The sequence below is a fragment of the Hemiscyllium ocellatum genome, chromosome 16 (assembly GCF_020745735.1).
Source record: "Hemiscyllium ocellatum isolate sHemOce1 chromosome 16, sHemOce1.pat.X.cur, whole genome shotgun sequence".
NCBI lineage: Eukaryota > Metazoa > Chordata > Chondrichthyes > Orectolobiformes > Hemiscylliidae > Hemiscyllium > Hemiscyllium ocellatum.
This window is the reverse complement of record NC_083416.1, coordinates 4,548,625-4,620,713: the sequence shown is the minus strand read 5'-3', so window position 1 is coordinate 4,620,713 and position 72,089 is coordinate 4,548,625. Positions and strand designations below refer to the sequence as shown.

Sequence of the window (72,089 nt, the reverse complement as noted above, 5' to 3'; positions counted from 1 at the left end):
TCTTCAGGAATGAGGAAAGTGTGTCCAGCAGGCTAAGCACAGGAGATGACCTGGGAGGTGCAGTGAGAGAGGGACTCACTGAAATCCTTGTAGAGGGAGGAAGAGAGCTTCCTCAAGGAAGGCATCCTTGCAAGAGGATTCGCAGTAGGTTAAAATCTTCGAGGAGAAAGTGAGGACTGCAGATGCTGGAGATCAGAGCTGAAAATGTGTTGCTGGAAAAGCGCAGCAGGTCAGGCAGCATCCAAGGAGCAGGAAATTCGACGTTTCGGGCATGAGCCCTTCTTCAGGAAACGTCGATTCTCCTGCTCCTTAGATGCTGCCTGACCTGGTTTGGCCTACACCGGGTTCCTGACCCACAGCAATGTGGTTGACTCTTAACTACCTTCTGAAATGAACTAGGAGACAGTGAGGACTGCAGGTGCTGGAGGTCAGAGTTAAGAGTGTGGTGCTGGAAAAGCACAGCAGGTCAGGCAGCTTCCGAGGAGCAGGAATTCCTGATGAAGGGCTCCGGCCTGATTCCCCTGCTCCTCGGATGCTGCCTGACCTGCTGTGCTTTTCCAGCAACATGCTCACAACACTGTCCTCTGAAATGGCCCATTTGAGGAGCAATTGCAGGAACAGGCCATTCAGCCTACCAATGACTGCACCGACCCTCTGAAGGGTATGGCTCCCAGACTCCTTGACCCTATAACCCTGCATTTCCCATGGACTAATCCACCAAACCTACCTGACCCTGGGCACTATGGGACAATTCAGCACGGGGCCATTCCACCCTAAAGTGTACATCCTTGGACTGTGGGAGGAAACCCACGCAGACACAGGGAGAATGTGTAAACTCCACACAGACAGTCACCCGAGGCTGGAATCAAACCTGGGTCCCTGGCGCTCTGAGGCAGCAGTGCCAACCACTGAGCCACCGTGCCGCCCCTATTATAATGCAAAATGAGGCCATTCGGCCCATTGTGCCAGTGCTGTCTCGATTGTCAAACCCGTCTCCATTACCCCGTGCCAATCTCCTGGCTTTCCGCCATCTCTCTGCACATCGTTATTACCCAAAAACATCATCCAATACCCTTCTTGAATGGCTCAGTTGATTCACCCTCGACCACATTTCCAGGCAATGTTTAAACTTTTGCAGTAGTGAGCCCAGTACACAGTGGATTGTGTCCACCTCCTGGATTCACCATGAGGTGTAAATGCGTGCATTTGTTTTAAAGGGAACTTAAGTTAGGAGGGGTTGAGTTATGAAGAGAGATGATACAAATTTGGCCTGCTTTCTCTCAAGTTGAGAAAGTTAAGGGGTGATCTGATCAAAGTCTTCAAGATAATAACAGGGAAAGACAGAGTAGATGAAGATAAACTATTCCCACCAGGTTTGAGAGTGTGGTACTAGAAAAGCACAGTAGGTCAGGCAGCATCTCAGGAGCAGGACAGTCAACGTTTCCTGATGAAGAGCTTATGCCTGAAACGTCAATTCTCCTGCTCCTCGGAAGCTGCCTGACCTGCTGCGCTTTTCCAGCACCACACTCTTGACTCTGATCTCCAGCATCAGCAGTCCTCACTTTCTCCTATTCCCACAGGTTGGGGAGTCTAGAATGAGGGTCATAGACTGAGGATTAGAGCCAGACCGTTCAGGAGAGGTGTTAGGAAGCACCTCGACACACAAAGGGTGGGAGAGGATTGGAACTCTCTTCCATGAATGGAAGAGAATGCTGCGTCTGTTGTTAATTTTAAATTTCAGATCGATCCATGGCTGTTCAGCAAAGTGTATGAAGGGATATGGGCCAAAGGCAGGTTTATGGAGATAGGTCACTGATGGTCTCACTGAATGGCGGAGCAGGCACGAGGGGCTGAATGGTCTCCTCCTGCACCTACTTCTCTGTTAGTGTCAACAGCAGCACTGTGAGTTAAGGGTCACATGTAGGCCAGACCAGGTAAGGGTGGCAGATTTCCTTCCCTGAGGGATGTGAGTGAAGGGGTTTTCCAATACTTTATTTTGGGAAAGATAAGGGCAGGAATTCAGTCACTCAAAGGGCGTACCATTGAGCTGAGTGCAGCAGCATCAAGAGGGCAGTACGGACAGCCAGCACTCAGACCTCCAAGTGGGCAAGATCAATGTAGGCAGGAAAACGGGGCTCTGAAACAATGGAAACAACAGACTTGTCAAAACCACCCCATCATTCTCCCGATCCAGTCGGGATCTCCCACGTTGTATTATTTAATTACACATGGATTGACGACCCTTGTTCCCCATTCCACTTGTGAAATCTGCCCTGGGGGATGTGGAGCACAAGGCATTAAAGAGAGATAAAGTGCCCGCTAGAGGAGATGGTACATGTCACACGCAGTAAGTGTATGACACAGAGGCTGAGAGAAAGGCGGGGCGTGTGCTTTACCCGTGTAACAGAGAGATAATGAAACTGTCAAATGTTGGATAAAATGTATTTTTAGAGCAACTTCCACAACTGCTGAGCAACCAAAACCGCGTTATATTCAATTAAGTATATTTTCAATTGAATGGTGCAGCAAATAAAGCTGCCCATTTATACCCCATCAAACTGCCACAAACTGTCTTGTGGCAATGAACACATCGTGGTTCAGCAATGTCAGCGCAATTATAGCAACTGACTTCAACATCAGAGACTGTGCACAACTCACCATCTTCAAAACCGTGCCTTAGGATCTTTCACATGGAGGAGCTGACAGGGTCGCCATTATAAACGGGGCAAAAATGGAACTCAGGCCAGTTCTGCACTCCCCCAGTACTGCACTGTGCCAGTGCTACACTCCCTCAGTACTGCACCGTGCCAGTGCTACACTCCCTCAGTACAGCACCGTGCCAGTGCTACACTCCCTCAGTACTGCACTGTGCCAGTGCTACACTCCCTCAGTACTGCACCGTGCCAGTGCTACACTCCCTCAGTACTGCACCGTGCCAGTGCTACACTCCCTCAGTACTGCACTGTGCCAGTGCTACACTCCCTCAGTACTGCACCGTGCCAGTGCTACACTCCCTCAGTACTGCACTGTGCCAGTGCTACACTCCCTCAGTACTGCACCTCGCCAGTGCTACACTCCCTCAGTACTGCACTGTGCCAGTGCTACACTCCCTCAGTACAGCACCGTGCCAGTGCTACACTCCCTCAGTACAGCACTGTGCCAGTGCTACACTCCCTCAGTACAGCACCGTGCCAGTGCTACACTCCCTCAGTACTGCACCGTGCCAGTGCTACACTCCCTCAGTACTGCACCGTGCCAGTGCTACACTCCCTCAGTACTGCACTGTGCCAGTGCTACACTCCCTCAGTACAGCACTGTGCCAGTGCTACAATCCCTCAGTACTGCACCGTGCCAGTGCTACACTCCCTGAGTATTGCACCGTGCCAGTGCAACACTCCCTCAGTACAGCACCGAGCCAGTGCTACACTCCCTCAGTACAGCACCGTGCCAGTGCTACACTCCCTCAGTACAGCACAGTGCCAGTGCTACACTCCCTCAGTACAGCACTGTGCCAGTGCTACACTCCCCCAGTACTGCACCGTGCCAGTGCTACACTCTCTCAGTACAGCACCGTGCCAGTGCTACACTCCCTCAGTACTGCACCGTGCCAGTGCTACACTCCCTCAGTACTGCACCATGACAGTGCTACACTCCCTCAGTCCTGCACCGTGACAGTGCTACATTCCCTCAGTACTGCACTGTGCCAGTGCTACACTCGCTCAGTACAGCAACGTGCCAGTGCTACACTCCCTCAGTACAGCACCGTGCCAGTGCTACACTCTCTCAGTACAGCAGTGTGCCAGTGCTACACTCCCTCAGTACAGCACTGTGCCAGTGCTACACTCTCTCAGTACAGCAGTGTGCCAGTGCTACACTCCCTCAGTACAGCACTGTGCCAGTGCTACACTCCCTCAGTACAGCACCGTGCCAGTGCTACACTCTCTCAGTACAGCAGTGTGCCAGTGCTACACTCGCTCAGTACTGCACTGTGCCAGTGCTACACTCCCTCAGTACAGCACTGTGCCAGTGCTACACTTGCTCAGTACTGCACACTGCCAGTGCTACACTCCCTCAGTACTGCACTGTGCCAGTGCTACACTCCCTCAGTACAGCACCGTGCCAGTGCTACACTCCCTTAGTACTGCACTGTGCCAGTGCTACACTCCCTCAGTACAGCACCGTGCCAGTGCTACACTCCCTCAGTACAGCACCGTGCCAGTGCTACACACCCTCAGTACAGCACTGTGCCAGTGCTACACTCCCTCAGTACAGCACCGTGCCAGTGCTACACTCCCTCAGTACAGCACTGTGCCAGTTCTACACTGCCTCAGTACAGCACTGTGCCAGTGCTACACTCCCTCAGTACTGCACTGTGCCAGTGCTACACTCCCTCAGTACTGCACTGTGCCAGTGCTACACTCCCTCAGTACAGCACCGTAACAGTGCTACTCACCCTCAGTACTGCACCGTGCCAGTGCTACACTCCCTCAGTACAACACTGTGCCAGTGCTACACTCCCTCAGTACTGCACCGTGCCAGTGCTACACTCCCTCAGTACTGCACCGTGCCAGTGCTACACTCCCTCAGTACAGCACCGTGCCAGTGCTACACTCCCTCAGTACAGCACCGTGCCAGTGCTACACTCGCTCAGTACAGCATCGTGCCAGTGCTACACTCCCCCAGTACTGCACTGTGCCAGTGCTACACTCCCTCAGTACTGCACCGTGCCAGTGCTACACTCCCTCAGTACAGCACCGTGCCAGTGCTACTCTCCCTCAGTACTGCACTGTGCCAGTGCTACACTCCCTCAGTACAGCAGTGTGCCAGTGCTACACTCCCTCAGTACTGCACTGTGCCAGTGCTACATTCATCAGTACTGCACTGTGCCAGTGCTACACTCCCTCAGTACTGCACTGTGCCAGTGCTACACTCCCTTAGTACTGCACTGTGCCAGTGCTACACTCCCTCAGTACAGCACCGTGCCAGTGCTACACTCCCTCAGTACAGCACCATGCCAGTGCTACACTCGCTCAGTACTGCACCGTGCCAGTGCTACACTCCCTCAGTACAGCACCGTGCCAGTGCTACACTCCCTCAGTACAGCACCGTGCCAGTGCTACACTCCCTCAGTACCGCACCGTGCCAGTGCTACACTCCCTCAGTACAGCACCGTGCCAGTGCTACACTCCCTCGGTGCTGCACTGTGCCAGTGCTACACTCCCCCAGTACTGCACCGTGCCAGTGCTACACTCCCTCAGTACTGCAGTGGGAGTGTCAGGCTTTCGATTGCCTTCATGTTTCTGCTGTCACAATGACACCGTCATGTTGGTCAGAGACTGCAAACAAATTGAATTCCTGTAACTGTATTCATTACTTTAAACTGGGCTCAAATGTCTGGTCCTGGGCCAGCAGCTCAGATAAGAATTGGTCCCTTTAGTGACAAGATGTACATTTGTTTGCTTTCAGGGTATTTCTGGCACATCACCGATGTGCACTGGGATCCTGATTACAGTGTCACTGACAACCCATCGGCTGTGTGCCCGTCTTCATCAGAGCCCGTGAACAACCCGGGGAATTGGGGGGATTATCTTTGTGACTCTCCCTGGACTCTGATCAATTCATCGATCTACGCCATGAAGGCTATCCTCCCGCTTCCTAACTTCATCATTTGGACAGGGTAAATATGCAGGGATGACTGTGTGTGAATATGTGACCCCATCATTTGGACAGGGTAAATATGCAGGGATGACTGTGTGTGAATGTGTGACCCCATCATTTGGACAGGGTAAATATGCAGGGATTACTGTGTGTGAATATGTGACCCCATCATTTGGACAGGGTAAATATGCAGGGATGACTGTGTGTGAATGTGTGACCCCATCATTTGGACAGGGTAAATATGCAGGGATGACTGTGTGTGAATGTGTGACCCCATCATTTGGACAGGGTAAATATACAGGGATGACTGTGTGTGAATATGTGACCCCATCATTTGGACAGGGTAAATATGCAGGGATTACTGTGTGTGAATATGTGACCCCATCATTTGGACAGGGTAAATATGCAGGGATGACTGTGTGTGAATGTGTGACCCCATCATTTGGACAGGGTAAATATGCAGGGATGACTGTGTGTGAATGTGTGACCCCATCATTTGGACAGGGTAAATATGCAGGGATGACTGTGTGTGAATATGTGACCCCATCATTTGGACAGGGTAAATATGCAGGGATGACTGTGTGTGAATATGTGACCCCATCATTTGGACAGGATAAATATGTTGGGATGACTGTGTGTGAATATGTGACCCATAAAGGAAGAGAGGAGTTGCTGAATTAATAGAGAATAAGGTGGATATGGCTCTCCTTGTCCCATTCTGCTGTTGCGTCTTGAGTTGTATTTCTGATGCCAGGTCTAATCCACTGCACCATGACCGCCACCATGGAAATGCCAAGGAGGTACCACAACCAGAGTGGGCGTCAAATCCCACTGTTGTCACCAATCTGTTCCACATTCATCAGCTGCCCTTCCCCCACACTGAGTGCAAGTCACTGACAGTGACAATGGTTTCCTTTCCAGGTTTCTTGAAGTCCAGGGCTATGAATAGTTTCTCACAGATTCTGTACAGTGCACAAGCATAATGTGGGATAACCAGATTGAGAATCACCTTCTAAATCTTTCCACTACAAGCCAATGCTAATACTAAGAGGCAATCTTGGAGATGGAAGGAAAATTGGAACTTTGACCACGCTGGCTCAGTGGTTAGCACTGCTGCCTCACAGCACCAGGGACCCAGGTTCAATCCCAGCCTCAAGTGATTGTCTGTGTGGAGTTTGCACATTCTCCTGGTGTGGGTTTTCTCCGGGTGCTCCTGTTTCCTCCCACAGTCCAAAGAGGTGCAGGTCAGGGTGGATTGACCATGCTAAATTGCCCCATAGTGTTCAGGGATGTGCAGGCTGGGTGGTTAGCCATGGGAAATGCTATTGTGGTTCTGTTCGCCGAGCTGGGAATTTGTGTTGCAGACATTTCGTCCCCTGTCTAGGTGACATCCTCAGCGTTTGGGAGCCTCCTGTGAAGCGCTTCTGTGATGTTTCCTCCGGCATTTGTAGTGGTTTGAATCTGCCGCTTCCGGTTGTCAGTTCCAGCTGTCCGCTGCAGTGGTCGGTATATTGGGTCCAGGTCGATGTGCTTATTGATTGAATCAGTGGATGAGTGCCATGCCTCTAGGAATTCCCTGACTGTTCTCTGTTTGGCTTGTCCTATAATAGTAGTGTTGTCCCAGTTGAAATGCTGGGTTACAGGGATGGGGCTTGGAGGCTGTGAGTGGGCTGCTCTTCAGAGGGATAGTGTGGACTGGTTGGGCCAAATGGCCTGCTTCTAGATGATTCTATACGATGGTGACAACATCTAAGTATCTCACCCTTCCAGTAGTGAAATGACTCACCCTTCCTGGCAAATTGTGGCAGCTGTAGATCTCTGGAGAAGACTACCTCCTGGTACCTATCCTCAGCTGGTCCTTTATAACCCTGAGAGTGTCTCACTGCCTCGGGCCCTATGACAGTATTGTTCTGGGTTTACCTTCGCCATCCTGATTGGCTGTAAGAAATACAGCAGGACCATAGAGCCAGACTCGTAGAGCACGGAAACAGACCCTTTGGTCCAACGCATCCATGTTGACCAGATTTCCTAAATTAATCTAGTCCCATTTGCGAGTATTTGCTGCGCATCTCACCCATCCAGACACCTTTCAAATGTTGTAATTGTACCAGCTTCCACCACTATCTCATTCCACACATGCACCACTCTCTGCGTGAAAAGGTTGTCGTGTTAACTTTCCAAAATGGAGATGCACTCTGTCCAGATTAGAATGTTTATTTAATCAGAAGACTAACTGAATCTTCCTCCTATCCAGTGTGTGATTAATGTCCGAGATCTATTCCCTTCTTGTGCAGAGATGACACTCCGCACATCCCTAATGAACAACTCAGTGAGGAAGCAGTGCTGAGGATAATTGGGAATGTCTCACAGCTCATACAGCAAGTCTTCCCAGGTGAGTGCTAACGTTGTCAAGGTCTCTGATGGACAGGAGCTGAAATGACAGACAATGTCCCAAAGTTCTGCACCTTTGCTAGCCACCAACAGGCAGGAGAGATCAATGCTCAGAAAGTACACAAATGGACCCAGCAAAAAAGCAATGGACAACAAAATGCCAAGGGGTCTAAAGTGTTTATGCCAACAAATATAAAGCACAATGTCAATGGGGCCACAATTATTGACACTGAGGAGTGTGAGTGTACGTCAGAGGTTGAGAGGTGACCTTATAGAGGTTTACTGGTGGGTTTTCTTTAGCGCGATGGTTGTTCTTGTGCACCCTCACATTATTGAAAATGTGCACTTTAGAAACAGTGCTTTAAATGTTACAACCAACACACGTTTTTAATAAGCGTTAGAAACAGTGTCCCCAATTCATCAATCGCATTCCAGCGTATTCACGTTAACAAAACAGAATGACCTGCATCAAATAACGTGAGGTATAGATGAGGTGAATGGCAGGTGTCATTTCCCCAGGGTGGGGGGGTTTTCAGGACTGGGGGGGACACATTTTTAAGGCGAGAGGAGAAAGATAAAAAAAAGACATGAGGGGCAATTTTTTTTTTACACAGAGGGTGGTTCGCATGTGGAATGAACTTCCAGAGGAAGTGGGGGATGTGGGTACAATTAAAACTTTTACAAGACATTTGGATAAGTTCATGAATAGGGAAGGTTTGAAGGGATATGGCCAAGTGCAGGCAGATGGGGCTAGGTTAGTTTGGGATTACGGTCAGCATTATTGGATGGAAGGGTCAGTTCTGCTCCTGTGTGATTCTATGACTCCACCCTCGCCAAGTTATTGGAGGGCACAGAAATAGGTGGGAATGCAAGTGGGGAGGATGATTCAAAGAGTTTGCAGGGAAAGACAGACAGATTAGGCGAGTGGGAAAGAAAATTAGCAGGTGGACTCGAACATGGGGAAATGTGAGGATGCACTTTGTTAGGAAAGACAGATGAACTAAATATTATTTAAATACAGAAAGCTACAGCACAGAAGGGTTTGAGAGTCCTTGTTGGTAAATTACAAAAAAAAAACTAGTGGACAAATGCAACAGGAAACAGGGAAGGCAAATGGAATGGTGGTCTTTATTTCAAAGAGAATGGAGTATAAAAATAGGGAGGTTTTGCTAAAATTATAGAAGCCACTATTCAGACCACAGCTGGAATACTGTGAATATTACCCCTTATCTCAAGAAAATCATACTGGCATTGGAGGCTGTTATTAGGTTGGTCCGAGGTATGGAGAGGCTGACTTACGAGGAGAGATTGGGTCTGCAGTCATTGGAGTTTAGGAGACTCATAGATCATAGAATCCCTGCAGTGTGAAAACAGGCCCTTCGTCCCAACAAGTCCACACGGGCCCTCCGAAGTGTTTCCCACCCAAACCCATTCCCTTGCTCTATTACTCTACATTTACCCCTAACTAACACTGCGGGCAATTTAGCATGGCCAATGCACCTGATCTGCACATCTTTGGACAGTGGGAGGAAACCGGAGCACCCGGAGGAAACCCACGCAGACACGGGGAGAATGTGCAAACTCCCCACAGACAGTGCCCAAGGCTGGAATTGAACCCAGCTCCCTGTGAGGCAGCAGTGCTAACCACCATGCTGCCTGAGAATAAGAGAAGGCTTTATTAAAGCATGCAAGGGGACTTGACAGCAGAGATGGAGAAAGTTGTTTCCTCTTGTGGGAGAGTTTCAGACCTGAGGGCATGACCTCAGAGTAAGGGACTGCCGATTTAAAACCTAGATAAGGAAGATTCTTTTTCTTTGAGGTTAGAAAATCTGTGGAAATCTTTGCCAGTGAGGGCTGTAGAGGCTGGGACATTAAGTGTACTCAAGGCTAAGAAAGACAGATTTTAAATCTCCAAGGAAATGCAGAGTTTTGTGAATAGGACAACGAATTGGAGTTGAGGATTATCAGATCAGCCGTCATCTCATTGAATGGTGAAGTTGACTTGATGGGCAGAATGGCCTACATCTGCTCCTATGTCTGACTACAACAGGGAGAGAGGTTCTCATTGTTGGCCAAAGCAAACTGTGGTGGACATCGCAAAGAAAGCCTAATTTTACTTTGACTTGAAGAGTGTAAAATCCCAGAGAACAATCAAGATTAAAACCCCTGAATCCATTTCTTGCTCTTTGGGGCTGGCCCAGGGAAATTACAGTCAACTCTACTGTCATAGTGTGAATCTGCTTGGTGTTCCTGGCTCAGCTACTCACTGTACCCGGACACAAGAGTGAAGGGCAAATCTTCATTCTATATTCCATCGAATGACTTTTTAAAATGGAGACCAAACAAAACGCTGGAGAGAGTGGCAGAAATTTCCTTGCTATCGCCAATCGGACTAACATCCCCACTGCTATCCCCCTGTGGCTTGTGCAGTGTGCATTCCTGTCGGTGTTGAAACAAAGCCAGAACAAGGCTGAAGGGTGACTGTCCCCTCCCAATCATAGAAACCCTACAGCAGGCCATTCAGCCCATACCAACCCTCTGATGAATACCTCACACAGACCCACCTCCCCTATAACCCTGCATTCCCTCATGGCTAACCCCACTAGCCTGCCATCCCTGGACACTACAAGCAATTTAGCATAGCCAATTCACCCTAACCTGCACATAGAACATAGAACAGTACAGGCCCTTCAGCCCTCGATGTTGTGCCTATTTTATCCTACTCTAAGGTCAGACTAACCTACATGCCCTTCATTGTACTATCTTCCATGTTCCAATCCAAGAATTGCTTAAATGTCTCTAATGTATCTGACTCTACTCCCACTGCTGGCAGTGCATTCCGCACACAACCCCCACTCACTGTGTAAAGAACCTACCTCTGACATCTCCCCTAAACCTCCCTCCAATCACCTTAAAATTATGCTCCCTCATGATAGCCATTTCTGCCCTGGGAAAAAAAAAATCTGACTATCCACACCATTTCTTTGGAAGGAGACCCACACAGACACAGGGAGAACATGCAAACTCCACACAGACAGTCAGCTGAGGCTAGAATGAACCCGGGTGCTGTGAGGCAGCAGCGCTAACCACTGAGCCATCCACGCCCTATGTTTGCTTTTACCATTGTGCTGTCTGGGCCTATTCATAAAGACAACCCCCTGGGTGAGGTATTGAAGGGCACACCTCCCTATGATGCTGTATGCTATAATATTCAGTAATAAATTGTAATATATTAGAACAGTGCCATCAAGAGAAATCAGTCCCATTCTGTAAATCGGTTTGGCTAATTGTCCAAATTAGAGATTTCATGATTTGTTTATTATTCCTCACTCAGACACCAAGGTTTATGCGGCAATGGGGAACCATGATATTCATCCAAAGAGCCAGTTTCCTGCGAATGGCCATGTGCTCTACAATCAAACTGCAGAGCTGTGGGCCCAGTGGTTGGAAGCAGCATCAGTCGCCACTTTCCAGAAAGGTATCGGTTTTCACATCTGGAGGTCCACCCCGACCTCAAATTTACCTGGACCGTCTCAGACTCCTCCCTCCCCTTCCTAGACCTCTCCATTTCTATCTCGGACGACCGACTCAACACGGACGTTTATTATAAACCGACTGACTCCCACAGCTACTTAGATTATACCTCCTCCCACCCTGCCCCCTGTAAAAACGCCATCCCATATTCCCAATTCCTTCACTCCCAGGAGGACCAGTTCCAATACTGAACAACCCAGATGGCCTCCTTCTTCAAAGACAGCAATTTCCCCTCAGACGTGGTTGACGATGCTCTCCACCACATCTCCTTCACTTCCCGTTCCTCCGCCCTTGAGCCCCTCCCCTCCAATTGCAACCAGGACAGAACCCCACTGGTCCTCACCTACCACTCCACCAATCTCCAGATACATCGTATCATCCTTCGTCATTTCCGCCACCTCCAAACAGACCCCACCACCAGGGATATATTTCTCTCCCCTCCCCTATCAGCATTCCATAAAGACCACTCCCTCCACGACTCCCTCGTCAGGTCCACACCCCCCACCAACCCAACCTCCACTCCCGGCACCTTCCCCTGCAACCGCAACAAATGCAAGACTTGCGCCCACACCTCCCCCCTCATTTCCCTCCAAGGCCCCAAGGAATCCTTCTATATCCGTCACAAATTCACCTGCACCTCCACACACATCATTTACTGCATCCGCTGCACCCGATGTGGCCTCCTCTACACTGGGGAGACAGGTCACCTACTTGCGGAACGTTTCAGGAACACCTCTGGGACACCCGGTCCAACCAACCCAACCACCCCGTGGCTGAACACTTCAACTCCACCTCCCACTCCGTCAAGGACATGCAGGTCCTTGGCCTCCTCCATCGCCAGACCATGGCAACATGACACCTGGAGGAGGAGCGCCTCATCTTCCGCCTGGGAACCCTCCAACCACAAGGGATGAATGCAGATTTCTCCACCTTCCTCATTTCCCCTCCCCCCACCTTATCTCAGTCCCAACCCTCAGACTCAGCACCACCTTCTTGACCTGCAATCTTCTTCCCGACCTCTCCGCGCCCACCCCCACTCCAGCCTATCACCCTCACCTTAACCTCCTTCCCATCGCCCCTCCCCCAAGTCCCTCCTCCCTACCTTTTTTCTTAGCCTGCTTGGCACACCCTCCTCATTCCTGAAGAAGGGCTTATGCCCGAAACGTCGATTCTCCTGTTCCTTTGATGTTGCCTGACCTGCTGCGCTTTTCCAGCAACACATTTTTCAGCTTATAGAGGTTTATAAAATCATGCTTAGATTCCTTACAGTGTGGAAACAGGCCCTTCAGCCCAACAAGTCCACACTGACCTTCTGAAGTGTAATTCGCTCAGACCCATTTCCCTCCAATTAATGCACCTAACACTATGGGCAATTTAGCATGGGCAATCCACCCTAACCTGCACATCTTTGGACTGTGGGAGGAAAACGGAGCACCCGGAGGAAACCTACGCAGACACGGGGAGAATGTGCAAACTCCACACAGACAGTCACCCGAGGCTGGGTCCCTGGTGCTGTGAGGCAGCAGTGCTAACCACTGACCCCACCCCCGTGCAGCCCCTGCAGGGCATGGACAGGGTAAATAGGTACGGTCTTTTTCCTGGGGTGGGGGAATCCAGAACCAGAGGGCATAGGGTGGTGTGTGTATGGAATGAGCTGCCAGAGGAGGTGATGGAGGCTGGTACAATTACAACATTTAAAATGCATCTGGATGGGTTTTTAATAGGAAGGGTTTAGAGGGGTATGGGCCAAGTGCTGGCAAATGGGACTTGATTAGGTTAGGATATTTGGTCGGCATGGGTGGGTTGGACTGAAGGGTCTGTTTCCGTGCTGTACATCTCTATTTCTCTGTCCACTGGTTACAACCACCCGATGAAGGAGCAGCACTCCAAAAGCTGGTGCCGTGATGTTGTGGCCATAACAGAGACATGGGTTTCTCAGGGGCATGAATGGTTGCTGGATGTTCCAGGGTTTAGAGCATTTAAAAATAATAGGGAGGGGGGAAAAAGAGGAGGGGGTGTAGTACTACTAATCAGAGAGGGTATCACAGCTACAGAAGCTTCCATTGTCGAGGAAGACCTGCCTACCGAGTCAGTAAGGGTGGAAATTAGGAACAGCAAGGGAGCAGTCACCTCGTTAGGGGTTTACTACAGGCCCCCCAATAGCAGCAGGGAGATGGAAGAAAGCATAGGTCGGCAGATTTTGGAAAAGTGTGGACGTAGCAGGGTTGTTGTAATGGGTGACTTTAACTTTCCCAATATTGATTGGAACCTCCTTCGAGCAGAAGATTTGAATGGAGCTGTTTTTGTAAGGTGTGTTCAGGAGGGTTTCCTAACTCAGTACATTGACAGGCCAACGAGGGGAGAGGCCATTCTAGACTTGGTGCTCAGAAACGAGCCGGGGCAGGCTCAGATCTTGTGGTGGGAGAGCATTTTGGTGATAGTGACCACAACTGCCTCACATTCTACATAGCTATGGAGAAGGAGAGGATTAGGCAAAATGGGAGGATATTTAATTGGGGAAGAGGAAACTATGATGCGATTAGACATGAGTTAGGAAGCATGGATTGGGAGCAATTGTTCCATGGTAAAGGCACTATAGACATGTGGAGACTGTTTAAAGAACAGTTGTTGCAATTGATGAATAAATATGTCCCTCTGAGATAGGCAAGAAGTGGTAAGATAAAGGAACCTTGGATGATGAGAGCGGTGGAGCTTCTCGTCAAAAGGAAAAAGGTAGCTTACATAAGGTGGAGGGAGGGAGGGTCAAGCTCAGCTCTAGAGGATTACAGGCAGGCGAGGAAGGAGCTCAAAAGTGGTCTGAGGAGAGCCAGGAGGGGGCATGAGAAAGGCTTGGCAGAATGGATTAGGGAGAACACAAAGGCATTTTACACTTATGTGAGGAATAAGAGAATGGTTAAAGAAAGAGTAGGGTCGATCAGGGATAGCATAGGGAACTTGTGTGTGGAGTCTGAGGAGGTAGGGGAAGCCCTAAATGAGTTTTTTGCTTCTGTCTTAACGAAAGAAAGAACTTTGTAGTGAATGAAACCTTTGAAGAGCAGGTGTGCATGCTGGAATGGATAGAGATAGAGGAAGCTGATGTGCTGAAAATTTTCTCAAACATTAAGATTGACACGTCACCAGGCCCAGACCAGATTTGTCCTCGGCTGCTTTGGGAAACGAGAAATGCAATTGCTTCGCCACTTGCGAAGATCTTTGCATCCTCGCTCTCCACTGGAGTTGTACCTGAGGACTGGAGAGAGGCAAATGTAATTCCTCTCTTCAAGAAAGGAAATAGGGAAATCCCCGGCAATTACAGACCAGTCAGTCTCCCATCTGTTGTCTGCAAGGTGTTAGAAAGAATTCTGAGGGATAGGATTTACGACCATCTGGAAGAGCATGGCTTGATTAAATGCAGTCAACATGGCTTTGTGAGGGGCAGGTCATGCCTCACAAACCTTATCAAGTTCTTTGAGAATGTGACTAGAAAAGTTGATGAGGGTCGAGCTGTGGATGTGGTGTATATGGACTTCAGCAAGGCATTTGATAAGGTTCTCCATGGTAGGCTCATTCAGAAGGTCAGGAGGAATGGGATACAGGGGAACTTAGCTGTCTGGATACAGAATTGGCTGGCCAACAGAAGACAGCGAGTGGTAGTAGAAGGAAAATATTCTACCTGGAAGTCTGTGGTGAGTGGTGTTCCACAGGGCTCTGTCCTTGGGCCTCTACTTAGATTAGACTTACAGTGTGGAAACAGGCCCTTCGGCCCAACAAGTCCACACCGACCCGCCGAAGCGCAACCCACCCATACCCCTACATTTACCCCTTACCTAACACTACGGGCAATTTAGCATGGCCAATTCACCTGACCCGCACATCTTTGTGACTGTGGGAGGAAACCGGAGCACCCGGAGGAAACCCACGCAGGCACGGGGAGAACGTGCAAACTCCACACAGTCAGTCGCCTGAGTCGGGAATTGAACCCGGGTCTACAGGCGCTGTGAGGCAGCAGTGCTAACCACTGTGCCACCGTGCCGCCCACTGTTTGTAATTTTTATTAATGACTTGGATGAGGGGATTGAAGGATGGGTCAGCAAGTTTGCAGACGACACAAAGGTTGGAGGTGTCATTGACAGTATAGAGGGCTGTTGTAGGCTGCAGCGGGACATTGACAGGATGCAGAGATGGGCTGAGAGGTGGCAGATGGAGTCCAACCTGGATAAATGCGAGGTGATGCATTTTGGAAGGTCGAATTTGAAAGTTGAGTACAGGATTAAGGATAGGATTCTTGGCAGTGTGGAGGAACAGAGGGATCTTGGGGTGCAGGTACATAGATCCCTTAAAATGGCCACCCAAGTGGACAGGGTTGTTAAGAAAGCACATGGTGTTTTGGCTTTCATTAACAGGGGGATTGAGTTTAAGAGCCGTGAGATCTTGTTGCAGCTCTATAAAACTTTGGTTAGACCGCACTTGGAATACTGCGTCCAGTTCTGGTCGCCCTTTGGAGAGGGTTCAGAGGAGGTTTACCAGGATGTTGCCTGGACTGGAGGGCTTATCTTATGAAGAGAGGTTGACTGAGCTCGGACTGTTTTCATTGGAGAAAAGGAGGAGGAGAGGGGACCTAATTGAGGTATACAAGATAATGAGAGGCATAGATAGAGTCGATAGCTAGAGACAATTTCCCACTGCAGAAATGGCTAACACGAGGGATCATAGTTTTAAGCTGGTTGGAGGAACGTATCGAGGGGATGTCAGAGGCGGGTTCTTTACACAGAGAGTTGTGAGAACATGGAATGCGTTGCCAGCAGCAGTTGTGGAGGCAGGGTCATTGGGGACATTTAAGAGACTCCTGGACATGCATATGGTCACAGAAATTTGAGGGTGCATTCATGAGGATCAGTGGTCGGCACAACATCGTGGGCTGAAGGGCCTGTTCTGTGCTGTACTGTTCTATGTTCTATGTTCTATAAACCTGGTGTTGTGTGATTTTTAACGTTATAGGTCAATGAATAGATAACACCATTGTCCAGGTGAGATGGCAGAGTTCAAAGTACAACTTCCAGAGAGAAGAACCTGATGAGAAACAGCCATTCCGATATCTTAGGTTTTAATAAGGTCTCCTCTCATTTGTTGAAATTCCATTGGGAAGGAGGCTATGCAGTGAACGAAACCAGCTGAAGGAAATTTAGGGATGGGCAAATGCCAGCAACGCTCAAATCCCAATAACAAATAAAAGAAAGAAATAGTGGCAATTTACTGCGCACTGTCTTCCAGTGTTTATCACCTCTCCATCTGAAGCCTTGGCTGCCCTCATGCCAAACCTTGCGTGGTCTTTTCCCACCGTACATGCACGCTGATCGCACTCACCTCCTGCAGCCTTCACTTGCAGGTGCTTTCTACACAGAGAAGCTGCTCCATCAGGAAGGACAGCGAATGATCGTCCTGAACACAAACTTCTACTACAACAAGAATGCACTGACGGTGGAGCTCAGTGACCCTGCTGGCCAGCTCCAGTGGTTTGACGAAACCCTTTCAAGAGCCTCTACAGCAGGAGAGAAAGTAAGAGATTATGTTTGATGTTTGATTTAGAGTCATAGAGATGGACAGCACGGAAACAGACTCCTTCGATCTAACTCATCCCTGCTGACTAGATATCCCAAACTAATCTAGTCCCATTTGTCAGCACTTGGCCCATATCCCTCTCAACCCTTCCTATTCACGTACCCATCCAGACGCCTTTTAATCCCAGAACTAGAGAGCATAGGTTTAGGGTGAGAGGGGAAAGATATAAAAGAGACCTAAGGAGCAACTTTTTCATGCAGTGGGTGGTCTGTGTATGAGATGAGCTGCCAGAGGAAGTGGTGGAGGCTGGTACTCTTACAACATTGAAAAGGCATCTGGATGGGTATATGAATAGGAAGGGTTTGGAGGGATATGGGCCGGGTGCTGGCAAGTGGGACTAGATTGGGTTGGGATATCAACAGTTCAACTCCCCCTCCTACTCGGCCAAGGACATGCAGGTCCTGGGCCTCCTCCAGCGCCATTCCCTCACCACCCGACGCCTGGAGGAAGAACGCCTCATCTTCTGCCTTGGAACACTTCAACCCCAGGGCATCAATGTGGACTTCACCAGTTTCCTCATTTCCCCTCCCCCCACCTTACCCCAGTTCCAACCTTTCAGCTCAGCACCGCCCTCATGACCTGTCCTACCTGCCAATCTCCCTTACCACCTATCCACTCCACCCTGCTCTCTGACCTATCACCTCCATCCCCACCTCCATCCACCTATTGTACTCTTTGCTGCCTTCTCCCCAGCCCCAACCACCAACTGCCCCCCCCCTCCTCCCCCAACCCCCACCTCCATTTTTCTCTCCACCCTGGAGGCTCCCTGCATCTATTCCTGATGAAGGGCCTTTGCCTGAAACATCGATTTTCCTGCTCCCTGGATACTGTCTGACCTGTTGTGCTTTTCCAGCACCACTCTGATCTAAACGCTGGTTTAGGATATCTGGTCGGCATGGACGAGTTGGACCGAAGGGTCTGTTTCTGTGCTGTACATCTCTATGACTCTATGACTCGATAAATGTCCCACCTGCCAGCACCCGGCCCATATCCTTCCAAACCCTTCCTATTCATATACCCATCCAAATGCCTTTTAAATGTTGTAATTGTACCAGCCTCCACTACTTCCTCTGGCAGCTCATTCCATACATGCACCACCCTCTGTGTGAAAAAGTTGGCCCTTTTATATCTTTCCCCTCTCACCTTAAATCTATGACCTCTAGTTCTGGACTCCCCCACCCAGAGAAAAGAACTTGTCTGCTCACCCTATCCATGCCCCTCATAATTTTGTAAACCTCTATAAGGTCACCCCTCAGCCTCCGACGCTCCAGGGAAAACAGCCCCAGCCTGTTCAGCCTCTCCCTGTAGCTCAAACCCTCCAACCCCAGCAACATCCTTGTAAATCTTTTCTGAACACTTTCAAGTTTCACAATATCCTTCCGATAGCAAGGAGGACTCTATGACCAGAATTGAACGCAATATTCTAAAAATGGCCAAACCAACATATTGTGCAGCTGCAACATGACCTCCCAACTCCGGTATTCAATGCTCTGACAAATAAAGGCAAGCGTACCAAACACCTTCTTCACAACCCTCTCCACACAATAATTCATAGAAGCCAGCACTGTTTAAAATAAAAAGAAACACACATTTAAACGGTGCTTAGCATAACATTATCAAGCCCCACACTGCTTTATAGATAGTGGAATGTTTCTTGATGTGTCATCTGTGTGGTAATGGAGCAAACGCAGCAGCCAGTTAAATGCACCACACACCCACACGTAGTAATGTGAACAGACATTCCCCAGAGTTCACATTTGCCATTTTCTAGCATCCACAGATTCTGCAGAATGACCCAGAAATTGGAAGGCAGACTTTGTTAAAACGGCGTCCTGTACAGTCAGGTTGCCAGGATGCAGTCTACTGTCCTGCAGCTCAATGTACAGTAGATGTCACAACAGTGTAAGTTCCATACAGTCGACAGATTAATACAACATTCCAACTGGGACAATACCATGACTTTAAGAGGCATATTTTGTCTTTTTTTTATGAGGAAAGGTTGTGAGAGAGGTGCTGATCAGTCTACACACAGTTCTTGAGGGCTTGGGGTTATTTTTAAAGTTGGAACAATAGAAGCAGCCTGGATGGGTGGGGGTAAGCTCCCAGAGAAACAGGAGTTTTAGTTTTAGTCTTTTCAGTAGCAGTTGCTGGGGTCTTGAAGCTGGGTTTGGGAGCTGCAGTACATCCCTCCCTGCTACACTCTCTTTCTGAGTTTTCTCTTGATGTTCTTCCTCCTGGACTGGAGAATTGCCTGTGAGACAACCTATGTTACAGAATTTACCTTTGCCAAGGGTGTGTTTATGGGATGTTACCATATTTGAACAGTTACTGTTCAGTCGTTAAATAATTTATTATTCTGTTAAGTTTTTCAATAGAGTTAAGTTATTCCAATTTCTTCTTTATTTTGTTGTATTTTAACCATAGGGTATGAATAAAGTGTGTTTTGCTTCAAATCTGGGCGTTTGACCAATCAAAATGCAACACCTGGCACTTATCTCTAAAATAAGAAAGGACTAGGGTCTGGGCTGTCTTCTGAATATATCTTGAGGGGGTTCAGTCCGGTCCATAACAAACCCATGATCACTATCCAGTGAAAATGTTTGCAAAAGGTTATAGGTCAGGAATGTCCTGTTATTAAATCACTAATCAACAGTTAGCAACACTAGGCTGCTGCACATGGGTTGCCACTGGAGCGAGTTAGGTGAGACCGATAGGAATGCTCTGAGCCATTGAGAATGGATGAGAATTAATATTTGAAACCCTATTGTCAGGTTTACATCATCGGGCATGTACCTCCTGGAGTCTTTGAGAAGAAAAGGGGAACACACTGGTTCCAGGAAAAATTCAACAAAAGGTATATCGAAATCATCCAAAAACACAGCCAAGTGATAGCAGGACAGTTTTTTGGACATCAGCACCGTGACAGCTTTAAAATTTTCTACTCCAATGACGGTACAGTATGGACAATGCTCTTCCTATTAAGTTCTGATTACTACAGAATTCTATCATTGTATGGATCAAGTTAAAGAGACATGGCAAGTGTATAATCTTATGCAGGGAGTGTCAAGTGAGCTCAGGTAAAATGGTCCTGTCTGTGTGATTCTCCCACTTAACTTTCAGGATCAACAATTCACCTCATTGATTTGATTTGATTTAATTCATTTATTTTCGAATGTACCCAAGTACAGTGAAAACTTTTGTTTTGTGAGCAGTACAGGCAGATCATAGCAAACAAGTTCAGATAGATCATAGGGTCTTAGACAGAGCGAGGTGCACAAGTTTACACTGCACAGGAGGGGCACAAAGTAAGGTCAACAGCGTTTGAAGTTAGAGAGTCCATTCATCAGCCTAACAATGACAAGGAACTTGCTGTTCTTGAGCTGCAATCTTGAAGCATCAACCACAAATCACATAAAGGATGCAACACTTCCCTGTTATAAGTGTCGTACTGGCTCAAAGACCTGGCATAGGGGCTGCTAGATTTCTTGTATAGTCCAAGGCTTCCCAGTACACATCACGGTACTGCTTTGTCATGGTTTTGTGCTATTAAGGAGAACACAATGTGAATACACAGAAGCAGAACACATCCATCTTTATTAAAACCAAAAGAACTGCGGATGCTGTAAATCAGAAGTAAAGACAGAAGTTGCTGGAAAAGCTCAACAGGTCTGGCAGCAACTGTGGAGAGAAGTCAGAGTTAATGTTTTGGATCCAGTGACCCTTGCTCAGAACTGCTCTGAGGAAGGGTCACTGTGAAGATCTAGACCCTGGGAGAGGCCTCTCGGTTCTGCAATCAGTCAAATAAACACTTGGTCTGATTTCAGCAAGATTTAACAAGTTATTACAAGGACAGGTATGGGTTATCCAGCAACACAGGGGTTAAGCACCTCTGTGTACTCTGGAACAGCTGCTTTAGCTTAAACACAGGCAACTTTTATAGGTCTCTTAACAAACAGAACTGCCTTAATTGCAAAATTAATCCAATAAAATGTAATAAAATGACAAATAGACATAAAACTAAACCAATGATATTTCCTGGGAACTGACTAGTTTTGCGCTTCATTATGTCCGGGACACCTGGTTTCCAAGGTCAATTTAGGATACTTTAATAACGTCATATCTTACTTTGTTAATTCATACTATTAACGGGGCATTGTTTGCTAATCTCTTTCCATTAGTTCAGGAATGTAGTTTTCAGCAGTTAGATGCCATTATAAACAACATTGTTAATTTGCTTCTAGAAGCCATTTTATTATGTTATTTTATGTTACTTGCATTAAGAAGCCATTTTGTAGTTAATAAAAACATACATTAAATAGTTGCTCCTGACAACAGCCAGTAGATTTTAGATCAACTGGACCAAAACATTGACATCCATTATTATTGCCCAGTGTCAGCAGCAAGCGCTCTCAAATATGCTCAGAGGATGCAGAGTTATACCATCATCACACTCGCATTTAATATTGCCCTCTCTCAGCTAAGATTGATGAGTGAATGACAACTTAAGAGTTGTGAAATCGTGCAATGTTTAGTATTTGATTTGATATATTGTTGTCAAATGTACCAAGGTACAGTGAGAAGTATTGTTTTGCATGCTAGCCAGACAAATCATACCTTACACAAATACATCAGGGTAACAATAGAATATAGTGTTACAGCTACAGAGAACGGGCAGAGAAAGATCAACTCTGATATATGAGAGTCAAAACGTATGGTGCTGGAAACGCACAGCTGGTCAGGCAGCATCCGTGGAGCAGGAGAGTTGATGTTTTGAGCTTATTCTTCTCAGATGCTGCCTGACCTGCTGTGTGTTTCCAGAGCCACACTTTTTGACTCTGATCTCCAGCATCTGCAGTCCTCACTTTCTCCTAGTCTAATATATGAGAGGCCCGTTAGGGGAAAGGCTGAATTAAATCTGTTGGCATGTGTTATCAAGTTTATTTTTTATCTTCTGCCCATTGGGAGAGATTTTAAATCGGCATGGGAGGGGTCTTCGATTATGTTGGCTACTTTCCCAAGGCAGCGAGAAGTGTGGATGGAGTCAGTGAATGGGAGGTTGGTTTGGATAATGAACTGGGCTGCGTTCACAGCTCTCTGTAATTTCTTGCAGTCTTGGGCAGAACAGTGCCATACCAAACCGTGAAGCATCCCGATGGGATGCTTTCTGTTGTGCTTCTATAAAAATTGGCAAGAGTCATTGTGGGCATGCCGAATTTCCTCAGTAAGTAGAGATGTTGGGGTGCTTTCTTGACTGGAGCATTCACGTGGACGGACCAGGATGGATTGTTGGTGATATTTACTCCCAGGAACATGACGCTCTCAACCACCTCCACCTCAGCCTCATTGATACAGACAGGGGTGTGTCCTCCACTCTGCTTCCTGAAGTCAATGACCAGCTCCTTCATTTTTCTCACATTGAGGGAGAGATTGTTAAGTTTACACCATGCCATTAAGCTGCCTATCGCTTTCCTGTATTCTGTCTTGCTATTTTTTTTTAATCTGACCCCTCACGTGGCATCATCAGCAAGTTTATAACTAAGAGTTGGAGCTGAATTTGGCCACACAGTGGTGAGTGTATAAGGAGGATAATATAGGGCTGAGTATACAGCCTTGCGGGGCACCAGTGTTGGGGATTATTGTGGAGGAGGTGTTGATGCCTATCCTCACTGATAATGCTTCAGGAAGACGAGGACCCAGTTGCAGAGGGGAGGGGCAGAGTCCTAGGTCTTAGAGTTTGGAGATGGACTTTTTGGAATTGTGATGTTTAAGGCAGAGATAAAGTCAATGAATAGGAGCCTGATGTAGGTATCCAGATGTTCCAGGGGTGAGTGTATGGCCGAGGAGTTGGCATCTGCCAAGGGCCTAAGGCAATGTTAGGCAAATTGTGGGTTTCCTCCCACAGTCCAAAAAATGTGCAGGTTAGGGTGGATTCAATTGTCCATAGTGTCCAGGATGTGCAGGCTAGGTGGGTTAGCCATAATGAAGGGCTTATTTCCAAAATATTAACTCTCCCGCTCCTCGGATGCTGCCTGACCTACTGTGCTTTGCAACTCTGATCGCCAGTATCTGCAGTCCTGACTTTCTCCTAGCCATGGGGTACACAGGGTTACAGGGATGTGATTGGAACTTTGGAGGGTCCGTGAGGACTCGATGGGCCGAAGGCCCTGCTTCCACACTGCAGGGATTCTATGACTAACAGCAGTGAGAGATATCTGCAGTTTATACCATCTGTGAAGCTCAGGTTGTTCATCGAGTGCCAATATCCTTGGCGTAATGATCCACATATCAACTTTGGTTCAGGAGGAGTAAGTATGGGAAGAAAGTCTCCAACAGGGTCAAAGACAAAATCTATTTGATCATTATTCTGAATTTTAATCAGGGGTTTGACCTCTGAAGTGCGTAGTAGAGGACATAAATTCTAATTGTAGGTCATTTATATTAGCCTCACTTTCACACCTTAGTGCACCATTCCTGATTTAAACAACAGGCTTGTGACAATACTGTAGCTTCAACAGGTATATTTCTGTCCTTTTTTTAAAGAAGAAAGAAGTTTTAAGACAGAGGTGATGAACTGTCTACTTGATAAACCAGTAAACAGCTGGTGAAACCTTTGGTATATTTTAAGAGTTAGAACAATAGAAGCAGCCTGGCTGGGTGTCACCAGTTCCCACAGACCAGGATTTCTAGTTTTTAGGTTTAGCATTAAGTAGTTGTTGGTGACTCAATAGGGCAGAAGATGCTGGAGGCTTGAAAAGGTATAAGTTAACTTTTCCCTCTCTCAGTTACAGCTCGAAGTTGAGATTTCTCTTTGCTTGGTGCGTTACCTGGGAGACCAATCTATTTTTCGTGATTTGCTTTTTTGCCAAGGGGTGTGTTTATGGGATGTTGCTATATTGAAAGTTAGTAATAGTTACTGTATCTATTCTGTTACGTTTTCCAAAGGGTTGTTATTCTAAGTTCTTCTTTCTTTTGTTGTATTTTAACTACAGTATTTTGCATAAAGGTGATTAGATTGACCAATCAAATTGCTTCTGGAACACATTACCTTTGCCTTTAAAATAAGAAAACGTTAGAGTTCAGGCTACCTTCTTAATATATATTGATGGGATCTGGTCTGGTCCGACCCATAACAAGCTCCATCTTTGTTCCTTGAATCCCTACAATGTGGAAACAGACCATTTGGCCCAACAAGTCCACACTGACCCATCTAAGAGCATCCCATATAGAGGTTTATAAAATCATGAGGGGCACGGATAGGGTGAATAGACAAGGTCTTTTCCCCAGGGTAGGGGAGTTCAGAATTAGAGGGCACAGATTTAAGGTGAGAGGGGAAAAATTTAAAACAGACTTAAGGGGCAACTCTTTCACGCAAAGGGTGGTACGTGTGTGGAATGAGCTGCCAGAGGAAGTAGTGGAGGCTGGTAAAATTACAACATTTAAAAGGCATCTGGATGAGTATACGAATAGGAAGGGCTTAAAGGGATATGGGCCAAATGCTGGTAAATGGGACTAGATCAGGTTGGGATATCTGGTTGGCATAGACGGTTGGACCGAAGGGTCCGTTTGATGCTGTACAGCTCTCTGACTCTATTGCCTCTTTATTTTTCTCCCGTCGATCTCCATACTAAATTGCTTTTGAGTGAAGTTGATGATTGGCATTCGAACTAAAAAATGACAGAAGTATTTCACTGCAGGTTCTCCCGTCAGTGCCATGTTTATTGCTCCGGCAGTAACCCCTTGGAAAACCACATTAGCCGGCTTACAGAAGGGATCACAAAATCCCGGGATTCGTCTCTTTCAATATGATATAGACACTCTGCAGATCTTGGTAAGAATCCATACATACCACACTGGCTGACTTAGCATATGTAATCTTGATGTTTGTTGAAACAATGCTATCTGGAAATTGATCTCCTCACCTCTGCCTGGAATGTATGGACGAGGGAGAGTTCCTCTCATCTCCTGCCATAACTTTAATAGTTCCGAAGAATTCACAGTGGCTACTTCTACTGTTTTATGAGTGCATCAGCTGAACCCTGCGATAATTCCTTCCCCAAAATCGCTAGTTCCCAAGTTGCATCTTTTTATTTCTTCTAAGATGGTATCTTGCTCTTTGTCCCTGACCTGGTGCTTTCTGTTAGATTGGTATTACGGCACAATCATTGTCCTGTAAGAAATTTAACCTGACTGGGTAGGTTCAGATTAAAAGGCAGCTCCCTATGAATTCAGCATAACGTTGATGTTTTCACGCAGCTGTCTACTAAAAGAAAATTTGAGAACAATCACTGGTACTATTGGGTAGCACTTGTAACCTGTAAGCCCTTGGCTTTCTTTGTGCACTGATCTCCTGCCCTGAGCCAAGAACAGGAAAAATTTGGCTGAATTTTCACTCTTTAATGGGTGTTCCTGACTACACCAACATTTGATGCCCATCCCTAATTGTCTCTGAAAACATGGAGGCAAGTAGGATATCCTTGCCTCTCTCCGCCCTTTACCACTATCCCAGTCAAATTCAGATCATTAAAGTCCTCCATAACTATTCTCTAACTGCTGCAATTTTTCAAACTTGTTCCTCTGATCCTTCCCACTGGTTGCTGACCTACAGAATACGAGGTAAAAACAATGACTGCAGATGCTGGAAACCAGATTCTGGGTCAGTGGTGCTGGAAGAGCACAGCAGTTCAGGCAGCATCCAAAGTGCAGCGAAATTGACGTTTCGGGCAAAAGCCCTTCGACCTGCAGAATACGCCAAGCATCCTGCTCCTTACTCCCAGCCAAATAATTCCATCCCTGAGCTTTCTGGGACAACCAATTTCTCCATTACTGCAATATTCCTTAATTAACACCACCAGCCCTCCCCCCTTTTGTCCTTTTCTATCTTTGTTGAACACCTTGTATCCTGGAATATTTAACACCCAGTCCTGTCCACATCATATTTCCACTTGACAATCTGTACCTGCAACTAACCAGTCTTATTTACCACAATCTAGGCATTCACATATGTACACAACGATGCTAATTTAGACCTCTAAGGCTAATTACCTCTCCCAGTATTTGCTATTCATCTAGAATCATAGAATCCCTGCAGCGTGGAAGCAGGCCATTCAGCCCATCAAGATTACACCTCCCCTCTGAAGGGCACCATTGGAGATATTGAGATGGCTCAGTGGTTAGCACTGCTGCCTCGCAGCACCAGGATCCCAGGTTCGATTTCAGCCTCAGGTGACTGTCTGTGCGGAGTTTGCACATTCTCCCCGTGTCTGTGCGGGTTTCCTCCGGGTGCTCCGGTTTCCTCCCACAGTCCAAAGACGTGCAGGTCAGGTGAATTGGCCATGCTAAATTGCCCATTGTATTAGGTGCATTAGTCACAGGGAAATGGATCTGGGTGGGTTACTCTTCGGCGGGACGGTGTGAACTGGTTGGGCCGGAGGGCCTGTTTCCACACTGTAGGGAATCTAATCTAATCTAATCATAGACCTACCTGCTACCCTATCCCTGTAACCTCTGCATTTCCCATGGCTAGCCCACCCACCTAGCCTGCACATCCTTGGACGCTACGAGCAATTCCCCACAGCCAATCCAACCACCCACACAGCCTTGGACTTTGGAAGGAGACTGGAGCAAACCCATGCAGACACGGGGAGAACGTGCAATCTCCACACAGTCACCTGAGGACTAGAATCGTACCTGGGGTCCCTAGTGCTGGGAGGCATTGCTTCTAACCACTGAACCACCACAATATCTCCGATACCTGTGGGTTCCCACATCCCTGCTAAATTACTCAAAATCCTTTCCAGGAATAATAGCACAGCACCCCAAAAGGAACACAGCCCTGACTCTGACCAGGGCAATCATCTGCACGGTCCCACCAATCCAGCACCAATCCCAGCGTGCCAAAAATCAAAAACTCTCCATCATCAGCCGCACATTTACATGTCTTATCTCATTATTTCCCTGCTTGCTTACACGTCATAAGGAGTAGACCAAAGATAACTCCTTCTCAGTTCCTGATCTTCTACCTACCTCCTGAAATTCTGCCTGCAGGATTGCATCCATTATTCTACGTATGTTGTCAGTGTACATGGACGTTGCTGCTGGATATCCACCCACCCTCCCTCCTCTCAACTGCTGAGTGACGTCCTTGATCGACGCCCCAGTCACAGAAATATGTATATGTTCCCTGATTGAACCGTCTATCACTATGTCTGTTCCAGTCTTCCTTGTACCTTGAATTGAATTAGCTTTACTGTCACATGTACCCACCTGAGTACAGTGAAAAGTTAGGAGAAAGTGAGGACTGCAGATGCTGGAGATCAGAGCTGAAAATGTGTTGCTGGAAAAGCGCAGCAGGTCAGGCAGCATCCAAGGAGCAGGAGAATCGATGTTTCGGGTATAAGCCCTTACCCGAAACGTCGATTCTCCTGCTCCTTGGATGCTGCCTGACCTGCTGCGCTTTTCCAGCAACACATTTTTTAGCTACAGTGAAAAGTTTACAATCTTAGGTACAAGGTGCCTAGGCACAGATTAATTACAAATTCTTAGGGCAAAAAAATTTTAAAAATAAAGAAATAAAGTTCAGAATGACAGTCGTTCCAGAATATAATGAAGAAAAAAACTAAGAGAATTTAAGGCAGTTGATTTCATGGCCCTGGATTCCAGGACTCGACTCCCACCTTATCCCCCACTGGAATTGCGGGTAGATCCCTCACATGCTGGTGAAAATGCTGCATTGAGTCACAGACTGACAGAAGCCATCACAAGGAGACCCAGACCGACGGCATCAAAAACAGGCCACTGAGAAAGGTGCCAGGTGCTCACAACTCAACCAGCCACAGAGTTGGCTCTGACTGCACTGCCCAGGTGAACTATCAGTACTGCGAACCGAATACAGACTGGGAGGATAATCGTGGGGGACCCATGCACTACCTGTCAGGTGGTCTCCCATTCTTCCTCTTTAAGCTGTGGACTGATCACAAACGTAACCGTGCAGTCCAGACAACAAAAGGTGATTGCAACTACAAACAAAAGGATATGTCTAGTTGAGCTGCAAATGCGATTAGCAGATTCAACAAGTCAACAATTCGATATCACAACGTCTGCCTCTCTTTTTATTGGACAGCAACTATTGATGTTAATTCTTCTCCCCCATCTTCCACTGCCTCTAGACTTATATTCTTTCTTCACATATTCCGTTACTGTTTCCTTTAGAAATCGGAAATTAGTCCCATTTATTCCATAATAGCGTTGAACATTGTTAGTTTCACCATTATTACGAATGAAAGATCAGGAGCATTGTGTTCGGATGTGTTTCAGACAATGACAGACATTGCTATTCCTTCCATGAGAAAGGGTCACAAGTCACATGACACCAGGTTATAGTCCAATAGGTTTATTTGAAATCACAAGCTTTCGGAGCACTGCCCCTCCATCAGCTGAAGTGATTTTAAATAAACCTGTTGGACCATAACCCGGTGTTGTGTGACTTCTGACTCTGCCCACCCCAGTCCAACACCGGCACCTCCATATCACGGATACCACAAGAAAAGGCAGAGGAAGAAGATAGAGATCAATAAACCAACTTCCAGATAAAAATGAGTTTAACATTTCCAAAGCATTCTCACAAATGTTTTCCTGACGTTGTTGGATGTCTTTGGATGGAAGGAATCGCCTGGTAATTTAAAAACGCTTGATTCACACGGTAACAATTGCATAAAATCAGAGCAGCGACCAAAGAATATAATGAACTTCATTATAAATGAGTACAACTTATTCAAAAAACATGTGAAAAATGTATGGCACTTGGTCAGGTTTCGTTCGCTCAGGGACAAGAGAAATATTAAAACCTCCTGGGAAATTTGGGATGCTGATTGGTTGAGACACAGGCATGGAGAATGCACCATGCTTTGGGCATTCTGAGAGTCTGTGGTGATTTTTCCACAGTAATACTTTTTGAAATTCACTCCTAGGATGGGGGAGTTGTTGGCTGGCATTTTATTGCCCATTCCCAACCACCCAGTCAATGACCAATCACGTTGCTGTGGCTGTGACCAGACACTACTTTCTCCAGCTCTTGATAGAGAGTCATCTAGAGCTGAAAATGTGTTGCTGGAAAAGCGCAGCAGGTCAAGCAGCATCCAAGGAGCAGGAGAGTCGACGTTTTGGGCATAAACCCTTCATCTAGACTCTAAACGTTAGCTTGCTGTCTGTTCATCGATGTTGCTGACCCACTGTGATCTCCAACATCTTTCTTCGTTTTCACTAGATTTTCTTCCCAGCTTTTCCTAATAATCAACAATGGTCTCTTGGTCATCATCAGACTTTTCATCCCAGATTTTTTTATTTAATTCAAATTCCACCATTTGCCATGACAGGATTCAAGCTAGAGTTCCCAGAACAGGATATTCTTACTACATTATTAAACTGGTGAGGATTCAGAAGAGATTTACCAGGGTGTTGCCAGGAATGAGGGGTTTGAGTTATAAGGAGAGGCTGGGACTTTTTTCACTGGAGCACAGGAGGTTGAGGGGTGACCTTATAGAGGTTTATAAAATCATGGGTAAAAATCACAAAACACCAGGTTATAGTCCAACAGGTTTAATTGGAAGCACACTAGCTCCTTCATCAGGCATCGCTCCGAAAGCCAGTGTGCTTCCAATTAAACCTGTTGGACTATAACCTGGTGTTGTGTGATTTTTAACTTTGTACACCCCAGTCCAACACCGGCATCTCCAAATCATGACTACTATAAAATCATGAGGGGATATAGATAACGATTGGCAGATGTACTTTCCCTCGGGGTTGGAATTTCAAAACCAGGGGGAATATTTTTCGAGGTTGAGAGGAAAAAGATTTAAAAAACGAATGAGGGACAATTTTATTTACAAAGAGCATTTGTGTGTGAAATGAACTTCCAGAGGAAGTGGCGGATGCAGGTACAATTACAAGACATTTGGGTAAGTACATGAACAAGAAATGATTGGAGATACGGGCCAAGCACAGGCAGGTGGGGCTAGCTTAGTTTGGGATTATGGACCGAAGGGTCTGTCCACATGCTGCATGACTCCGTAAGCTTACTGGATGTCTGGGTTACTAATCCAATGACAATACCACTAGACCATCACCTCCCCAAACACCAGTTACATAAATCAATCTGAACTGCCAATCTGTCAACACCCAAATTTCCACACATTACAAAATGTCGCCTTATTTGAAATTTGGTATGCTTACCATTGTCCCAATGAGTGCAAAATGGCAAGCTTCAACAGTACGTCTCTTTCTTCAGCACTATTGAAGTAACTTTAACCTTACAGTGGCTGTCTCAAATAGGCACAGAAAAGGGAATGGAAATGCAGCTTCACTGAACACAGCACATTTTGCACTGACACATTACAGCAGCTGGAGGGTATCCGTGCTACAAATGGAACATATTTTTCCACACTCAAAATTCACATACAACTTGTTTCTCTGCTTTTTCCCATCTTAGGATATGGTGAGTTATTATTTGAATTTAACTTTAGCCAATACCCAGGCTCCACTTTGGGAAGAAGAATACCGTTTAACAAAAGCCTTCCAAGTCCACGATGGAACAGCTGGATCCATGCAAGCTGTGCTGGATAAATTGAGCCAGGACAAAGATTATTTGCAGAAATACTACAAATACAATTCAGTTAGTTACGACTTGGATCATTGTGATGATTGGTGCCGGACTGATCACATTTGCGCAATTAGAGAGGTCGATTATGCAAGGTACAAAGATTGTATCAAATCTGAAGGATCATCCACAATTAATGAAATGCATTTGCTGTTATGCCTTTTTGTGCTGTTGTGCAGCATGTACTTTCCTTGCAACTTCACTGAAATGGAATCTTACCTCCTAGCATGCAAATTACTTCTTTTGATTTTACTGTTAATTTAATGGCAATAGTCACATGGAGCTTTAACACAGGATAGACTTTTTGGGTCAAAAGTCTTCTTTAGATTAGATTCCCTACAGTGTGAAAACAGGCCCTTCGGCCCAACAAGTCCACACCGACCCTCCAAAGAGCAACCCACACAGACCCACTTCCCTCTGACTAATGCACCTAACCCTATGGGTAATGGGTCAAATTCTGTGCTCTCATACAAGTTCCCCATACGCAGTGCATTAAGGCACCACCAACTTTAATATTCAGAGATTGTTTCAGCCTCAACTCTTGAACCGATGGATGTTTTGTCCACCTCAAACATTGAGTGAAAACTGAAGACTGTCTTCTCAAAAGATGTAACTGCAGGATTCCATATATAAGCAATGAGCTTCATTTTCACACCGAGAACTCAAGTTGTTTTCCATTTATAGATCTACACATAGATTCAGCCACTGCTCTTGATAATATAAAATGTACCTGCAAATGTTCAAATATTTCTCTCGGGGGAGCTGTTGACTCAGTAGTGTACATCAGCTATTTTAGTCCAGGCTAAGCCAAATGGCAGCTGTCACTTTGTCAAATATTTCGGGACTAGGGCTCAATTTCCTTGATGATTTGAACTAGAATTAAAGCCTTTTTTTTGCAAAAAACCACAATTCCAGTTGGCATCTTCCTTGAAGAACATTCTCATTTGCTGAAGGTGGTGAACTCCACTCCACCCAAATCCAATGAATAATCAAGTGATGGAGAGCCATTAAAAAACTCCAATCTTATGCAGAACGCATCTGTTAAGATTCTCAGAAGATACGGGTTGGCCACAACAGACCCAGCGCTATATTATGAGCACTACCAGGTTAAAACCACTTCCATCCAGCAATATAACCATTGCTTCAGGCTGAAGTGAAACCCCAACATCAGAGTTTGTCAATTGAATTCAATAAATAGTACGTATCCTTCGTAAGCCAAGATCAGTATTGATGACCATGAACCAATAGCATTGTAATATCCTGTCATGTTCACAAAATACTTTCAGGGAAGGAAATTCTCCATCCACATTCAGTCTGTGTGCAATCTCAGACTCATGTTGCTGCTTCACAGATGTCCTGTGAAGTATCTAGTGAGCTACCAAGGCTGTATGGTGGTGGTTGGGGGGGTGCAGGGGAGAGAGGAAATTAGGAATGACCCCGACAGTGATGTCTATACTCCAAAAACTGCTCAATATTGTTAACCCCCTTTTTGTTCCAAGGTGCTGAGGAATTAAAGCAATTCCAGTTCCAGTCCCAGTGCTAGCACCGGTCACACATTGATGGTTAATGCTAAAATTTATGGTCAATTGTATGTATGTTATACAGGCTTAAGGATATACCATGACGACTGCTCTGAATTGTAAATAAAAAACGTGACAAGTGACTTCCTTGTCTGAGGCTTGGGTTAAATTTCAGCTCAATCATGGCAATCATGTAGAAATCAAGAAAAAATATTCCACCAGCATGACAAACAAAAAGACTCAGAGAAAGTGAGGACTGCAGATGCTGGAGATCAGAGCTGAAAAATGTGTTGCTGGAAAAGCGCAGCAGTTCAGGCAGCATCCAAGGAGCAGGAGAATCGACGTTTCGGGCATGAGCCCTACTTCAGGAATGAGGAGGGTGTGCCAAGCAGGCTAAGATAAAAGGTAGGGAGGAGGGACTTGGGGGAGGGGCGTTGGGAATGCGATAGGTGGAAGGACGTTAAGGTGAGGGTGATAGGCCGGAGAGTGGGTGGGGGCGGAGAGGTCGGGAAGAAGATTGCAGGTCAAGAAGGTGGTGCTGAGTCCAAGTGTTGGGACTGGGAAAAGGTGGGGGGGAGGGGGGGGAAATGAGGAAGCTGGAGAAATCTGCATTCATCCCTTGTGGTTAGAGGGTTCCTAGGTGGAAGATGAGGTGCTCTTCCTCCAGGCGTCATGTTGCCATGGTTTGACAATGGAGGTGGCCAAGGACCTGCATGTCCTTGGTGGAGTGGGAGTTAAAGTGTTGAGCCACGGGGTGGTTGGATTGGTTGGTGCGGATGTCCCAGAGGTGTTCTCTGAAACGTTCCGCAAGTAGGCGGCCTGTCTCCCCAATGTAGAGGAGGCCTCATCGGGTGCAGCGGATGCAGTAAATGATGTGTGTGGAGGTGCAGGTGAATTTCTGACGGATATGGAAGGATCCCTTGGGGCTTTGGAGGGAAGTAAGGGGGGAGGTGTGGGCACAAGTTTTGCATTTCTTGCGGTTGCAGGGGAAGGTGCCGGGAGTGGAGGTTGGGTTGGTGGGGGGTGTGGGCCTGACGAGGGAGTGGTCTTTCTGGAACGCTGATAGGGGAGGGGAGGGAAATATATCCTTAGTGGTGGGGTCTGTTTGGAGGTGGCAGAAATGACAAAGAATGATACGATGTATCTGGAGGTTGGTGGGGTGGTAGGTGAGGACCAGTGGGGTTCTGTCCTGGTGGCGATTGGAAGGGCAGGGTTCAAGAGCAGAGGAGTGGGAAGTGGAGGAGATGCGGTGGAGGGCATCATCAACCACGTCTGGGGGGAAGTTGCCGTCTTTGAAGAAGGAGGCCATCTGGATTGTTCGGTGTTGGAACTGGTCCTCCTGGGAGCAGATGCGGCGGAGGCAAAGGAATTGGGAATATGGGATGGAGTTTTTACAGGGGGCAGGGTGAGAGGAGGTGTAGTCCAGATAGCTGTGGGAGTCAGTCGGTTTATAGCAAATGTCGTGTTGAGTCGGTCGCCCGAGATAGAAATGGAGAGGTCTAGGAAGGGGAGGGAGGAGTCTGAGACGGTCCAGGTGAATTTGAGGTCGGGTTGGAAGGTGTTAGTAAAGTGGATGAACTGTTCAACCTCCTCGTGGGAGCACGAGGCAGCGCTGATACAGTCATCGATGTAGCGGAGGAAAAGGTGGGTGGTGGTGCCAGTGTAGTTGCGGAAGACTGTTCCACATATCCGACGAAGAGGCAGGCATAGCTGGGGCCCATGCGGGTGCCCATGGCAACTCCTTTGGTTTGGAGGAAGTGGGAGGATTTGAAAGAGAAGTTATTCAGAGTGAGCAGTTCAGTCAGTCGAAGGAGGGTGTCAGTGGAAGGGTACAGGTTAGTACGGCGGGAAAGGAAGAAGCGGAGGGCTTTGAGGCCTTCATGATGGGGGATGGAGGTGTACAGGGACTGGATGTCCGTGGTGAAGATAAGGCATTGGGGACGGGGGAAGCTAAAATCATGGAGGAGGTGGAGGGCGTGGATGGTGTCCCGAACATAGTGGGGAGTTCTTGGACTAAGGGGAACAGGACAGTGTCGAGGTATACAGAGGGGTATCTGTGGGGCAGGAGCAGGCTGAGACAATGGGTCGGCCGGGGCAGTGGAAAGACCATTCCCTCGTCAGGTCCACACCTCCTCGACATTGGGGAGACAGGCCGCCTACTTGCGGAACGATTCAGAGAACACCTCTGGGATACCCGCACCAACCAACCCAACCGCCCCGTGGCTCAACACTTTAACTCCCCCTCCATTCCGCCAAGGACATGCAGGTCCTTGGTCTCCTCCATCACCAGACCATGGCAACACGACGCCTGGAGGAAGAGCGCCTCATCTTCCGCCTGGGAACCCTCCAACCACAAGGGATGAATGCAGATTTCTTCAGCTTCCTCATTTCCCCTCCCCCTACCCTCTCTCAGTCCCAACCCTCGGACTCAGCACCACCTTCTTGACCTGCAATCTTCTTCCGACCTCTCCGCCCCCACCCCCACTCCGGCCTATCACCCTCACCTTGACCTCCATCTGCCTATCGCATTTCCAACGGCCCTCCCCCAAGTCCCTCCTCCCTACCTTTTATCTTAGCCTGCTTGGCACACCTTCCTCATTTCTGAAGAAGGGCTTATGCCCGAGACGTCGATTCTCCTGCTCCTTGGATGCTGCCTGACCTGCTGCGCTTTTCCAGCAACACATTTTTCAGCTCGAACAAAAAAACTCCGCAACATCCAAGATAATGGGTGGCACAGTGGTTAGCACTGCTGCCTCACAGCGCCAGAGACCCGGGTTCAATTCCCACCTCAGGCGACTGACTGTGTGGAGTTTGCACATTCTCCCCGTGTCTGCGTGGGTTTCTTCCAGATGATCCGGTTTCCTCCCACAGTCCAAAAACGTGCAGGTTAGGTGAATTGGCCATGCTAAATTGCCCGTAGTGTTAGGTGTAGGAGAATGGGTTGGTGTGGACTTGTTGGGCCGAAGGGCCTGTTTCCACACTGTAAGTAATCTAATCTAATAGATTCCTAATGGGAACGCTGTTGGTGCTAAGGGGGTGCATTTTGCATTAATTTTATGAACACCATTCTAGACTGCTCTAGTAAGCTAACATGCTGGATCACAGTAAAAAAAAACTGGACTCTACAGGAACAAATAGAACAATAAAGAATGGATATATGAACACGTTTATTAAAGCTTTGAAGTGAAAAATAAAATCAATTTAAAAATGATTTACAAATCCATCTTCTTGCTTTTTTTTAGAAAAAATAATCAGATACAGCAATTCAGACTATGGAACTTAAATACCGAACAGACATCTAAATCAAGAGTGCAGTCAGCTCCAATTTTCACACGTTCATCTGGGTCTGACTGTTGTAGAAAATCCCTCAGCCAAACATAAATGAAAGCAGAACATTATCCACATCGAACCAAATTGTTCAAATCCAGTGTATTGAAATCAAATAATTTATTGCTTTAAACTGGACAGTCACAGCTTTTCCTTCCTCCCAGTTTTCTATTCAGCACCGCCCCAAGGTTCCACAGGTCCTCAACGCTCCCCACAACATCAAATGAATGGTCTTTCCTCATGAATCAATTGGAACAGCAAGTCTTAGAAAGCTATTTACTTGAGAAGCTTAAGGCTGACACAAATCCTGTCGCAACATCCAGCTGCAGAGATCGATATGTTGGCCGAGTTAAAAATTGTAATGTTCCCTCCTTTCCTCTCCTGCACATTTACCCCCCACTTCCTTGTCCAAAGCCTCACTCCACATCCCGGTTTGGTCAGAGAGCTCTGATCTACAGTGCGTGGTTCAGCTGATTCAGTATCTTAGTATTTTTATGCAGAGTGTGCTGAGGGGACGCTGCCCGTGAGTGGAAGGTTTGAGTTAGGAAGGAAGACTGGACAGGCTGGGATATTTTTCCACTGGAGCATAGGGGGTTGATAGGCGATCTTGCAGAAGTTTAGAAAATCATGAGGGGTATAGATAGAGTTAATGGTTATTGTCGTTTCCCCAGGATGGGGGATTTCAAAGACCAGGGGACAGATTTTTAAGGTGAGAGGAGAGAGATTTAAAAAAGATATAAAAGACACATTTTTTATGCAGAGGTTGGAATGAACTGCCTGAGGAAGTGGTAGATGCAAGTACAATGGCAACATTTAAAAGACATTTGGATAGATACATGAATAAGGGTTTGGAGGGATATGGGCCAGGAGCAGGCAGGAGGGGCTGTTTAGTTTGGGATTATGTTGGGCATTGACTGCTGTATGATGCTATAACAACTGACAGTGTAGTTTAACTGAATCATTCAGCTACAATGTAATTTTGATTTACCACACGTAAATATTTATCAAACCAAACACTTTGTTTTCTGAAATGCAATTTATGCCTATTTCAGAGGCAGCCAGCATGAGAAATAAGAAACTTTTTTTTAAAAAAAGGTGGAAATAGTTTATTTCAAAACTGAGAACTTCTGAAAAATGGTCCAGGAACTTGTACATGACAATTACTGCAAAATACAAGAAAACAAATCTCATTAAGCAACATAATCTCTACATAAAATGCACCAAGTTCCAAAAGAGGAAAGAAATTAAGAGGATGGAAGAAAAGAAGGGAAAATGTTAATGTGAAGAAAACAGGCAGAAATTTACATTGAGGCACTATTTATTTTTTTCAACAATGATAGAAATCAGTGAATTGGTCTGGGGCAATCATAAAACATATATAAGTCTTCACCTTCGTATCCAAGGCCAATTAGCTATTTGCAACGGTTATCTTTAACCATGTTCAAAAATGGACAGATTAACATACTCAACAGCTTAAACTGATGGGTTAGTGAGCATCACACACTCACTCCCCGTGCACTACGCCCAGAACAGCACGAAAGGTGCGCTGTTATTTTTAAGGAAATCTCTCACAAAAAAAGATATCAGTGGTACAGGTAATGGATTAAAGAACCTATATCCTATCCTTTAATGTAACAGTGCCCATTCAGTATGCACTCCACAACCCACACAGCTTCTCTACGTATCCTTTCAAAAAAAACATGTGTGAAATGTCAAAGCACAAAAAACATCTTCTCTGGGAGATTAGTTAGCATAAAGACTGCTACATAACAACCCACTTTCCAATCAGATGGCTTGGTCAAACTCGTCAGTAAACCAATCAGGTTTTCAGACCGAGCCAGACATCTGAAATGAAGCCTTTTTCATCACGCAACTCTGATTCCTGCCTCACGTTGAGAAAACTATGGACTGTTAATCTTAACAACATGAACTGGAGAACTGTAGAGAAATGGTGCCTCTGAATTGGTGCATATCGACACAATAGGAAGCATAAAAATCTCGGGGTGAGTAGGCCTTAGTTGACTGGATTAATAGGAATCAATTTGCCCATCTTGTGTGTTATTTTTCCAGAAAGAGGGATTCCCAAGCAAGGGAACTGACTTCCAGGGGAAATAGCGTGTGACAGGTTATTGCCTTGAAAGAGAAGGAATCACATCTAATTATCATTCAAGCTTTTCCAACAACAGTAATCTTGATGACAAGGTTCAAACAGTGGGGAACAGTTTCATCAAAAGCAGAGAACAGAAGTGGTCAGCTGTAATTAGATTAGCATGATTTAGCACACAATTAGCATAGCATGTGTTTTGGAAGCAGCAAATGAAGAAACTGCCTGTTGAAGACAGGACAATAGCCTCAGCTTTTACAGCAGTTTCCACGTGGAGAGCCATTATTCTGCCTTGAACAACCCACCGATAAGTCACCAAGTTGCTGGCAGCAGTGAATCATAAATGCCCAAACTTCCAATATCGATGACTGAACAGGCAAGGCAGGATCTCTGAATAAAGCAATCAACTTGGCTTTCCCTTCCAGCAGTTCAAGAATGAGGTGTCCTAAAGTTTAAAACTCTCAAACTCAGAAGGATGGCCTACATTATAAGTAGTACTTTGGTCTACTAGATTAATATGTACAGACCTGCACTCTGGTATCACAGCAACTGCAAAACTTAGCGAATGCAACCCTATCGGTTCAAGCTCAAACTGCACTGCTGCCAACAGTGGAACATAGCAATGGCCACACTCATTTTCTTCGGCGAATAGAAATGAGGAGAGAGAGAAACAGAAAGCCCTGATTGATGTAACTAAATTTCCACCCAATATTCATCCATCCACAAAAAGCAGCAAAGTTCAAAACTTGAAAAATAATAACAATTTGAATGTAGTCAGATGAAGTCAATGTGCCAGTCAATAACAGAGACTCAGCAGAATCGTGGTACAAGTATTTACAGCTGCCTCCAAACATTCAAGGATCAGGAGCAGCTGCACAAATGGAACACCAACCTTTTTACAACCAAATCGAAACAGGACACCATCCTGCCCCAAACCCTACAGTAACATGTAAACAGCGATTCCTACATCCTGCTGCTGCAATGACTGATATGACCAAACCCAATGCTTCTGATCACAACAAATGGTGGCCAATAAATTAGAGTGCTGAGAACATAACAAGAAAATCAGAGCACTTAGCTGCTCTGCAGTGTTGCCCTCCCAAAGTCAGAGTCACTCAGTTACAACCGGAGATGTATAAATAATTAACTCTTGCTTCGCCTACCCTTACGACCAAGTCTGAAAACACAGTAAAGCATTACTCATTCCTCCATGATCACAGCCAGCCATGTCAAGGCTGCCCTGCACACTTAAGGATGGCTCAAATCAAAAAGGTCACATAAAAGTTAGACTAATTAAACTTGGAGAGAAGTTCACAGGACATTGTTGGATACTTCGTTTCAAAAACGTTAATATTACAGAATGGATTTTTAAACAGTTCAACTATAGATCGGCAAGGAATACAGACCTTAGCGTGCTTAAATACTGCCTAATTCCACTTTGAATAGTCTAGTACTGAAGCTTTCAGAGCTTTGGTGTGATGAAAAGAGAATTGATTGACAATGGCTTTAACAAGATACTGGGGTCAAACAGGCAACAAAGCAGTCAACTCAAATTGGAAAGAGTTGCCTTTTTATCAGTCAGGACACCTTTCCAAAAACACACCTGGCAAACAGACTATCCATTACTTTGTAATCTCCATTTGGAAAGAAAAACTTGCATTCATATAGGATCTTTCAAAATCTCAGGATACCCCAAAGCACTTTACAGCCACTGTTTTGTAGGAAGCACTGCATATCACAGAAGTTGGGGAAGGGGAAGAAATTGGATAAAATCCGACGAGCCAGGGCTTGAATTGCGTAATTGAAAACGTGCTTTTGGCTAATCAGCCTCCTCTGTTTTTAAACCAATTGAACCCAGGTCATTGTGATCACGGCCTATACCAGTTTCTTGGCCTCAAAGAAGCTTTTCAGGTGCCTCATCTGCCAGATGCCAGTCAGAATTAGGATCAGTGTTTGCACGATGGACCACCACAGGACTCGCTGATTGGTGCTCTCACTGGTTACTCGGAAGCGCTCCTCACGATACTGGAACAGAAAAAATGTTGAGGATACTCATGTACCTTGCATTCTTGCATTGCACCAAGTTGCATAATTGATTTGCTCTGCTTTCTTTCCACAGACCCTGCCGGACTTGCTGAGTTTGTTTTTGTTAGATATTTTGAATATTTTGTTAAACAAAACAGCACAGTGGCTCAGTGGTTAGCACTGTGCCACGGGTCTGGGTTCAATTCCATCCTCTGACGACTGTCTGTGTGGAGTTTGCACATTCTCCCCAGGTCCGCAAGGGTTTCCTCCGGGTGCTCCGGTTTCCTCCCACAGTCCAAAAATGGGCACGCTAGCAGGACTGACCATGCTCAGTGTCCATTGATGTGTGTGCTAGGTGGATGAGCCAGGGGAACTGCAGGGTTACTGGGATAGGGTAAAGGGGTTGGGTCTGGGTGGGATGCTCTTCAGTGGGCTCGACTGTGGCCTGCTTCCACACCTTAGGGATTCTATGATAATCAAAAGCAGCTAACAGTAATCAGATGCTTCTGAGCCCCATATGAACAATTTCAAAAAGTATAGTGTAGTACGAAGCTAAATCTATTGACGCACTACTTTTCCAATGAGTTTTACTGCAGCATTTAACCCACGTACACCTGCTTGGTTTCTTACTAGCCCTTAAGTTCCCACCTCTTCCTCACAGTAATTCTCTCACTTTCTATTTTGGTCATTCCTTTCTTTCCCTTCAGTAATTACATTCCCACCCATCATTTATCCAAAAAGCTCTGTCCTTACCTCCCACCTACACAAACAGGTAAGCCCCAGTCATCCTCCTCTCTCTCCTCACTCACCCGCTGGTAGTTCTGCTCTTTCTGGATTTGTTCCACCTGTTCAATGAGTTGTCTGACACGAAGTTGGAGCTCTGACAGTTTGTCCTTCGCTGCAATCTCAACGTAATCATTGGCATGTTCACCAACTTGGATGTCCAAGTGAACCCGCTGCAGAGAGAAAATTAATTACTCGGTGCGCAGTAACTTATGTACTCAACTAAAACTGGCAGCATCCTGATTAACTTGAGTTAACATCATTAAAATAAAGGTATTGAGACAGACATTTAGGACCACAAGGCTACATTTCAATGCTCCTTTACTACTAAACAATGGATTGGGATTAAAATGGGGCATGCTAGAAGACTAGAGTTACACTGACAAACAAAAAAGGACGGGCTCCTAAACCTACAACTGAAATATAACATAAAAAGACTTAGAAACATTCAATACTAATGTCAAGTTCTGGTCAAACAAACCCAGGTCCATTTAAGATCATCAGCCTGATTTATTTTCCTTTTCCTTTCTCTTCTCACTAAGTTAAAAACAAAACCATAAGAAACATTTCATATCTTGGGCAAACATCTTAAAACAAAGAACTTTAATTTTTTTTCGATAGCTAAATTGTGAATTGCAGGAAGCATCGAAATGTTGGACAACATTTCAAAGTAGCTTATCTGGCCAATCAAATATGGTCACCAAAATACTTCCATATTTTCATACCCAGAGGGTTCAACAGCCTCTCCATCCTCCCTGAGGAAGACTTTTGAATGTAATGCATCTGAAGTAAAAACATATTATCCAACCCAAGTCCACTTCCGGAAATCCAAATATTGAGGATGAGGTGAATGATACAGAACTAAAATTAAAGTTAACAGTAACATATTCGCTGGATCTTAGAAACAGGAACTAGGAGCCGGAGTAGGCGATCTGGCCCCTCGAGCCTGCTTCCCCATTCAATAAGGTCATGGCTGAACTTTTCATGGCCTCAGCACCATTTACCTGCCCTCCCACTGTAACCTTGAATTCCTTCATTGTTCTAGTATAGCTTTAAAAACATTTACTGAAGTAGGGTCAACTACTTCACTGAGCAAAGAATTCCTCAGATTCACAACCTTCTGGGTGAATAAGTTCCTTCTCAATTCAGTTCTAAATCTGCTCCCCCTGATTTTGAGGATATTCCCTCTTGCCCTAGTTTCACCTGCCTGTGGAAACATCCTCTCTATGTCTATCTTATCAATACCCTTCATAATTTTATATGCTTCCATAAGATCCTCCCTCAATCTTCTAAGTTACAGTGAATATAATCCCAGTTTACTCAGTCCCTCTTCATTAGCCAACCCCCTCAACTCTGGAATCATCCTAGTGAACCTCCTCTGCACCCCCTCCAGTGCCAGTACATCCTTTCTCAAGTAAGGAGATCAAAACTGTACACAGTACGCCAGGTGTGGCCTCACCAGCATCCTACACAACCTCCCTGCTTTTAAACTCAATCCCTTTGGCATTGAAGGACAAAATTCCCAAGGTCCCTCTGCACAGCAGCATGCTGCAACTTTTTACCATTCAAGTAATACTCCTTATTACTGTATTTCCTACCAAAATGGATGACTTCACACTTATTAACATCTTCTCAAAACTCATTAACATTGAATTCCATCTGTCAGACCTTTGTCCACGGTCGTATCTGTCAGGAAAGACTCAACAGACTGAGGCCCTTTTCACTTTAAAAGTCTAAGCGACAACCGAAAAGATGATGAAAATTGTAATTTGGTTTAATCTAGTAATTGTAGAAAAGTTGATTCCATTTGTAAGAAATTACAAAACTAAGTTTCATAATATAAGGTAGTCACAAATAAACCCATTAGGGTTTACCCATGAGGTTATGAGAACGTGCACTTGGTCAATAGGATCAGAGGACTTTTTTTTTCAATTCATTCATGGGATGAGGTTATTAGTCAGAGATAAATATAGGGTGGGTTACTCTTCACAGTGATCAGTGTGGACTTGTTGGGCCGAAGGGCCTGTTCCCACACTGGAGGGATTCTAATACTAATTACCTAGCTCTCTGGATTAACAGTGCAGCCATAATACCACGAGACCATTGCCTCCCCAACTCAAAACAGAGGGAAGCGCAGCATAGACCACTTGGGTGAAATGAGTACTTTCTGCATTTTAAATTCAATGCAAAGTATTCACAATCAATAGTCATGACTAATTTTATGCTTCATTCCCAAGATACTGCTTTATGCTAATAAATTATTTCCTTACCAGCATTCCTGATGCAAACAGTGAGAGTTTGGTGGAATTAGAGTGTAGGCAAATCTGGTGCTCTCCAGGAATATGGGAGGTAAATGTAAACCTTCCCTCAGAAGCATACTGCCTCGATAGAATGACCTACACAACAAAAGAGAGACATGAAAGCATTAGTTATGTATTTGATGTCACCTATACTCTTCTCTTTTTATACCTCTAATCTGGACGTTATTCTAATCTTGACATATCTACAAACGTTGATGGCTTGCAGAATAATTTCTGGGCAAATGCATTACAATTGCAAAATGTTCTGAGATCTACAGACAGTCAGGTTTATAGAAACAGTTTCACAACCCTATCATTAAAGGGCAGTGCTGATTCAGTGGCCCATTTCTGAGTGTTGCTATGAGAGCAGCTCTTATTGCCCATCCCCAATTGCCCTTGAGGCGACGGTTAGATCAATTTCTTTAATTGCTGTCATCCATGCATTTTTAGTGTAGCCCTAGTGCATTTAGAAGAGGGAGTCCCAGGGGTTTACCCTAGCAGGGAAGGAATAACTATACAAAGCTAAGTCAGGATGGTGTGCAATTTGAAAGGCAGCGTTCTTCCCATGAGCTTTCTGCCCTTGTTCTTCTAGATAGTAGCATGTGCTGGTTTGGAATGTGCTAAGGGATCATTTAAAAAAAAGAATAGGCCACTACCCTTTCAAGTCTGTTACACCATTCAGTAAGGTCATAGAGTAATCCACACTCTTCCCTATCCATGATAACCTTTCACCTTCCTTATCAAGGATTAATCTAGCACTATCTTAAAAACATTCAAAGACACACATCCTTGGAGAAAGCATGCTCCAAAGACTTGTGACACTGAAACACAGCTTCATCTCATCTATGTTTATATTAGATTAGATTACTTAGTGTGGAAACGGGCCCTTCTGCCCAACAAGTCCACACCGACTGACCAAAGCGCAACCCACCCAGACCCATTCCCCTACGTTTTACCCCTTCACCTTACACTACGGGCAATTTAGCGTGGCCAATTCACCTGACCTGCACATTTTTGGACTGTGGGAGGAAACCGGAGCACCCGGAGGAAGCCCACGCAGACACGGGGAGAATGTGCAAACTCCACACAGTCAGTCGCCTGAGGTGGGAATTGAACCCGGGTCTCTGGCGCTGTGAGGCAGCAGTGCTAACCACTGTGCCACCGTGCCACCCATGTTTTAAGCGGTCAACGTGTTGTTTTTTAAGCTGCGACCATGACTGCCAGCTCTGGGATTTAAGGCATTGATGAATTGCTACAAGGCCTTTCCTATATGCTGCACATGGCTGCCATTGTGCGCTTACGGTAACGGAATGTTTATAAAGTGGTGGATTAAGTCCCAAAACAGCCCTGGATAGCGTTGAACTTGTGTTGCTGAAGTTGCACGTGTATGGGCAAGTGAGGAGCATTCCATCTCTCTTCCATTTTCTGCCTTTAGTTAGTGGACACGCTCTGCAGAGCTCCCAGACTCTGTCCTTTCCTTATAGAGTGCTTACACATTGAATGCGGTTACATTTCTGGTCACTGGTATGATGTTGACCTTTGGGAGTTCAGTAAAGGTAATGCTCACACAGGTATTCTTTTCAACAATTTCACCTCTGGTATGCCAGTGTGAAAATTATACCATACTATCCACAGGAACAATAACCAACATGGGGATATTAAGGCAGTTGGCTGTGCTTCTACTTGCAGAAGTAATATAGCAAACAGAAACCTTCCTCCAGTTTTATGCCGAATCAAACATAACTTTGAATTAAATTAGGTACAAAATACATAAATTCCCAACATTATTGTTTACACAAGCAAAATATTCATTTAAAAAGTGACTTAGCTTAGAAATAAAGTCTTAATATAACTAGATAGTGCACTTGAAGCGAGCAAATAAACAGGCTTGGTTCTCTGATCTTGAATATGTCATACCTTTTCATCAGGATCCTTCACCTCTACAAACATTCCTAGTCCTGGAGGAGAAGGCAGGTACTCCTCCCTCTGTTTGTCATACATCAGAGTTTTATAATTACCTACAAACAACACAAACTGATTAGTTCCATTCATTTCTATTGGTCAATGGGCAACAACTGGTCAGATAGAACAGGAGAAGAAACCAAGATCCAAAACAGTGTATCTTGTTTAAACAAGCCCCTGACTCAAACAGAAATGGCAAGTGCAGGAGAAACTCAGCAAGTCTGATAGCACTATGAAGTGAGAAACAGAGTTTCAAATCATGACCTTACTGGTGTAGGGCCTGATGAAGGGTTTATGGCTGAAACGTCGATTCTCCTGCTCCTTGGATGCTGCCTGACCTGCTGTGCTTTCCCAGCACTACACTCTCGATTCTGATCTCCAGCATCTGCAGTCTTCACTTTCTCTTAACTGGTGTAAACAGTTAAAAACCTGGAGTAACAGCAAATAGATTATTGCTTGAATGGTAAAAAGTTGCAGCATGCTGCTGTGCAGAGGGACCTGGGTGTCCTTGTGCATGAACCACAGGGGATTGGGCTGCAGGTACAACAGGTAATTAGGAAGGCAGATGGAATTTTGCCCTTCATTGCCAAAGGGATTGAGTTTAAACGCAGAGAGGTTATGTTAGAACAGTCCAAGGTGCTGGTGAGGCCACACCTGGAGTACTGTGTACAGATTTGGTCTCCTTACTTAAGAAAGGACGTAAAGGTATACAATCCTTTATCCAAAATGCTCGGGACCAGCTGGTTTTCGGAATTCAGAATTTCAGAATAAGTGACAGACAGCTCAACGGTGAAATTTTTTTAAAAATGTTACCGAACAGTAGACTGAGTAACACGCCTTGAGACAGAATTGAGGCCTGCCAGTGCTGGGCCACACCCTCCTCCACATCCCATCTGAGTGACATGCATCGAGTGGGTGTGGAGTTGGGTGCCAAATAACCTTGTTAAGGAGATATAAACTTCCCAAAAACCCTCTGGATTTTGGAGCTTTTCGGATTTCAGATGAAGGGTTGCCTACCTGTACTGGCACTGGAGGGGGTGCAGAGGAGGTTCACGAGGTTGATTCCTAAGTTGAGGGAGTTGGCTTATGAGGAGAGGCTGAATAGATTGGGATTATATTCATTGGAATTTAGATGAGGGGGGATCTTATAGAAACATATAAAACGATGAAGGGAATAGATAAAATAGAAATAGAGAGGATGTTTCCACTGCTAGGTGAGACTAGGACAAGAGGGCATGGCCTCAAGATTAGAGGAAGCAGGTTTAGAACTGAACTGAGAAGGTTGTTAATCTGTGGAATTCCTTCCCCAGGGAAGTAGTTGACACTACTTCAGTAATTGCTTTAAAGCTAAGATAGGTACTTTTTTAGAAAAATAAAGGAATTAAGCAACATGGTGAAAAATGTGGGTAAGTGGAGCTGAGTCCGCAAAAAGATTTGTCATGATCTTATTCGGTGGCAGACGGCCTACCCCTGCTCCTACTTCTTATGATTGGGGGAGGCTGTTTGCAGGTAAAGAGACATCTGGCAAGTGGGACGCTTTCAAAAGCAAGATAACGAGTGCTCAGGAACAATATGTTCTTTACTAGCGTGAAGAGCAAGGCTGGCAGGAGTAGAAAACACTGAATGACTGAAGGCATTGAGGCTCTGGTGAACAGAAAGGAGGAAACATAGATAACTGGGATTGAGTAAATCGTTTGAGTTTAGAGGGTGTAGGAGCACACTTAAAAGGGAATTCAAGGTCGCAAAGTGGATGGAGGTGTAAGATAGCTTTGGCAGGTAAGGTTAAGGAGAATCCAAAGAGCTGTGCATATATTAAGGGAAAAAGAGTAAGTTGTTATGAAGATCTGGGTATACTTTTTTTTAATAGATATTTTTATTGGGAATTTAACATTTTGACAAATTTACAAAAATAAGCAGAATTTTCAAGCACAAACATTAATATAAAAATAGATCTTAAATATATAATCATCAAAATTCAACTAATCCACAATCATCCAGAGTGTATAGTTGAGTCGCTTACATCCTTCAAATAAGAGAAAATGTTCTCTAATACACTCATAACAGTATGATAAAAAGGAAGCTATTTCCAAACAATAAGAACAAAAAAAAACATGTTTGAATGGAGATCCTCCCCCTTGTTCTCAGGGGGCCTTACTTCCTTTCTAAAGGTCCACCATATCCTCTCCCAAACAGTGTCCCACCCTCGACCCGGGCGCTCCTTAATAGGATTTAGATATAATACCGAGCTAGAGTTAACAGTGAGCGCCGCACCCCCACCCCTCCCCACCCATACCTGAGCATATCTAATAGCATCAATGCCACGTACAAACACACATAACTATAAAATTACAACTCCAACAGATTACAGTTAAGTATAATAACATAAGATAGCAAGGAAGACAACCCCGCTCCCAGAGGCAAAAGTAAAGTAGAATAAAGTATCCATTTCTCCCCACGGAGTGTGGGAGAGGCAAGCCAACATAAATTGTCTCTTACGATTTATTTAACCGAGTCTAAAAGTTTCTTGGCCTCTTCCGATGATCTAAAATTATACTCGGATCCTTCGTGGGTAAAGCATAACGTCGCTGGGTAGCGTAAGGTGTATTGAATATCTAAGTCCCTTAAACATTTCTTCACCTCATCAAACGCCTTCCTCCTTCGTGCCAAAGCCGGGGAGAAGTCCTGAAATAACATAATCTTGGATCCTTCATGGATCATGGCTTTAGGATCCTTTCCAAGCTTTCTGGAGGCATCCAGGAGTATCTGCCTCTCCCTATAACTCTGCAGCCGGAACAGGACCGGGCGTGGGCGCTGGTTTGGGCCAGATCCGCGTACTGCGACCCGGTAGGCCCACTCCACCCTTACCCGGTCAGTTTCGGCCCCCAGGTTTAAAAGCTGGGGCAGCCATCGCTCCAGAAATACTACTAACTGTTCTTTCCCTTCTTGCTCTTGAAGGCCCAGCAACCGAATATTTTTTCTCCGATTTCTATTATCCAGGTCATCCATGTAGATTTCAAAGGCCCGGACTCTCTGCTCCAGAGCTCGCACCTGTTCTGCAGCTGTTTGAGCTGCAGCCTCGGAGGTCGTGGCCTTTAGTTCCGTCCCTTCCACTCGGCCCTGTAATTCTCCAATGGTTTGATTCTGTTTTTGCAGCTTTTCTTCGAATGCATTCCATCGCTGTCGGGATTCTGTGATGAAATTGACGAGTGTCGTTTCCAGCCTGGCAATCATCTCTTCAAGGCCTGTTTTTACATCAGCTGCAGCCGGAGGAGAGGAGGGTGGGGGAGGGGTCTTTGTTTTCTGAGAGCTGCGGGGTCCCTTTGATTTACTCATTATCCACTCAGTATTAGACTATTTAAATATAATATTCAGCAGCTAATTAAGATTAAAGAAATTTTTTGGGTGGTTTGGCAAGTGTGGTGGGGGCAGGTAACCCACTTTTCCCAGGTTTTGGGAAGGGCTCTGTAGACTCAGACTTGCTGAGTCACCGCCAACTTGGATCTCCCCCGGGTATACTTTAAGAGAAATTAAAGCAACAGAACTACCGAACACAGCACCAAGTGCTCTCAATGAGGCAACAGTGTAACACTTGCTCAAACAACTCAATTAACTCGTTGCCTGGAGACAAAAAACAAATTCGAATTCGGCCAATCAGTTTAAATTATACCCAAAAAATTATCAAACTCCAATCCAGTTTGAATTGAGCATGTTGACAATCTTAAAAGCCAATGACACAATCCGATACTCTGCAGTAAAAGACCACAGAGAAAACTGGAATATTGTGTGCAATTCTGGTCTCCTTCCTATCGGAAAGATGTTGTGAAACTTGAAAAGGGTTCAGAAAAGGTTTACAAGGATGTTGCCAGGGTTGGAGGATTTGAGCTACGGAGAGGCTGAACAGGCTGGGACTGTTTTCCCTGGAACGTCGGAGCTGAGGGGTGAGTTTATAGAGGTTTACAAAATCATGAGGAGTACAGAAAGGATAAATAGACAAAGTCTTTTCCCTGGGGCGGGGAGTCCAGAGCTAGAGGGTATAGGTTTAGGATGAGAGACACAAAAGACACCTAAGGGGCAACTTTTCACGCAGAGAGTAGTGTGTGTATGGAATGAGCTGTAGAGGAAGTGGTGGAGGCTGGTACAATGACAACATTTAAAAGTCATTTGGATGGGGATATGAATAGGAAGGGTTTGGAGGGATATGGGTTGGCTGCTGGCAGGTGGGACTAGATTGGGTTGGGATACCTGGTCGGTATGGACAGGTTGGACTGAAGGTTTTGTTTCCGTGCTGTACATCTCTATGACTGTATGACTGTAACAGCGAGGAGGAGAACTGCCAAGCTCAGCACGTAAACAGGTTACCTCAAAAATAGCTCTCTTAAAAAGGTACCTTTTCGATCAGTAACCTGTGACTCAGAAATTCTAAGAAAAAGAAAAGACAACATAGGAAGATCTGAACAGAAGAACAAAAACTGCCTGGTTTTGAGATGAGAAGGGTGGTTTTATAAATTCTAATTGTAAGTTTTATCAGACTAGCATCATCTAAGGGAAAGTAAAAGTTGGGTTAGAGGAAGAAATTGTAAATAGTAGTTAGTTAATTATTCTCTGTTATACTTTAAGAAATAAAATTATTAATTTTTACATTAAATAATTCTTGGCCATTCGCATTTTTACAGATTACTGCGCAGGATAAATCTTTTTTGTGTTGCTGGTTTTACATTAAGCAGGAGGATTTATCCCATGTCGTAACAAACAAGAGAGAGGGTCCCTCAAAGACTAACGAGATTATTTATGTGTGGAAATACAGGAGATGTGTGAGATCCTAAATGAATATTTCATGCCAGTGTCTCTTAAAGGTAGATAAATCTCTGGGACCTGATTGCTGCAACATCGAGGGCTGAAGGGCCTGTACTGCGCTGTTATGTTCTATGATGAAGTGTATCCAGGACATTGTGGGAGGCTAGGGAAGGAACCGTAGAGCCCCTAGTGGAGATATTGGCATCATTGACAGCCACTGGTGAGGTGCTGGAAGACTGGGGTGTGGCTAATGCCGTGCCGTTATTTAAGAAAAGCTGCAGAGAAAAGCAGGGAAATACAGACAGATGAACCTGACATCAGTAGTGGGTAAATTGGAGGGATTCTGAAAGTGGGGGCAAGGACTGATTAGGGATAGTTAACATGGCTTTGTGCATGGGAAATTATGTCTCACTAACTTGATTGAGTTTTTTTTTGAAGAGATGACCAAGATGTTTGATGAAGGCAGAGTGGTAGACATGGTCTACATGGATTTTAGCAAGGCCTTTGACAAGGTTCCACGTGGTAGATTAGGATACATGGGATCCAGGAAAAGCTAACCAATTGGATACAAAATTGACTGGACAGTAGGAGACAATGTGGTAGAACAGGGTTCTTGTTGTTCAGACTGGAGGCCTGTGACCAGTGGTGTGCCACAAAGATTGATGCTGGGTCCACTGCTGTTTGTCATTCATATAAGCAGTTAGTGTGAGAATATAGGAGGTATGGTTAGTAAGTTTGCGGATGACACCAAAATTGGTGGGATAGTGGAGAATGAAGACGGTGATCTAACAGTACAATGGGATCTTGATGAACGGGGCCAGTGGGCTGAGGAATGGCAGATGGAGTTTAATTGATTTAAAAGCAAAGTGTTGCATTTTGGTAAGACAAACCAAGGCAGGACGTACACAATTAATGGTAAGGGCCTGGGAAATATTGTCAAACAGGGAGACCCCAGGGTACAGATACATAGTTCTTTGAAAGTGGAGTCACTGGTATACAGCGTAGTGAAGCTGGTGTTTGGCATGCTTGCCTCTATCAGTCAGAGCACTAAGTACAGGAGTTGAGTTGTCATGTTACGACTGTGTGAGACATTGGTAAGGCCACATTTGGGGTACTGTGTACAATTCTGGTTGCCCTGCTATAGGAAGGGTGTTACTAAACTGGAAAGGGTAAAAAAAAAGATATTCAAGGATGTTACCAAGACTGGAGGTTTGAGTAATAAGGAGAGGCTGGGACATTTTGTCCCTGGAGCATAGAAGACTGAGGAGTGACCTTGTAGAGGTTTAGAAAATTATGAGGGGCACAGATAACTCCTTATATAACTCTGCAGCACCTTATCCATTTTTTTAACCGATGTCATTGGTACCAATGTGTTACTTTCTCCTTTATTCATTCAAAGGATGAGGGGGCCCCGGTGAGGCAATTTATTGCCCATCCCTAATTGCCTGGGAGCTGGTTAAGAATCAGTCACATTTCGAGTTACATGCAGGCAGTGGTTAGGATGGCGGTTTCCTTACCTAAAGGACATTAGTGAACCAGATGTTTTTTTTCCCAACAATCGACAATGGATTCATGATCATGATTAGACTCTTAGTTCCAGAATTTTTAAAATTGAATTCAAATCCCACTATTCGAGCCCGGGTGCCCAGAACATTATCTGGGTCTCTGGATTAACAGTCCAGGGATGCTATCACTAGGCTAACACCTCCTCCAGTGTTTTGAAAATTTGCTGCAACTGTTCAGAAACATCCTTGACCCTGGCACCAGGGAGGCAACACGCCATCTTGGAAACTCACTCATAACTACAGAAATGTCTGTCTGTGCCCCCGCCTAGAAAGCCCCTATCACAATTGCTCACTTGGACTTTGTCATACCCTGCTTTACAGCAGAGCCAGTCGTGTCTAAGACCTGGCTGCTGCCTATTCACCTGTTATTCACCTAGACTCACTCAGATCTAACCAGCAGCACCTCGATCACAAAGTAGCCCCTTGCAGCAGTTGCCAGAACAAGACACAGCACCCCCTCCTCCCACACTTAGCTCAATTCCCAGCATTTGCACTCTCTTGCCTGTCGCACTTTTTCACAGCCCATAAACCAGATATCCATAAGACAGAATGGGTCATCAGCAGAAGGGCAGCAGATGCACATGAGCACCAACACCTTCAAGTTTATTTATAAGCCATGCATCATCCAAACTTGGAACTGCAATACCGCCTTCACCAAAATAAGACCAAAATCCTGGCACTCACTTACCAGCTGCTTTGTCAATGTACCTGCACCTGATGGACTGCAGCAATTAAAGGCAGCCCACCACCACTTTCACAAGAGCAATTCATTGTTCAGGAGATCACTAGGCACAAACATGAAACAAAACCGAAAACTTCCTGCTCTCGATACAGCAGGCAGTGGTTTCATCTGCCACAAACCTGAAGAGCTGAGTATCTGATCTTTCCTTCTGATAAGTCCTGCCTCTCTGCCGAGGGGTGTGCAGAGGTCTTCTGCAAGCATAACTATTTTCCTTAGTACTGGGCTAAAAGAGCACAATGCTTTTGGAAATACTGTATGCAAAAATGGGATGTGCACCCAGAGTTGATAAGGAGCCATAAAGGAATTCATTTATTGTCCTGTTTGTAATTTTGATGCAGTTACTGCAAGCTATAACAGTTTGCAAGACTTAGTGTCAAACATGCTGTTTGTCGAGGAGATCCACAACTCTCACAAACAGCACAACCTAAAGATGTTTTTTTTTTAGAAAAGAGTTCTACAAACATTGGAAATTCTTACCCTTGTGAGGAGATTTCCCCACACTTGCAAGATTTCAGCGACTGCATTGAAAACAAAATGCACTACAGGAACATTCAGTCTGCACAGCACGGAGTGCCAAATCAACAGATTACAGAACCATGATAAAAGTGATGAAAGGAAGTGGCTCGCTGAAAGAGAAAAGTAGATGGCCACTCCTAGTCACAGATGTATCACCTGGTTGAGATTCTGACGAAACCAAAATAAATATCTGACTAAAGGATTTGGTTGTTATGACACTATGGGTGCTTGCTGCTCTCCCCTGGAAAACTACAGTGATTACACTTTAATATCTCACACTGAGGATTTTTATTGAAGAGTTAATTTGCTCTGCTGACCTGCAGGAAATTGGATGTCCCGAGGCTAGAGTAGTGTGCCTCTGACTTACAGTAGATTGCAAGGAAATCACATTCCCATCTCTTTGGCATTGAAAGCCATTTCCTAGTTATTCAGAAGCCATTTACATTGTCATCTCTTACTATTTACATTTTCATCCCCTATTCAGAAATCAATAAGAAATCAATAGGAATTTGACTACTCCCCTATAGTTACAAAAAAAACGAGTTGCAACAGATTTGACCATTAGGGGATGATGCGCATTACACTATTTGAGGATGAAGTGGACACTGCACAGTGCCTTGAGTAGCATGTGACTGTGGGTTGTCTTGTAGGCATCACTAACTGTGATGTAAAGATTTTGTATAAAGGAAGGACCGGGTTTCCTTTGTTCAGAGAGAGCTTTGACACAACTCCGCAAGCCCTGCGAGGTGTATGTTAAAAGTTCCTCCAGAAAGTTTGTACTGTACTGTGCTTAATAAAATTTTGCTTGTTCACAGAAGTTGGTGTGTGAGTGTTGCTTCAAGAGTGTAAGGACCTCAGGAAATTAGAACTTAACAAATGGATGAAAGCCTACTTGTTCCAAGATGCCAAGAAAATTTACAAGTCTCTCTTTTTAATGCATTGCAAATTTGCAAAACGCAAAGTGATGTGCAAAATGAAGCACCATCAGCACTACCACACAAGTATGTTTCATACACACAATGTAATCTCCAGATGACCAATAAAATGGCTGGTTAAAGGAGTGCCAAAACTCATGGTAAAGACTTCCATTCCCCTCTTACAAATGCTTTTTTCAAGAGTTTTGATTTTTCCCTTCACCATCTTACAAAGAGAATTTTATCGATAAAACATTAAAGAAAACTTTAAAGCTTTGCTGAGGTAACTCTAATGCACTGTTGAAAGGAAAACAAATCCCAGAGTCGGTATTTTCAATGAAAAAAGGATAAAAGGGTTAGTTTTTCCAGTTTATCCAAACTCTAACACTGAAGATTGATAAAATCAATTTAAATATGGAAAAAGAGGCACATTGACCAATGGATGAGCAATATGGTCTTATTCATATCTCCCAATGCAAGTACCATAGACAAATCTACAGCAGGGGTTAGGGTAGCATATTAATGAACATGTAACAGTGCAGCTTTGCTAAATGGCACAGGGTGAAGTACCCATCAATGAACTTCACTATCCTTAAAAATTCTTTCTTAGGATGTCGACATCAGTGACAAGCTCAGAATCTGCTGCCCATTCCAGGCTATCCCCGAGCTGAGTGGATGGACAGGCCATCTGTCAAACGCCAACCACGTTGCAGGTTCCGAAAACACATATGGGCCAGACCTGATGAGAATGGCAGATTTCCATCCCTAAAAGGACATCAGTGAACCAGATAAAATTTAGCAGAAGGAAAATTGGAGCAGCTGGCCATAAACAGGCTTCAAACTGTGAATTCTGAAATTTTTCAGAGCAAGGTGGAGAGGAAAAAGGCAAAATTGCCATAAAAAAGAACCTTGATGGGTCGAAGTTCAGGTCAATAGTCTAGTAAGGAGAGGGACAAAAAAGCTACAGAGTTTGAGTAACATAGATTAGAACTAATGGTGCAAGTACAGTGCGATTTCAAAACAGGGACAAACTTAACCCTGCCACTCTGCAAAACAAATCTTGGTATTTTAAAATAAGAGTATACAGTAGGGTTATGGATGAGTTAAGAGCAAACAGGGGAAGAGGGCAGAAGTTTAGCAAAGACAGTACTGGAGTCATGTCTGCAGTTGACAAAACCATGTGGGTGATGGGAATGAGGTACAGAAAAGGGTAGGCTGTACAACACAAATAAATGCAGGCAGTTCTTGAGGTGGTGGAAAGGATACAGTCTGAAAGATCAGCTCAAATGCAAAATGTACATAATTTCTGGAAGTATTCTGGTTAGGTTTGTGTCATACCATGATTGGCTTGGAAACAGTTTGGGGCAGAAGCTAAAGTGTACAGCTACAAAGGACGAGGAGAAAGAAACCCAGAGAAACCACAGACAAGATTCCGAACAATTAGCAACACAAGGGCAATCAAAGGATCAAGAGAACTGGGAAAAAAAGAGAGTTGGCTGCCATCACAGGACTTTTGGAAGCTGATCCCATTTAAAGTGGATGTCATCAAGGGTTATCACACAAACGAACACAAAAGGGTCAAGACAACTGAACTGTATTCAATACGTCAAGGTCCTCAGGAGACCTCAAATGACAATGCAGGGGATGGAAGCAGTATTTGCTGCAGATGTTTAAAGAGATTCATGCAAGGCAGGCCAGCTGAATCAGAGGATGATGCCAAGCTGAACAAATAAAAAGTAGTTGGGGGGGGGATATCAGATTTCTTATAGGACTTCGTTCCAATCTATTTAAGTGGTGCAAGGTGAGCAGAAGGTGGACTGGAATGACAGATACAAGCAAAGTTACATTTCAAGTCCTTAAATTGAAAAGGGTTATGATTAACACATTTGAGTCAATGGAGTAAAATGAGAAGTTTTGAAGCAAAGAGGGAAACATATTTGCAACGTTAATAGCATGAAAGCCTACATGGAGAGTCAGAATTGTGCAGGAAGGAAGCAAGAGGGGGAAAAAAAACCATGCAGACAAGAGAGGGAGGAGGAGGAGGAGGAGTTAGTTCTGAAGTTGATGACTCAAATAGATGAGCCATCACTTCAAGATTTTCCTGGAGTCTGCAGAAATTAAATATTGATCTCTGTGATCAACCAAGGGAAAATTTAATCAAAAGTTCTCTCTCTCATTTTTTCTGTTCGATACAATTTACCTGTCAGAGAATTACTGAAGATGGGGGACCTGGCTCGTTTATCGAGCATGGCAGTTGGAGACAAGAAATCACAGAAGGAAACTTGCAGGTATACATCCAGAGTTAGCAATCCCAGACTGGAGTAGGTAGGAGATTAGAGGTACTATCCTAAATACCCAAGTTACTGTCCTTTGAATCTGAGTACTTTTCTCCTCATTCTAGTCCTCATATGACAGCAATAAAACGCACGATTTTTCCCTTTCAACTCCAGGAGTCAATCCTTTATGATTTGGAGACTAAAGCTGATTTTGCACTCTTTCTCATAGTTTAAAGGATAACCATAATTATACAGTGATACTTCATAAGATTAATCTTCACCAAAGAACTGGAGGACTGTGACCAGTGGTGTGCCACAAGGATCGGTGCTGGATCCACGGCTTTTCTTCATTTATATGAATGATTTGGATGTGAGCATAGGAGGTATAGTTAATAAGTTTGCAGATGACACCAAAATTGGAGGTGCAGAGGATAGCAAAGAAGGTTACCTCATAGTACAATAGGATCTTGACCAGATGGGCCAATGGGCTTAGGAGTGGCAGATGAGAGTTTAATTTAGATAAATGAGAGGTGCTGCATTTTGCAAAGGCAAATCAGGGCAGGACTTATACACTTAATGGTAAGGTCCATGGGGGTGTTGCTCAACAAAGAGACCTTGGGAGTGCAGATTCATAGCTCCTTGAAAGTGGAGTTGCAGGTATATAGGATAGTGAAGGCGACATTTGGTATGCTTTCCTTTATTGCACACAGTATTGAGGAGAGGAGTTGGGAGGTCACAGGACATTGGTTGGGCCACTTTTCGAATATTGCATGCAATTCCGGTCTCCCTCCTATCGGAAAAATGTTGTGAAGCTTGAAAGGGTTCAGAAAATATCTACAAGAATGTTGCCAGAGTTGGAAGGATTTTAGTTACAGAGAGGGACTGAATAGGCTAGAACTGTTTTCCCTGGAGTGTCAGAGGCTGAGGGGTGACCTTATAGAGGTTTATAAAATAATGAGGAGCATAGGTAGGGTAAATAGGCAAAGTCTTTTCCCTGGGGTTGGGGAGTCCAGAAGTAGAGGGCATAAGTTTAGGATGAGAGGGACTTAAAAGATTTAAAAAGGACTTAAGAGACAACTTTTTCATGCAGAGGGTGGTGTGTGTGTGGAATGAGGTGCAAGAGGAAGTGGTGGAGGCTGGTACAATTACAGCATTTAAAAGGCATCTGGATGGGTATATGAATAGGAAGGGTTTAAAGGGATATGGGCCAAGTGCTGGCAAATGGGACTGGATTAGGTTAGGATATCTGGTCGGAATGGAGAAGTTAAACCGAAAGGTCTGTTTCAGTGCTGTACATCTCAGTGACTCTACGACTGTGTGTAGGAGTCTTAGTGAATGATTTGAGCGGACCTCAAAGATTCAGTGTCACCCAGCAGAGAAAGGATAGTGACTCCCCAATAAAAAGGATAGCACAGTGTTTTAGTGGTTAGCACTGCTGCCTCACAGAACCAGGGACCTGGTTCTATTCCTACTTCTGACAACTGTATGGGGCGTACAGTTTGCGCATCCACCCTGTGTCTGTGTGGGTTTCTTCCCACTATCCAAAGATGTTCAGGTTAGGTGAATTGACCATGCTAAATTGCCCATAGCATCCAGGGATGTGTAACACTAGGTGCATTAGTCAGGGGTAAATATAGGACAATAAGGTAGGGAACAGTCTGGGTCAGTTACTCTTCAGAGGGTCGGTGTGGACTTGTTGAGCCGACGAGCCTGTTCCCACTCTGTAGCGATTCGTTAAAAAAACTGTACACGCTGATTGCTGTAAACAAACCCATTCCGTTCCTTTGGTTACCAGAACCACACCAAGATCCCTCCTCTCACGTTGACTTGCCCAATTGCCTCCTCCCATCACATAAATCCACAATTCAAAAACACTCCCAGCCAGCATACCAGGCCCACACAAAGGGTCTTGTTTTATTTAAGAGTGGTTTACTCTCCCCAAAACATTCATGCATTTAAAAAAGGGAACAACACAGATACTGTCACTATAATACCAGTCCATCGAAGTACAAACTGAACTATTACAGGAAATTCATTTTAAAAATATTAATATACTGCAACTCATTCAGGGAAGTTCAATGCAGAAACCTAATGACCTCACCAATCCTTACGATCAAATTACAGAAAGAACTGCAGATGTTGGAAATCAGAATCTTGTTTGAACCAGGGGCAATGGATTTGAAACATTAACTCTGCTGTCAGACCTGCTGAGTCCCTCCCGATTACAGATTCTGGTTTGGTTCAGAAAATCACTGTATAATGAATAAAAGCTAATCTCCCCCTTCCTCAACCTGACCTTGAAAGCTCAACCTGTCACCTGGCATTAATAAGCATCCACTGTTCCATGCAAGTGGAGTCAGGGCAGAAACAGGAGTCATAGAGATGCACAGGAGGGTAACAGACCCTTTGGTCGAGCTCACCCATGCCAACCAGATATCCTAAATTAATTTAGTCCCATTTGCCATATCTCTCTATCCTTTCTTATTCATGTACCCATTTGGATGCCTTTTAGATGCTGTAATGTCCCAGCTGCCACCACATCCTCTGACAGATCATTCCATACACGCACCAACCTCTGCATGAAAAACTTCTCCCATAGGTCTCTTAATTCTTTGCCCTCTCACCTGAAAACTATGACCTTTAATTTTGACTCCCTTACCTGGGAAAAATAAACAAAAAGAACTGCAGATATTGTACACCAGAAACAGAAATTGCTGGAAAAGCTCAGCACATCTGTGGAGAGAACTCAGAGTTAATGTTGCAGATCCAGCGACCCTTCCTCAGAACCACAGGAAAAAATCTTGACTACTCACTCTACATATGCCCCTAATGACTTTATAAATATCTCCAAGATCACCCGTCAGGCTCTGACGCTTCAGAAAAAACAGCCCTTGTCTATTCAGCCTCTCCCTGTAGTTCAAACCCTCCAACCCTGGCAACATCCTTGGACAAAGTCAAAATTCACATGACACCAGGTTACAGTCCAACAGGATTTATTTGAAACCTCAAGCTTTCACAGCCCCCTCAGGCAGATAATGTGTGATAATACATGGGGACACAGAATTTATAAGATGATCAAAGAGTCATACAACGGAACCGCAGGGGCTCCAAAAGCTTGCAGTTTCAAAGAAAGCTGTGGGAGCATAGCCCCATATCATAGAGATGTACAGCATGGAAACAGACCCTTCGGTCCAACCCTTCCATGCCGACCAGATATCCCAAACCAATCTAGTCCCACCTGCCCATATCCCTCCAAACCCTTCCTATTCATATACCCATCCAGATGCCTCTTAAATGTTGTAATTGTACCAGCCTCCAGCACATCCTCATTCCATACACGGACCACCCTCTGTGTGAAAAAGTTGCCCCGTAGGTCTCTTTTAAATCTTTCCCCTCTCACCCTTAACCTATGCCCTCTAGTTCTGGACTCCCCCACCCCAGGGAAAAGACTTGTCTATTTACCCTATCCCATACCCCTCGATTTCTGACTCTGTCCACCCCAGTCCAACACATCCTGGTAAATCTCTGCTGAACAAAGCTGGCAGAATCAGAAACTGCTGGGAAATTTAAAAAACTCAGCATCTGTGCGGAGGGGAGAGAGACTGCAGGTTTCCTTCAGAAGGACACCCTGATTTCCCAGCAGCTGTATCTGAGGGACTGCTGACAGGGTGAGGCTCCCGGGCCGGGCCGGGGTGAGGCTCCCGGGCCAGGGTGAGGCTCCCGGGCCAGGGTGAGGCTCCCGGGCCAGGGTGAGGCTCCCGGGCCGGGCCGGGGTGAGGCTCCCGGGCCAGGCCGGGGTGAGGCTCCCGGGCCAGGCCGGGGTGAGGCTCCCGGGCCAGGGTGAGGCTCCCGGGCCAGGGTGAGGCTCCCAGGCCAGGGTGAGGCTCCCAGGCCAGGGTGAGGCTCCCGGGCCGGGGTGAGGCTCCCAGGCCGGGGTGAGGCTCCCGGGCCAGGCCGGGGTGAGGCTCCCAGGCCAGGGTGAGGCTCCCGGGCCAGGGTGAGGCTCCCAGGCCAGGGTGAGGCTCCCGGGCCGGGGTGAGGCTCCCAGGCCGGGGTGAGGCTCCCGGGCCGGGGTGAGGCTCCCGGGCCGGGGTGAGGCTCCCGGGCCAGGGTGAGGCTCCCGGGCCGGGCCAGGCCGGGGTGAGGCTCCCGGGCCGGGGTGAGGCTCCCGGGCCAGGGTGAGGCTCCCGGGCCGGGCCAGGCCGGGGTGAGGCTCCCGGGCCGGGGTGAGGCTCCCGGGCCGGGCCAGGCCGGGGTGAGGCTCCCGGGCCGGGCCAGGCCGGGGTGAGGCTCCCAGGCCGGGCCAGGCCGGGCCCTGACTGACTGGTAACGTGTCAATCTGGCTCAGGGTGAGCGCGCACTCCCTCCTTCCCGCTTACCGATGACCATGGTCTCGTCGGGTATCTCCTCGATGAAGCATTTCTTCTCGGTCTCGCCGATGTGGAAGTAAAGGCCGGAACATAACGTGGCCGCCAACTGCAGCACCGCCAGACCCCGCACCCACTCTCCCGCCGCCATCTTGCATCTGACCACCACCTCCTTCCCTCGAGCACACACCTCACCACGCCTGCGCACAACCGGCCGCGGCCGGACAGGGGGAGGATGTGCGCGTGCGTCCAACCGGCCGCACACCAGTACGCAAGCGTGCAGCCGGCAGCCGGTAAGGGAGACCGTGCGCATGCGCCTAACCGGTGACTCTCCCCACACCTTGGAGGCTATTGCGCACGCGTACAGCCAGCAGCCGGCGGGGAAGCCATGCTCATGCGCTTGACCGGCCGCTTTCTCCAACTCGGACGCTATTGCGCAAGCGTATGGCCGGCTGCCCGAGGTGAGAGGCCGTGCGCATGCGCCTGACCGGCTGCTCCGGCGATCCTGACAACGCTGCGCCCGCGCGTAGCCTGGGCCACCCGGACGTCACTGCGCATGCGGCAGCCTCTGTGCCACGTCCTCCTTACACCGACGTCTCTGATTGGACGGCTGCGCACGACCCTCGTGCCGGTTGGTCGACGGCACGTCCTTCGTTGTGATTGGGTATTAGTGCCAGGCGGTTTGTCTCCCCCCTCCGGGGGGATGGGGTAAGTTCAGGCACCTGGTCCAGCCCCAACAGAGAAAGGCTTCCAATAAATGGAATTAACTTTAATTGTCAGAGGCTGAACTGGGCTTGCCCTTGTTAGCAATCACATAAATAAAAGATAGACCTGGAGAGAAAAGAAACTAAAGATGCTGGAAACCTGAAACAAAAGCAGGAATTGCTGGGCAAACTCACAACAGGTCCAGCAGCATCAGTGGAGAAAATCATAGAGTCCAACCACCCCATTCTGACCATAATGGGTGGCAGCTGAAAATGTGTTGCTGGAAAAGCGCAGCAGGTCAGGCAGCATCCAAGGAGCAGGAGAATCGACATTTCGGGCATGAGCCCTTCTTCCGGAGTCAGGCTTATGCCTGAAACGTCGACTCTCCTGCTCCTTGGATGCTGCCTGACCTGCTGCGCTTTTCCAGCAACACATTTTCGGCTCTGACCTCCAGCATCTGCAATCCTCACTTTCTCCATAATGGGTGGCAGACTTGCTCAGCAATTAGCATTGCTTCCTCACAGTGCCAGGGACCTGTGTTTATTTCCACCCTCAGGTGACCGTCTGTGTGGAGCATCCTCTGGGTTTCCTCCCACAGTCCAAAGATGCGCAGGTTAGGTGGATTGGCCATGACATGCAGGGTTACAGGTGGATCTGGGTGGTATGCTCTTCCTTCAGTGTGATCTTGATGGACCAAAAAGCCTGGTTCCACACATGGTAGGGATTCTATCATAAATTCGAACTGAACGAGTCCCACCTGTCTGCGCTCATATCCCTCCAAACCTCAACATGACATCCCAACTCCTGTACTTTTGACCAACGAAGGCGAACATGCTAAATACTTTCTTAGACAGCTGAAAATGTGTTGCTGGTCAAAGCACAGCAGGCCAGGCAGCATCTCAGGAATAGAGAATTCGACGTTTCGAAAGGGCTTATGCTCGAAACGTCGAATTCTCTATTCCTGAGATGCTGCCTGGCCTGCTGTGCTTTGACCAGCAACACATTTTCAGCTGTGATCTCCAGCATCTGCAGACCTCATTTTTTACTTTCTTAGACACCCCACCTCTCTCTTGAGAGGGAAACAGAGTTAACCTTTCGGGTCTAGAGACCCGTCTTCAGAACAGTTCTGAAGAAGGGTCACCAGCCTGGAAACATTAACTCTGCTTTCTCTCCACAGATGCTCTCAGATCTGCATAGTTTTTTCCAGCAGTGTCTGGAGATCTGAAACAGACAAAAACAAATTGCTGGAGAAACTCAGCCAGTCTGGCAGCATCTGTGGGCAGAAAATGGAGTTAATGTTTCCAGTCCAGTGAATCATCTTCAGGACTTGAAACATTAACTTCACTTTCTCACAACAGATGCTGCCAGACCTGATGAGTATCTCTAGCAATTTATGTTTTTGTCTGGTGGTCATGAAGGGTATTTCAAATATTCTGCTAACCGTATCTAGTTTAGAAAGAAATGATTCCATTTAAGTGGCTATTCTGAATGCACTGCAAATGCCTTCTCTTTGAATATGCCACAAAGTCTTTGATATCCATCAGAACTCTCACCTGACAACAGTATCTCAAACAATGTAGCAACCTGTCCATTTCACACTGAGCTAAGAGCCTATATTATTTGAACAAGAGATGCCATACCATTTTGGTGGCATGGTGGCTCAGTGGTTAGCATTGCTGCCTCACAGAACCAGGGACCCAGGTTTGATTCCCGCCTTAGGCAATTGTCTATGTGGAGTCTACACATTCTCCCCATGTCTGTGTGGGTTTCCTCCGAGTTCTCTGGTTTCCTCCTAGGGATGTCCAAAGATGTGCAGGTCAAGTGAATTATTCATGCTAAATTGCCCATAGTGTTAGGTGCATTAGTCACGGGTAAATATAGGGTAAGGGAATGGGTCTGAGTGGGCTACTCTTCAGAGGGTCAGTGTGGAATTGTTGGGCCAAGGGGCCCATTTCCATACTGTAGGGAATCTAATCATCTGTCCTATTTATAGGAGTCTCACATTACCACTCAGATTTAGGAACACACCATAGCCAATACAGAAAGGCCAAGGAAATGGATAACTGTGAGGATGATGAGTGAGTAAGATTTAGTGCGGCTCCTGGAATTTTGCAGAAGTTGGAGTCGGCGATAATTGGAACAGGAGAGGACAGGAAGGAGAATGTAGATTTTGTTTTTATCAACACGTTCAATAATATGATGACACACCCTGGAGCAGGCCTTCCAGCTCAGAAGTACACCACAATAGGGCTTATGCTCGAAACGTCGAATTCTCTATTCCTGAGATGCTGCCTGGCCTGCTGTGCTTTGACCAGCAACACATTTGCAGCTGTGATCTCCAGCATCTGCAGACCTCATTTTTTACTCGAAGACTTTTTCAAGAGTCAACCACATTGCTGTAGGCCTGGGGTTAGGGTTTCTCTTTGCAGTAATCAATGTTGGCTTTCATGGCCACGGTTACTGAGACTAGCTTTTAATTCCAGTCTTGTTAATTGAATTTGAATTCCATTAGCTCCCCTGGTGGGATTTGAATCTGTGTCCTTAGAGCCCATTGATACTCTCACTCCTCCACCCCCTTTCCCCAAGGAGAAAGTATGTTTCCCCTCATTAACTCTGTCAAGTGTCAAATTTGACCAACTGGAGCATCAATACCAAAGCGAGCAAGCGACAAGAGGAACATTTATAGCTTCCTTCGCAGCCTGCATTGCTCTTCGATTCAATGTTTTTCCCGCAGCCTTAATGCACAACACCAAAATTGGTGGTTTAATATCCTTCCTTTTTGAGATCAAAAACCATGACACAGCCTCTTCATTAACTTCTTCTTTACTAGCACACCATCCCCCCTCCCCTCCAACCCCATGGGACTCAATCCCTCCATCTGTCAGACTTTCCTTCCTTACAGAATTTATGCTAAGAAGAGTGTAGTGCTGAACTTTTTAACATTTCTTTGTTTCTCTATTTCAGTTACTAAGATTTTGTGAAGCAGTTAAGGCTACCTTGTTGAATGTTTTTTAAGGCAAAACTGGATCGATTTTTGAACAGTAAAGGGATTAAAGGTTATGATGAGCGAGCGGGTAGGTGGAGCTGAGGTCATGAAAAGATCAGGGGCAAGACTGCTGGAAAAGCACAGCAGGCCAGGCAGCATCCGAGGAGCAGGAGAGTCGATGCTTCAGGCAAATGCCCTTCATCAGGAATGAGGCTGTCCTCACTTTCACCATGAAAAGGTCAGCCATGATCTTATTGAATGGGGGAGCAGGCTTGAGGGGGCAAACGGCCTACTCCTGCTCCTAGTTCTTATGTTTGTACCTAGGTACTTTGTACCCAAGATAATGTCATGCATGGCAGTATTTTTCACTGTACTCTTGTACGCAATACTTGAATACCCATGACAATAAAACCTAAATCTAAAATCTAATCTCATTTACAAATTATTTACTTCCAAGCTTGGTTTGGATCAATGATTGATCACATTTTGCCCCCACTATTTGTCATTTCTTCTTTTTTAATTCACTCATGGGACGACATTTTGGATTCATTTACAAGACGCAGGCCAGAAATAGTTGCCTACCCTTAACTCCCCCTCAGAAGGGGGTCGGTGAGCCATTTTTCTGAGCCGCCACAGATCCTATAGTGGAGGCACATCCATATTGCTGTTAGGATGGGAATTACAAATATTGGACCGAACAGCAATGAAGGAACTCCAGGTTGGGATCATGAGTTACTTGGAAGAGAACTTGCAGATGCTGGTGTTCCCATGCATTGCCTGTCCTTGTTCCTCTAGGCGACAGTGGTCATGAGGTTTGAAAGGTGCTGTCAGAAGAGCCTTAGAAGATGCATTTTGCAAATCAAATCGACTATTGTTAACACCCTGATGAAGGGCTCCGGCCCGAAACATCGAATTTCCTGCTCCTCGGATGCCGCCTGACCCGCTGGGCTTTTCCGCACTCAACTATTATTAACATCCACTGACTGTGGAGCCAGTGAATGTTTAAGGGGTTACATAAGCTGCCAATCAAGCAATGGCAGCCTTGCTGTGGAAGTGACCATTGCCTGATATTTGTGTGGTGTAAATGGGCGGCACGGTGGCACTGCTGCCTCACAGCACCAGAGACCCGGGTTCAATTCCCGACTCAGGCGACTGACTGTGTGGAGTTTGCACATTCTCCCCGTGTCTGCGTGGGTTTCCTCCGGGTGCTCCGGTTTCCTCCCACAGTCCAAAGATGTGTGGGTCAGGTGAATTGGCCATGGGAAATTGCCCATAGTGTTAGGTAAGGGGCAAATGTAGGGGTATGGGTGGGTTGCGCTTCGGCGGTGTGGACTTGTTGGGCCGAAGGGCCTGTTTCCACACTGTAAGTAATCTAATGTTTGCCACCTGCCAGCCCAGGCCTAAACGTTGCTGCCTGACCTGAAGAAGAGTTTGATTTGATTTGATTCCCTGCAGTGTGGAAACAGGCCCTTCGGCCCAACAAGTCCACACCGACCCTCCAAAGTGCAACCCACCCAGACCCATTTCCCTCTGACTGATGCATCTAACGCGATGGGCAATTTAGCACAGCCAATGCTGTGAGGTAACAGTGCTAACCACTGAGCCACCATGTCTCCCATTTTGCACCCAAAACATCAACCTCTCCATCTCCTGATGCTGCCTGTTCTTCCAGCCTCCTGCCTGTCGAACGTAAATGTTGCTGCGTGCTAGTGCAGGCCACTTCAAGTTCTGAGGAGCTGTAACTTGTACTGAACCATCTGGCAAACATCCCCATGCTGAAATGACGTTACAGTGAAAGTCAGTTGATGAAGCAGCTGATGATGGCTGTGCACAGGATGTTGTAAGGCCTGTGACAGTGCACTTTGGCTGAGAAACTGGTCACAAACAATCATGACCATTTTCCCACGCACTAGTGATGTTGGGGCCTGAGCTCGTTAACTATGTTTCATAATATATTAAACTGACATTTACTGATCCTCCATTTTAGCAATCTGAAATAATTATTCTGTGAGTATCAGCTAACTGTCTGCTCTTCCTTTTTCTATAATTGTTTGAAGTTTTATTGCATTTTCAAAGCAGGTACATAGCTCACCATACGATAAGTTATCTTCCTATAAAAAAGCAAAACCATTCTCAAAACCTTCTGTGTTTTAACATAGACAGGGAAGAAATCAAACTTAAAAGCACCAACTCCTGAACTTGGCCTCTTCTCCATTAGACTATGAGATTATAAGAGGTAGGAGCAAAAGTAGATCGTTGTCCCATCAATTCACTGAGATCAAGGCTGAAATGGTAATCCTCGTTTTCATTTTCCTGCCGTTCTATATAAATGGCTAACACGAGGGGTCATAGTTTTAAGCTGGTTGGAGGAAAGTATAGAGGGGATGTCAGAGGCGGGCTCTTTACACAGAGAGTTGTGAGAGCATGGAATGCGTTGCCAGCAGCAATTGTGGAAGCAAGGTCATTGGGGACATTTAAAAGACCACTGGACATGCATATGGTCACAGAAATTTGAGGGTGCATTCATGAGGATCAGTGGTCGGCACAACTCGTAGGCTGAAGGGCCTGTTCTGTGCTGTACTGTTCTATGTTCTATGAATAGAATCCCCACAGTGTGGAAACAGGCCCTTCAGCCCCACAAGTCCACACCGACCCTCCGAAGAGTAACCCACCCAGACCCATTCTTCTACATTAACCCCTGACTAATGAACCTAACCTACACGTCCATGAACACCATGGGCAACTTAGCACAGCCAATTCACCCTGACCTGTACATCTTTGGCTATGGGGGAAACCGGACTACTCGGAGGAAACCCACTCAGACACGGGGAGAATGTGCAAATTCCACACACATCGTCACCCGAGGCTGGAATCGAACCCGGTTCCCTGGTGCTGTGAAGCAGCAGTGCTAACCACTGAGCCACCCTACATAACTGCATATAAACTGTTACAGTGTGACCTATCAGGTCTGCACTGGCTTAATGTTGACAAGTCATCTGTGTCTTTGATTCCATATAAAATGTAATCAGGTTTAATTCTCCTGCTCCTCAGATGCTGCCTGACCTGCTGTGTTTTTCCAGCACCACACTCTCGACTCTGATCTCCAGCATCTGCAGCCCTCACGTTGTCCTACGTAATTTCTGGCCAGCACTAGGTCAGATGAGGGACCCGAAACGCTAACTCTGATTTCTCTCCATGGATGCTGCCTGAACTGCTGAGCTTTTCCAGTAATCTCTGACTGGGCTGGCTGATTCATATAGTAACAATTGGCTTCAACACACCATGCCTGGGTTAGAAAGGGGTTAATAAATCAGGATTTACTATTAGTTAGTGACCTCTGCTTGTGTACCTGAGGTCAGGTCTGGTAACAGCTTTCGCAAAGCTTTTGATGATCTGTTTTAATTCCCCTACGTGTCTCATTGTCATATTTCATCTGATAACATTCCTGTGAAGTGCCTTCCAATGTCTGACTACATTAAAGGGGCTATGTAAATGAAGTTGTTGGATGGCCTGTGATGAGCTCAATGCTGTGACAGTCTCCATTTCTCATTGTCAAGCAGTGGTGCTGGAAAAGCACAGCTGGTCAGGCAGCCTCCGAGGAGCAGGAGAATCGACATTTCCGGCATACGCTCTTTCCTGAGGAAGGGCTTATGCCCCGAAACGTCGATTCTCCTGCTCCCTGGATGCTGCCTGACCGGCTGTGCTTTTCCAGCACCAAGAAAAAAGTGAGGTCTGCAGATGCTGGAGATCAGAGCTGAAAATGTGTTGCTGGTTAAAGCACAGCAGGTCAGGCAGCATCTAAGGAACAGGAAATTCGACGTTTCGGGCCAGAGCCCTTCATCAGGAAATCATGATGAAGGGCTCTGGCCTGAAACGTCGAATTTCCTGTTCCTTGGATGCTGTCTGACCTGCTGTGCTTTAACCAGCAACACCTTTTCAGCTTTTCCAGCACCACACTCTCGACTCTGATCCCCAGCCTCCCCAGTCTGCACTTTCTCCTGGCTCAGTGGTTAGCACTGCCGCCTAACAGCGCCAGGGACCTGGGTTCAATTCCAGCCTCGGGCGACTGTCTGTGTGGAGTTGACATGTTCTCCCCGTGTCTGGGTGGGTTTCCACCGGTTCCCTCCCACAGTCCAAAGTTGTGCAGGTCAGGGTGGATTGGCATATTACTTATAGTGTTCAGGGATGTGTAGGCTAGGTGGGTTAGCCATGGGGAATGCAGGGTTATAGGGGATGGGGTGAGTCTGGGTGGGATGCCCTTCGAAGGATCAGTATGGACTAGATGGGCCAAATGACCTGCTTCAGCACTCCCTACATTAGAATGGGATTATGGAGCAGTTGTTATAGAAAGCACATGGAATTGTGTTTCAACAGGGAGGTGACAAAACCCACCAGGTGTTGGCAACCAGAGAGACAGAAATTGCTGGAAAAGCTCAGCAGGTCTGGCAACATCTGCAGAGAGAAATCAGAGTTAACATTTTGGGGCGTGTGATCCTTCCTCATAACCTTCTTTCGGTTTTTTATTCAGGAGTAGATTAGATTAGATTACTTACAGTGTGGAAACAGGCCCTTCGGCCCAACAAGTCCACACTGACCCACCGAAGCGCAACCCACCCATACCCCTACATTTACCCCTTACCTAACACTACGGGCAATTCAGCATGGCCAATTCACCTGACCCGCACATCTTTGGACTGTGGGAGGAAACCGGAGCACCCGGAGGAAACCCACGCAGACACGGGGAGAACGTGCAAACTCCACACAGTCAGTCACCTGAGTCGGGAATTGAACCCGGGTCTCTGGCGCTGTGAGGCAGCAGTGCTAACCACTGTGCCACCGTGCCGCCCACTATCTGATAGCAACAAGGAATTGTTCAGCAAATGTCACTACAAAATGTTTCAAGACCAAGATTAATTCATTAAAGGGTATGTTAGGTACAAGTATTATTGGAGACCTTGTAGTTACAGCTGTATCAGGTTAATCACGAATAGACATCCACGTCCAATGATTCTGGTTTCAAATTGATAACGGAAGTGGAAATCCCTGAAGCAGATGTGCTGAAGCATTAAACATCCACGGGACACGGATGGGGCGGCACGGTGGCACAGTGGTTAGCACTGCTGCCTCACAGCGCCAGGGACCTGGGTTCAATTCCCGCCTCAGGCGACTGACTGTGTGGAGTTTGCACGTTCTCCCCGTGTCTGCGTGGGTTTCCTCCGGGTGCTCCGGTTTCCTCCCACAGTCCAAAGATGTGCGGGTCAGGTGAATTGGCCATGCTGAATTGCCCGTAGTGTTAGGTAGGGGGTAAATGTAGGGGTATGGGTGGGTTGCGCTTCGGCGGGTCAGTGTGAACTTGTTGGGCCGAAGGGCCTGTTTCCACACTGTAAGTAATCTAATCTAAGACACCTGGGCCAGATGGGATACACTCAAAACACCATAAAGGAAAAAAACGAGGGGGTCAAACCAGGTTCAGACCAAGTGTTTTTAACATTTGAAAAATGGATGGAGCAAGTGTGAGGACTTTAGAGAACATTATTGGTAGCTGTAAAAGGAGTGCATGGATCAATAGACAATAGGTGCAGGAGTAGGCCATTCTGCCCTTCGAGCCTGCAGCACCATTCAATATGATCATGGCTGATCATTCTTAATCAGTATCCTGTTCCTACCTTATCTCCATAACCCTTGATTCCACTATCCTTGAGAGTTCTATCCAACTCTTTCTTAAATGAATCCAGAGACTGGGCCTCCACTGCCCTCTGGGGCAGAGCATTACACACAGCCACCACTCTCTGGACTTTTAAACATGATGCTGAAATTAAGAGCCATTACTGAGTTGTATGCCTGCTAATAACTAAAAAGGACTTTGCCTTGAATTGGTTTCCATGGTGTCGACGCTCTGCGCTTTGTATAGCTAAACACCCTCCGACAGCATAGCTGGGCTGATACACTTTATTAAACGAAAGCAGCACTGTATAATTCCAAACAATCATTCTCAGGATCTGAGCATCTCTAGCAAAGCTGACATTTATTGCTTATTTCTAGGTGACCTTGGGATGGTATTCTTAGAGACACAGAGTCATAAAGATGTAACAATTCATCCATACTGACCATACACTCTAAATTCATCTAGTCCCATTTGCCAGCACCCGGCCCATGTCCCTCCAAACCCTTCCTATTCATATTCCCATCCAGATGCCTTTTAAATGTTACAATTGTACCGTCCTCCACCACTTCCTCTGGCAGCTCGTTCCATACATGCACCACCCTCTGAGTGAAAAAATTGCCCTCTTTTATATCTTTCCCCTCTGGCCCTAAACCTATGCTCTCTAGTTCTGGACTCCACAGGGAAAAGACCTTGTCTATTTATCCTATCCATGCCCCTCATAATTTTGTAAACCTCTATAAGGTCCCCCCTCAGCCTCTGGCGCTCCAGGGAAAACAGCCCCAGCCTGTTCAGCCTCTCCCTGTAGCTCAAACCCTCCAACCCTGACAACATCCTTGTAAATCTTTTCTGAACTCTTTGAAGTTTCACAACATCCTTCCTGTTGCAGGGAGACCAAATTTTTCTTGCAGTGTTGCAGTGCGCACGGTGACAGCACTCCCAGTGGGAGGTTCACTTGGATTTTCAGAGACTTTGACAGAACGATGATGAGGGAACAGCAATGTCTGACCAAGTGAAGGCCAATGTCTGGGTAACTTGTTGGGGAATTCAGAGGTGAGCGCTCTCTCTATGCTCACTGCCTTTGTCCATTAACACTTGGAAACTTGGCTACCTGAAATTTAACAGATACATACTAGATAGGAGGCGGAGAATTTTAGCAACGTGCTCCCAATCACCCGCTAGCATTTCAGGGAGTGCGTGGACAAGAGGAAATAGCAGGAAAGAAACAGGATAAGCAGCAAATGCACCATTTATTTAAAATGCCTGCAATATTCTTCGACAATAATGAAACCAAAATAAAACCTTTTCAATTTAACTTTAGATTTGGGGTTGATAGGGGTAAGGAGAATAAATTAAAGACTGGAACAAAATGCTGAGAATCTGTGTCTTAGAATTAGCCCAGAAAATTTGAAGGGGGTGGTTACAGTGGGCTGGAGGGGCGGTTTGGCGTAGAAAGTGGTAGAACATTCAGCTTTGGTTAAAATGCTATTTATTACAGCAGCATGGTGGCTCAGTGGTTAGCACTGCTGTCTCACAGCACTAGGGCCCTGGGGTTTGATTCCAGGCTTGGGCAGCTCTCTGCGTGGAGTTTGCACATTCTCCCCGTGTCTGCGTGGGTTTCCTGCAGGTGCTCCTGTTTCCTTCCACAGTCCAAAGATTTGTAGGTTAGGGTGGGCTGGCTGGCCTGCTTCTACATGTAGGGATTCGATGAAAAAAACATTAAGATTATACCAAAACAAATAATGGCAGATTCTGGAGATCTAAAAACCAAAGCGTTATACCAATGTTGGGAGATTTATTGATTAAGTTCATTTACAGACCACTTGAGTTGAACTGGGCAAATTCACGATGTAACTTGATGCCAGTACAGAAGTGAAGTGAGGTTTATCTGTTTACTAAAGAATAGAGTGATTGCGAGTTGGTTCTGTTTCTCAGCTCTCCGACCTCCTGAATGAGCCACTCGTTATTCGTCAGGCTTGGATACAGTCAGAAAGGGAAAGGATGAAAGTGCCATTAGTCATCCCACACCATCCTTATCGTTATTCCTCACTGCCGAGCCTATGCTGAAATCCACTGTGGTAGGCATCACCATTGTTCCTGTCTGATGTGCATTAGCTCCTTGTGGGTAGGTAGACATTGTTTGGTGATGCCAACACTCCATGCCCCGTACCACCCTCTCAGGGACAAAGGCTAATTTTGTCACCTCTGTTCCTTCGTTGAATGAAATCAAATACTGACCAGAAATTGATTCTGTTGGTTGTTTGTAGTAACACCACTTAACTTTGTCAATGTGGTTCCTGACTGTGGAGTGTTGTGGGATGCAGTACGGTAATTATAAACCAGCTGCAGCTCCTCACTTCAGACAGGACACGTTGTTGACTTCCATCCCCCTCCTCACCCCCTAACTCCATACCCTCCCCACCCCCTCACTCCACCCCCACCCCCACCCCCCCCCCCCACTCCCAGTTCGCTGGACAGAGAAGAACCACTGATCTTCTTGATAAATAGACAATACCTTTCCAGTTGCTCAATTTTACAGAAAGTACTTAAACAAGGGAAAGTCTGCATTTATGTAGTACCTTTCACAACCTCAGGATGTCCATAACCCATTTTACAGCCCTAAAAAGATTTTAAAATTACTATAATGTAGGAAACACAGCAGCAAATCAGTGCCCAGCAAGGTCTCAG

The 72,089-nt window shown here is 46.0% G+C and overlaps 2 protein-coding genes across 2 annotated transcripts in view; one reads left to right on the top strand and one right to left on the bottom strand.

Moving 5' to 3' along the window:
* The window catches only part of LOC132823130 (acid sphingomyelinase-like phosphodiesterase 3b), a 33,139-nt gene extending 536 nt beyond the window's left edge, over positions 1 to 32,603 (top strand). Inside the window, exons 2-8 of the mRNA XM_060836675.1 lie at positions 5,467 to 5,677; positions 7,953 to 8,050; positions 11,384 to 11,527; positions 16,970 to 17,139; positions 19,974 to 20,154; positions 24,897 to 25,030; positions 30,686 to 32,603. Of these exons, the coding sequence (XP_060692658.1) occupies positions 5,467 to 5,677; positions 7,953 to 8,050; positions 11,384 to 11,527; positions 16,970 to 17,139; positions 19,974 to 20,154; positions 24,897 to 25,030; positions 30,686 to 31,117 (1,370 nt within the window). The 3' untranslated portion in view covers positions 31,118 to 32,603. The remainder of the gene's footprint in view (positions 1 to 5,466; positions 5,678 to 7,952; positions 8,051 to 11,383; positions 11,528 to 16,969; positions 17,140 to 19,973; positions 20,155 to 24,896; positions 25,031 to 30,685) is intronic.
* Positions 32,604 to 35,527: 2,924 nt separating this feature from the next.
* On the bottom strand, positions 35,528 to 60,226 carry LOC132823327 (transmembrane emp24 domain-containing protein 9-like). The gene is made up of 5 exons (XM_060837018.1): positions 60,061 to 60,226; positions 44,830 to 44,930; positions 42,883 to 43,008; positions 40,639 to 40,785; positions 35,528 to 39,829 (listed from the first exon to the last, which is right to left on the bottom strand). Exons 1-5 carry the CDS (start codon positions 60,197 to 60,199, stop codon positions 39,680 to 39,682), a joined length of 663 nt encoding a protein of 220 aa, XP_060693001.1. The 5' UTR covers positions 60,200 to 60,226; the 3' UTR covers positions 35,528 to 39,679.
* Positions 60,227 to 72,089: the final 11,863 nt, after the last annotated feature.

What these genes read in the sequence shown, in the direction of transcription:
- LOC132823327 (XM_060837018.1), bottom strand. Translation starts at nt 60,199, where the DNA reads ATGGCGGCGGGAGAGTGGGTGCGGGGTCTGGCGGTGCTGCAGTTGGCG. An exon ending in CGACGAGACCATGGTCATCG is followed by an intron (nt 44,931 to 60,060) that starts GTAAGCGGGAAG and finishes TGTTGTTTGTAG; the next exon opens with GTAATTATAAAACTCTGATG. An exon ending in TGAAGGATCCTGATGAAAAG is followed by an intron (nt 43,009 to 44,829) that starts GTATGACATATT and finishes TTTGTTGTGTAG; the next exon opens with GTCATTCTATCGAGGCAGTA.